The sequence below is a fragment of the Ammospiza nelsoni genome, chromosome 5 (assembly GCF_027579445.1).
Source record: "Ammospiza nelsoni isolate bAmmNel1 chromosome 5, bAmmNel1.pri, whole genome shotgun sequence".
Classification (NCBI taxonomy): Eukaryota; Metazoa; Chordata; class Aves; order Passeriformes; family Passerellidae; genus Ammospiza; species Ammospiza nelsoni.
This window is the reverse complement of record NC_080637.1, coordinates 41,374,409-41,446,497: the sequence shown is the minus strand read 5'-3', so window position 1 is coordinate 41,446,497 and position 72,089 is coordinate 41,374,409. Positions and strand designations below refer to the sequence as shown.

The 72,089-nt window shown below is 38.2% G+C and overlaps 2 protein-coding genes across 4 annotated transcripts in view; one reads left to right on the top strand and one right to left on the bottom strand.

Moving 5' to 3' along the window:
- NTS (neurotensin) overlaps nucleotides 1-3,808 on the bottom strand; it is a 12,528-nt gene extending 8,720 nt beyond the window's left edge. The window contains exon 1 of the mRNA XM_059473042.1: nucleotides 3,556-3,808. Coding sequence (XP_059329025.1) covers nucleotides 3,556-3,616 — 61 coding nt within the window. The 5' untranslated portion in view covers nucleotides 3,617-3,808. The remainder of the gene's footprint in view (nucleotides 1-3,555) is intronic.
- Nucleotides 3,809-21,520: 17,712 nt separating this feature from the next.
- Nucleotides 21,521-47,993, top strand: RASSF9 (Ras association domain family member 9). 3 transcript variants are annotated; one of them, XM_059472847.1, is made up of 2 exons: nucleotides 21,521-21,752; nucleotides 44,316-47,993. In XM_059472847.1, the coding sequence occupies exons 1-2, from the start codon at nucleotides 21,706-21,708 to the stop codon at nucleotides 45,589-45,591; spliced, it is 1,323 nt and encodes a 440-aa protein (XP_059328830.1). In that variant the 5' UTR covers nucleotides 21,521-21,705; the 3' UTR covers nucleotides 45,592-47,993. The 3 variants fall into 3 exon arrangements, with proteins under 3 accessions (XP_059328830.1, XP_059328833.1, XP_059328832.1); XM_059472850.1 differs by lacking the exon at nucleotides 21,521-21,752 and adding an exon at nucleotides 21,930-22,314; XM_059472849.1 differs by lacking the exon at nucleotides 21,521-21,752 and adding an exon at nucleotides 26,196-26,432.
- Nucleotides 47,994-72,089: the final 24,096 nt, after the last annotated feature.

Genomic DNA, 72,089 nt, shown 5'->3' with positions numbered 1-72,089 from the left:
GGAACTGAGCTTGACCAGTTTATGATAGAAACTCTTGATAATGTATATACAAAAAGAAAGTATTCTGACTGGAAGTCTATGGATTTTCTTTACTGATTTAATCGACCTTTGATAGCTCAGCAGACTTGCAAGACTTATGAGTTAATAGGGTAAAAATTGCTGTGGAAAGAGAAAAAACTTTCACAGACACAAAAAACAGACACATTTCTATACACAGCATCACAAGATGAAGATGACAATCACAATGAAGATCTGGTGCCTTGGTTGCATCAATCACAGCTCAAAGAGAAAAAATCAGTTAAGCCTTTAGGTGAAATACAGTTCCACATAGCTTTTACCTTTCCTGGAATACCAACAATCCAAAACCAAACAATGCACTAATATTTCAAACCATACTCAACCGAAATATATACCATATTCCTATAGGTAATGTCTCACTTTAAATAATCAATGCTGTTGGCATGTAAGACCCTACCACTGAATATGGGGATAGATTCTGCCCATGCCTTCATTTCAGGGATCATCACCATGCCGTGTCACTGCCTTTCACAGAACATGAGACTGTAAGGGACCACAAGAATGTGCTAATGTGCCACAGGTTTCTATCAGCACAGAAGGCACTCATTACAATGTTCTTAAGAATCAGTCATATTCAATCTCAATAAATATCACATTTACTATCACTTTGTTTCTTCTTTAGGAAGCTCTCCTAAATATCAGTGCTTACTCAGTTGCTTCTGATTTCAAGTCTAATTTATTTCTAATTAGAAATGTATCCATGGTTTGCAAATAAATTCCTACACTATAAATAATACCTTTCTATTTGCAGTATTTACCCATCATGTATTTATTGAGAGGAATCATTGCCCTTCCAAGCTTAGTGTTTTCGTGTGTCCTTACAAGATTAGCAAACAAGTGCAAGATCACTGTGTCCTTTTGGTCAAAAACAATCACTCTGGAAATCCCATAAATGCTTCATTGAAAGGCTATTCCCAGATTTATTGGACTCTCACCTATTCTGCTTCCTTGCAAAAGCCTTGTATTCCCAAACTCACCAGAGCAGCCCTCTTCTGTCCCTGTGTTCTCAAGAGAGAACAGGATAGCACAGTTTGGTTCAGCTTCAATACTTAATCACCTTAATGCTTACCATTAGCTGCAGAGGGCAGCTGTCTTACAAGTCTTTTGGTTTTGCTTGTCTTTTGTGGCTGAAAAACCCCAAAAACCAGGTTAGATAACAAGATAATATTTTATTCCTCAGATTTCCAACAGTTGTGCTTTTCTTAAAAAGGATCTTCTAACAGGAATTTCTATTACTTCCTAAGCCACTGCATTTTGTATTGTTGCACTGCTTCTTATTCCTATTATTTAGGTCATCAAAAACTTCCACGTGTCCCACATATCCCTTTCCTCTGTAGGGATGCTCCTGCTCACCTTTGCATTACCAACACAATAGATTCATTCATTATTTTTAGCATCAAAGCAATTGCATTTAAGTGACTTGCTGTAATACTGATCTACAACTAGTCTTATTCAATGTTTAAAATTTTCATATTAAATAGGACTAGTTGTACACCAGTCAGCAAGTCTCTAGCCGCTGATCTCCAACCTAATGCCTTTCAGCCCCTTCAGCAGGAATAGCAGCCAGTTTTGCCAGCTTTACCATTAGCCAAAGTTCTGCTAGCAGCACACAATCATCCCAGCTGAATTTCTATCAATGATAGCATCTCCTGTGAGCAGGTGAGCACACACAATGACAGCATCATAATTCGTGGGGTCCTGGATCACACCAGCTGAGAACAATAAAAGGACTTGTGCCTGGTTAGCACCTTTGTTTCTCTAAAAGATGAAAGGTAGCTTCCACACATCATCTGGAAGATAGCTGAAGGCATAAAAGATGGGAAGGAAGGTATTAAGAAGCATTTGGATTGGAAAAAAAGAAATCTAGAGGACATTATTTAGGAGTCAAGATTCCTTGAGTGAAGAATAAAGCAAGGCTTGGAGGGAGAGAAGGATGAATGTTCATGTAATTCCAGAGTTAAAAAAAAAGAGATGGATGAGGAGCAAAAGCATAAAAAGAACAGACTCTCAGAGAGCAATGTATAAAAAGCCTGGTTACACATTATTGTTAAAAACAGAGAGAAATCCACACAGTTTGATGTATTCTTAACTCCACTGACAAGAAAAATAGTTTCTACTCATATATTCACATTTTAAAGGAATAATTACATTCTACAGGTACATACTAACACCTGAGGGCAAACACTTTCAAAAAATTAATTTTTTTAAATAGTGTAACTGTCCATATTAGTTACAGATTATTTGAGCCCCATCACACAAGCTTCTCTGTGTCGTTTCTCATTTACAAATAATTTCAAATTTTCAAGCAAATAAACCATTGTGTCAGTTCCCCACACAGTTTGGCTTCTGGGGCATTTTTTATGAACCCATTTTAGTTCCCACTTATTTTTACTTTAGTAGTCTTTCATTAAGGCTCCTTAACGAGTTGAATTTGAAACTGCTTCACTGAAAATACCAGTGAAGAACTTGTCTAAAAACCTTAGAAATATATGGGGAGAAAAAAAAGTTAAGCTTTGTCACTGAGATCATGCATTCTCTATAATATACAGAACAATTATATTTAAACTGTAATAAAATACAGGTATCATATGGTTTACATTTTTCTCCTGCAAGGGAATACAAACTGTAAACTTCCATCTAGAGCGAGAATTAGGAATTCTGAGTCCCTCTGAACACTAAGGTTGAAAAAGTAAAGTTATCTGTAAATTTACCTTGTAATTTAGTGGAGTTAAAAATCAATTTTCAAGTTAGTTCAGATTGGATTTTGCAGGCTATTCTGCTGCATATATGCGTGCATACACCTGTTTAACTATCACCATAGCTATTTGGTCATAAACTTTAGACATAAATGGCAGATGCTTAAGATGTGTCATTTTTCAAAGAAGCAAGAAATGCATTTTAATATATTGTCCTCCTTTTGATCTTTTTAAAGCAGTTGCTCTTGGAGAAGAGATGCATTTACATCAACCTTCTTACTGTGTGATCTGCCTGTACTTCAGCGGGGTTTTTTTTTGTAATAATTTCAGATTTGTTGTTAGCAACTTTTTCTCCAGATAATAAAATTGTATTTCTCTTTCTAAAAAGCAACTGAAGGGCATACATATTCATGTTGATTTGGATTACAGCAGCTATTCATGAGCTGCAGAAATAACAATTTGTATCTTAATTTGGAAATACATGACATTCAATGAAACGCAGCACAGCCAAGCAGATGGTCTGCACTGATTTGTACTTCCAATGACTAGTCTACACCAATTGCCGTGGTATGGATGCTGCGAGGAGGAATGGAGAAAGTTGGAGGAGTGGTGTAAAAGAGCAGTGACGCTGGCCAGAGCCCGTTATCAGAGGCGGCTCCGGGGGCAGCGGGCGGGCAGGAGCGCCTTCCTTCCCCTCGCGGCTGCCGGTCCCGCTCACGGCCGCGGCTCCGCGCCCAGCGCTCGCCCCGAGGGGCGCGGGGCGGGCGGAGCGGGCACTTACCCGAGCAGAGGCTGCAGGAGGCCAGGGCCAGCAGCACCACGCACACCAGCTGCACTCTCATCCTTGCCGCGCCGCCCTCTAGAAAGTAAAGTCCATAAATCCTAGGGAGAGACGGAGAGAGAGACAGAGACAGAGACAGAGAGACAGAGACAGACAGAGCCCCGCCGCTCCTCGCCCTCCGCACGCGTGCTGACGGGCGGCTGCAGGCACCAGACGGGGGACCCAGACCCTTCCCCAACTATATAAGCCGCGGGGTGATGTCACGGCGGTACCGCCATCGCCTCCTGACGAAGCTCCCTCCCTCGCTCCCTCCCTCGCTCCCTCCCTCGCTCCCTCCCTCGTTCCCTCCCTGTTCCCCCCGTCCCGCTGCCCCCTCCCCTCCGCTCCGCGCCCGCTGACGCCACTCGCCGCCTGACGCACTCGGAGCCCCGCGGGGCGCGCAGCGAGCCCCCGCACCCACGGCGCCCGCCACGGCTTCTCCCGAAAGGGAGCTCTCCCGGGATTTTTTATTATTGTCATTATTATTTCCAAAAAAAGTTTCCGCAGGTGCTCCGTCCCCCGGCGCGGGGCCAGGCGTGGGGAGCGGCCGCGCCGCCGTCCTCGTGCGGTTGACGCCCTTTTCCTTTCATCTCTATAAACCTTTCCCTACAGCAAGGGAAAGAACCGCGCACCGGTGACGGCAGGGATGTTAAACCGGGGATGGGCAGGAATGCCTGACATGGGGCACGGCAGGGAGATAACCCTGGCCGTGGGTAGGAGCGTTGCATCGGGCACGGGTAGCAGGAAAAAGAGGGGAAGAAACAAAAAGGGAAGTCTGAATGTGTGAGAGATGGAGCAAGATAACAGGAAAAGCCACTTGATAGAGTGCTTCATAGATGCGCAAAAAATTGAGACCCGACCAGGCGAGACTCCCTGTTACTTCTGAAGAGCGCTCGCCACAGCCACAGCCACAGCCTCCCGCTGCGGTTTCAAGAGAGCGAGCGTTCCTCAGAGACACATCTCTCGGGATGTGCTTTTCCCTGCTGATTTTTCCGCTAGGTTTCCTTGCCCAGCGCCTATCACAGAGCAGGCTCCGTGCCGGCACCGCGAGGTCGGGGGGCTCCGGACGCGCCGGGACCCGGGCGGCGGCGGGACGGGCGCGCTGTGCCCCCGGCGGGGCGCGGGGTCCCGGTCTCGGCACCGCCTGCCCTGCCCTCCGTGGCTGCCCGGGAGCCCGCATCTCCTCCGGGCTCCCTGCTCACAGCTCCTGAGCCGTAAAGCCCGGGAAAATGACCCGAAGGTGAGGGCAGGGTAACCTCCAACGTGTGAGTATAAAAAAGCAAAGCCCAAGACTGGCGTCAGCCTCCATCGCGCTACTGCTTTCGTTGTGAGGGTTTTTTTTGTTGTTGTTGTTTTTCTCTACTCAGATACAGACAAATGCTCCATATGTTGAATACAGATAGAGATACAATGCAGAACATTTCTGTCTCTCTGAATACATTTAAGGACAGATACTCGTGTCACACTTAGCAGGAACACACGCTGCGAGCAGATTCTTCTGTCGTGGATGCTCCCCTCACTGCAGAAATGTTCCTCTAAAATGCAAAGAGCAGAGATGGGCGCTGTTTTCCTGCCATACCCTCTGTGATTGAATAGGTGTCGAAGAAACACACAAAATTTTCGAAATCCTGCCATAAGGAACACCTGGTGAGAAAAGTTTAATTAACTGAATTCTTTCCTCCCTGAAACAACTTTTGCTGTGCAACAGAATTTCAATTCAAATGCTACATTGGTTTATGCTGAAATAAATACACACAGAAATGAAATAGAGTGCAGTGAGGTGGTATTAGATGTTTTAAGAACACGGATTTTTGCATGCAGTTGGGAACACATCCTTCTGTACTACTGAGAGAAAAAATAAAAATAAACAAAACCCCCAAATCCCCCAAACACATTTATCACTTTTTATGGGCTGTGCTAGTCTACCAGAAAGTTTCAGCTCTCATTCATATGCCTGAGAACCCAGGTTACATGAGGTAGACACTTGCACTTCCCTCTAGTCCTATTTTCTATTATTTCCATGATATAGAAAAACCAATCTGCAGCTAATTTTGCTCTGTGGGTGTTCAATAGTTCAGAAAGCTCTATGAATGAGAATCATATTTTATAGATATTTTCTAGTGCCCACTTTCTGTCACAGAGTTCTTCAGTAGTCTAATTACCCATATTCTTATGTAACTGGAATTTAAAGGACTGATTATTTTTTCCTCAGGAAGAGACTAATTGCCATTTTTCCTGCCATTAAAATCTGCGATCACCTAATTGCTGCCTTTTTTGTTTTCTCTTTTTCTTTTTTTTCCCCCCAGAGGTAATATGAAAGGGACAAATATATAGTATGTTTTGAACCATATTTTTTTGCCATTGGTCTGCTTCTATTTTCTTTTTCTTGCAAACTGACACGGCAGAAACTTCAGTGTTGAAAATCTTCTTTACTTTCTTACCATGTTTTATGTTCCTGATGTATTATCTTCAAGTTCCCTGGATCAGGCTCAACTGAGCTTGGATAATTTATTTTTTTTTTTTTTCAGTAGAACTCAGCTATCATCTGTTTCTCAGATACTCCTTTACTTACTTTTTCTACCTGTTTCCTACATCTGTACCTTGTACTGCTTCACAAAGAACTGTATAATAGGAATTTTAACCCTTTCAACAGTTAATTTCCTAAATCACCTCAACTTCAAGTCATCTTCATATCACATTTCCCCCAATGCAGAAGAGAAGCTGCTATAAGGAAAAAAAGCCAACCTCTTTGCAGATCTGTCTCTCTCTCCCTTTTATTTTTAAACATTCTTAGCTAAAGAAAATATTTATAACTATTCATCAGTGCAAGTCAATTTCGGAAGCTCAGTTTATCTTTACTTGCTCTCAGCATGTGATTGAGACAGCCTGTCCAGACCTATAAATCAGGTCAATTCACAACTGTGAGGCGCTGGAGATAACAAAACAATCAGGTAAATGGCAGATTCATGGAAGAACAGATACATAAACCTCTATTTACTTTGTCATAAAACTACCATCACAGCATATGGATAATACTGAACACAAAAGCTGTAATCACCAAACAGAAGGAGAGAATAATTCTGCTAATGTTCCTGCAGTACGAGGTACTGAGGATTATAACAAGGAACTCTCAGTATTGCAGTTATCAGTCTTATGTCTTTGGAATAGAAATAAACACAAAATGAATTTAAGAAAATTCAAGATGCTCAATCTTGCCATTAAATATATTTATGTCTGAGAATTTTTAAATGTTTTTTTTAATTTTTATTTTCAGCTAAACCTAGCAGTAGTAATACAAGGATGAAAATTCCAAGAGGAATAATTCTGGGGGTGGTCATCCAGAAAATGTTTCATGTAGCAAACTGGCTAAAGATACTCAAAATCTTAAATTTGATTTTAGATGTGGTGATTAACCTGCTTTACCCCTACAACAGTTTGGCCATCAGCAGTTTAGGTTAACATCCTGGGCAGAAAACTGATAACTCAAATTAATTTCTATCATGTCAGGTTAAGGGACAAGCTCAAGCAAAGCAGCAGGACAGACAGGCAAGGGAATTTAAAGCACATTTAAATCATGAATGTAGTCAGACACTGCAGCAGAATTTCCCAGGCATTGTGAATTCTCAGCATCTCTTTTCCTGAGATTAAAAATAAGTCAAGGGGGTTTATTGTGTTTGGTCAGCACAGTGATGCTCAAAACTTGATGGTGTATTCAACTGTTGAAAGTCCTGGAGACCACCTCTGCTGCAAAGGATATCAGAAAAGAATTCAAAAATAAAAGGCAGATGGTGCTTTACACATTAGATCATTTTGAGCATCCTCTCTACTTCAAAGCTAATCTCCTTTAGTCATTCAAGGACTCAGTTTTTTAGATTTGTGAGGTTGTGCATTTTAGGGAATCCTTGAGAAGTTGACTGAGTAGTACCAAAGAGCTTACTGATACAGAAATGAACCCAAACACAGCAGCAGCTACATTATTGTCTGAATCAGAAGAATTTCTTAATATGCAACAAATTTCTGCCACATTTTAAGGAGGCACAAATCTGTTGAAACTTCCTGGGTGTCCAATGAGCTCATCCTTTGTGCTTTAAAGTTCTGGGGTCTAAAACTGTGAAAGCGTCATTCTGTGCATCTTCTCCATATGAGGTATGCATTTTTGGCAGAGCTTTTTTTTGATGCTTTGGAGTTCAAAACAGCAACACCATCTCAGTACCCTGGGGAATCATGATCCTCAAATCACAGAAAGCTTAAAAGTAGCATTTCAACAGAATAATCTGAAGTATCGTTTATCTTTTAATTTTTTTTTTCCATTAAAGCAGCACTGTTACATTTCCAGAACTTTGGAATTATCTTAACCCTTCTCATGAAAAAAATAGATTCTATATTTACATTACTATAAAGTAAACACAACATGTATGCATCAACACACCAACAGTTAAAACAACTGAAAACCCAAAATTTTAGGATACACATATCTATAACTATTTGGAAATTGTTTTATAGAAGTAGGTTTGGATTAAAAAAGGCCATAAGAAAACAATCTTAACTCCTACTCCAAATTTCCATTTCCTTTTATTTTTTTCCCCTTTTACTGAAATCCTTTTATATGAGAAAGCAAATAGTGCAGTTAGTAGTGCCACCACAGTGTGTCATGGGAGTTATGCTTCGGGCACCTCCTCCTTACTCTCACTTCTCAGCAATCCATTCCCAGGCTAGACTGAATCTTTCTCATTTCTCTGATTACACATTTTCCCCAAATACCTAAGTTAATCAATTTTTCATTTCTCTCCAGTGAGCTATGAATATTTTAATTTAGGTTCCAGGGTATAATATATACAGAGATATGGGTGAAAAGCCTGATATAACTTTGTTGAGTATTGAATATTCATGTAATCCATGTTCATCAGACTGATCATGCTTTGAAATTTTGTGTTAAATTGATGAAATAGTTAAAAGTTGCAAAATTATTGTCTTAATACTGTTACTGTTGGACTGATAACAATGACTACTGACAATTTCTGAAAGAGTAAAATTAAATTGATTTCAGAGGGTTGACTCTCTTTGTCCCATGATATTCTATTTTTGTCAGCAATTATTCTTCAGCATTCTATGGAACATGGTAACCAAAGACATAAATATGCACTGTTATATTACACTGGTTCAATTATGCTATATAAATAGGAATTGCACTCCACACTCTGAAACTTTTGAAATCATCTCTCCTGCCTCCTTTACAAATTTCTCAAAGAATTGTGCTTTGCCCTTGTACCCAAAAGAGAATTTACTTTTAAGTATTTATTTAAAATCACACAGCCATTAAGAGATTTTGAATTAAAGATACTGAGGAATATTTCCTCTGTGCATAGTAAAGAGGCAATATATTATTAGTACTGTAAATCACTGAGAATATGGGGAGACCTTCAACTTGATCAGATAAGAGCTCTTCCCCAGGAGTCCTTAAGAGATTTCCTAACAACCAGTAGCCTTTCCTTTTTATTCTCTTTTTTATTGTTTTTCTTTTTTTTTTTTTTTTTTTTTTTTTTAATAAAGGTAGCCTCAAAGAGTCATGGACATCCTTCTGCAGTTCTTTCACTGCAACATAAGAAACTACAAAGAATCACTTAGAAGTGTTTTTTCCTTTTTCAGTTTATTAAATTTCTTATTCAGAAAATTTCATTAAGCAGGGCCAAAGCACCAGTTTTAAATTAATTCTTAATATACAAAGTTTTTTGCTTGACCATTTATGAGCAAATAATTTAGAAATCATTAAACCTAATTGTTCTGGGTTTAGGAGTGATAGTCAGAGACAAAACATGGATTCAAAGAACTGTGGTTTCAGGACTGTGCCAGCACGCACATACCAAGTATATACCACTTCTGCAACTTCCAGCTTTTTTACCTAAGAGGGATGGAAAGCGTTTATGTAATTTGCACATCTGTGAACTGAAATTTGCATGCATAGTATTTAAAAAATTCCTTGGAGATTGAAAAGCAGACATCCCAATAAAGACAAACAAAGTGGTAACAGGAATACATGTTACAACAGCAAACACAGGCAACCAATCATTTACAACATAAGCAAAAACATCACTGACAAATAAAGAAAGCACCCTTTCTGAAAAATAAAAAGAGGCTTTGCATCTGAAGAATATTTTGCATTTGCATAACACCTTTCAATTTCAGTGCTTCATAAACATGAATTAACTATAGCCATGTCTAAACTAGAATGCAGCTTATAAATATAGACTGCTCTAGAAAGAAAAGTTTGTCATCTGTGGCAGCCTACAGCAGCCTAGATTGCACTGTTAAGGCTTATCTCAGGCAATGCTGAAGAGCTGCAGTGTTTATCCCTTATCAAAGCCATCCAGAGCAGTGCATCCTCCTGGGTATAAGTCCTGACAGCAGTTCCACATCTATGATCACCATCCATATCATAATGGCATCAAGCCGTGGTGCACTCACTCCTGCCTCCCTCTCTGCCCTGCCCCGCTCCCAGCAGAAATATGCTACACTGGCAAGAGAACAGTTGCACTGTTGTAAGTGCAGGTAAGCAGAGGGATTCAGGGAGCGCAGAACGCTCACACCCCAGATTAGCACGCTGATGTCAGCCATGCCTTGTGCTGTAGACATGATCTCAGCTTCAAATCACTATCCCAGTGCATTGATTTGTGCTGCTGGAGCCATGTTTAATTGAGACCCAGAGGGGACTGTTTTCTAATCACTCGATGATGTAGCCCCAATCCTGAAAACACCTCCATACACGCCTAATTTTAAGAAGATGAGCAGCATGACTCAAATGCTAAAACTTAAGCTTGTCTGTATCTGTAAATTGCATGTACCCATACGAAGGGGAACATGGATTGTTGATTGAAACAGTGAGGCCTGACTTCCAACTCTTGATTTTAGTCGAGATACCTATGGAATACTTTGGGCTTCAATGGAAAATATTTAGCAGTCAAAGATTACAAGTGGGTTTGCAGACCTGAAGGTACCCTGTAGCATTTCATATTGTTGATTTAGGTAAAACTAAAATTTTTCAAAATCGGGAATAAATTCTTAGTGCAGACACAAACTTCAGTTTCTTCCAGCTTTTCTCCTCATTGTCACCAGTTTCCCTTGGATGAACAAGTGGTCCAGCTGTATTCATTATAACTGATGAGACAGCTTGACATCCACTGTTAGGGCTAAGAAGTAGATGGTACCTTTGTGTTCATGTAGCTACAATGCTCTCTCTCCATAGGGCTATACCTTTAGGAGTAAGGTAAAACGTGGGAAGTGAATATCTCTGACCCTATTTCAGTGAATATCACAGAAAGAAAAGGGTTTATTTACATAAATGAGACCCCTTTGCTGTGTGAATAGCCAGCTGAGGTCTTGATGCAGAAAGAATAATGTTAGAGACCACCTGTATGTACCTATGGGGATTTAGAAGGTGAGAAGGAGTTGAAAAAATAAGCAGATATGGCATATGGCCTCTGGCAGGCTTACACAGATCCATCAGAAAACAGTAACTCCCTACAGTCTAAAGCTTCAGAAGGGGGCTGCCCACCACAACAATGCCTCACTTCAGAGGCTCAACTCTTACTGGAATCCTGGAATCTTTTACGTTGGAAAAGTCAAGTCAAGACAACATCAAGTCCAAACATCAGCTTGGCACTGCTATGTCAGCCTCTAAGCCGTGTCCCGTATCCACACATCTTTTCAACACCCCCAGGGATGGTGACTCCATCACTTCCCTGGGTAACATGTGTCAATGCTTGACAACACTTTCCATTTTTTGCTAATAGCCAGCCTAAACCTTCCACGGCACAACTTCAAGCCGTTTCCTCTCACCCTGATTCTTGTTACCTGAGAGAGGAGGCTGGCACTCACCTGCTTACAACCTCCTTTTGGGTGGTTGTAGAGAGCAATGAGTCTCATTTTCTCAAGGCTAAATAGCCTCAGCTCCCTCAGCTGGTTCTCATAAGACTTGTGCTCCAGACCCTTCACCAGCTTTGTTGCCCTTCTCTCAACATGCTGCAGCACCTCAATGTCTTTTGGTAGTGAGGGGCCCAAAAATAAACGCATTACTTGAGGTGTGTTTAGTACAGGACAACACTGATAGAGTTTACCCTTCAACAAAGTTTCTCAGGAATCTGGTGTCATGTTTTAAACCCAGCCAGCAGCCAAGCCTCATCCAGCCCTTCACTCACTCCTCATTTGGGGAGTTGGGACTAGGAGAGAATCAGAAAGGAAAATGCTGGGAAACTCATGGATTGAGATAAAGACAGCTTAATAGGGAAAGCAAACACCACACATGCATGCAAAGCAAAACAAGAAATTAATTCACTGTTCCCATGGGCAGGCAGGTGTTCAGCCATTCTCCGGAGAGCAGGGCCCCACCACACATAACAGTGACTTGAGAAGACAAAGACCATCACTCCAAATGTGCCCCTCCTTCCCCCCACTTCATATACCTTAATATATGGCCTGGAATAACCCTTTGGTTAATTGGGGTCACCTGTCCTGGCTGTGTCTCCTCCCAGCCTCCCATGCACCCCCAACTTCCCCCTGAACATGGCAGTACAGAAAGCAGAAAAGGCCTTGGTTCTATGTAAGCCCTGCTCAGCAGTAACAACATGTCTGTATTATCAGCCCTGTTTAACACAAATCCAAAACAGCCCCATACCAGCCTGTGAAGAAAATTCTTCTTTCTGTGAGGAAAATTAGCCCTATCCCAGCAAACACCAGCACACCAGAGATAAGGAATTGGCTATTATTTACACATTTGTTTATAACACCTAGTTTTGATATAATTCTGATTTCATCTGATAGCTTATGCTGTGTGATCCTGGTCACTATCTTTTCATGTGATAGGACAGTTGTGTTTTGAAATTCTTACCGTGTGCAGACACCAGCATCATTAACAAGACAGCCGACAACCCTGGCACCAGGGTGAGACTCTGCGTGTTTCTAACAGCAATTGAGGCAAGAGGAGAACATGACATTTCTCTGTCATGCATAGCAACCATTCCATTTCCCCCTTCCACAACACTTTACTGCTAGGCATCATCCAAATTTGCTATGCAGAATATGTCCTTTTTCATATAAAACTCAATAGCAGCAGTTTCTTGCCAGATCATAATCTTTGTGATTATATAGCTGATTTTATAGTAGTTCTAGTCATAGGTTTATACTCCCAACTAACCAGATCCTTTTGGAGTAAGGCCTTGAAGCCACCACACAAGCCTGCACAATGGGCCACAGTCACAGCCAGGGACTGCCTGGCCTCTATCCAGTGCTACACCTTTAAGTTAGTAAGTCATAGTATCCATACACATTAAAGTCAGTAGGAGGTAATTAAACAACTTTGTGGATTTGGACTGAGTCAATACTAAGTCAAAAGTCTTTATGCCTTTTACTAAATAACTGTTTCCTTTATAGTGCTTCAGGAATGAGGATACCATCAGCTAGCAGAACAGAGAAGAAGCCAGTGCAGTACATTCCATTTATTCTCTAGAGTTTAGGTACCTGGGCCTCAGGGAATAATCTTGCTGAAGTCATAATTAACAATTTAGCAGTGAAAAAACATGTACTTGACCAAGAGGCACAGGAGAAAGTATCCTTCATTATAAGGCATTATACCCCAGTCCAACACAGGAGAATATCTTCAAGAGAAGACATATGCCTTGGCATGTGTGCCTCTGCTGTGTAAACCATCTCATTCTCCTGCTTTGTGTTGGTCTGTCAGATGCAAACATGCAGCCCACATGGTTTTCTGCCCTTTGAAAATATTGCTGATTATAGTTGGTCTGAAATGCCAACTCTAGCATCTGTCTCAGAAATATTCAGGCATCTGAAATCCACCTAAAACTTTCATTAGAGACCTAGGTTCCTTACTGGAACTACAAGTTAAATCTGTGAAAGAGCATATTTTGGAAGGACTCAGTTTTGATTGTATCATTGGACTTGAAATAGACTAAGATGCTAGAACATGCTATATAAAATAATTTCCCTTTCTGGAGAGTAAGCACAATGTAATTTTTGGTTGGCTTTTTTGTGTTTTTGTTGTTTTTTTAAATTTCTGTGTCTCAATCTGTTTTTATTTTAATTGTTTCATTCTGAAGTTAACACCACGTTTATTCTTAAGTTGATGTTCTGTGCAATAAATCTGCTTTCTGGTTAGAAAAAAAGTAAGAAATTCTTTAGGATAGGAATTAACAAACCATCTCAAGAAATTTTCGTTGGTTTTTCTTTTATTTACTTCTAAGGGTGACAAACCATTTGTGATTCCCTGCCCCAGATATCAGTTTTTCCTAGCACATTTGCAGTTGTTCATTTGTGCAAGAAGACCTTGATCAGGCAAACACCCCTCTGGTTTCAATGAAAAAGCTTCACCTAAAGCACACAAAAATATTAATTTAATTGTCTCCAGGTATTACATCATGTGCAGATTTCTACCGCGCTGGTTTTAGGATTTTATTATTAGAAATTGAGTGAGAGATAGATTTAGAAGCTGCTTCAGCCTAGAATTTATCATATGTTGTGTATTAGAAGATTCCTTATTCTTCATTATGCCCTTATCACCTTTAAAAGGTAATTAATGAACTGTTATAGAGCCAGTATGAGATTAGGAAAAAGCAGCATTTTGCCACTGTGGAATTTTCAGTGATGTTTCCACTCTTTCCTAGATGAGGAAAAAAATGAGTGCAAAAAACAGAAACAAAAAATCTGTTTCTGTTCCTCTGAAAAACAGGCTGGAGGGATGGATTAATTCTACCATTTCAGTAGGGTTTGAGTACTGTGCACGCATGGCTGGAACCTAGCAAAGGAAGGGGGCTGGTGTGTTACTGTGTGTCTGGCCCATCTGAGAGACGACACGGGGAGATCTCTGTCTCTCTGTGCAGGAAGACGAGAACAGGCATGCTGGAAGCTTACACAGGAAAACATTATCAAGGATTTTGGTGTAAAGTTGCAAAGTGATAGGCTTAATGGGTGCAGGTACTGACAGGATCCCAGGGACTGGCATTAAATAAGAACATGAGTACTCCCTCTGTAATGACTGGAATAGTGTACACCTCCAGGGGACATTTGTTTCAGATGTTTGCCTCTAAAAGATGTTCTCTTTTAACAGATGAGCACACTCAGAGGCTTGTTTCTTTCTGAAAATAATTTTCAATTGAAAAGGTCAGTTCCTCTAAATACTGTAAAATCTACTTAAATGATCTAAAAATTAGTTCCTCTTGTGAAAGATTAACTAATGACCCAAAGTTAAATAATGACTCAATGGATCCAGCTCAATTGAACAAAAACTTCTGCAACACAGCCACAAGAAAAATGTTCCCTCTATATACGTGTGTATTTAAGGAATCATATCTGACCATGAGTGTGTCAACAGTTTATCTTTAATTCCAGTGACAATGATAAGAAGCAATTTAAAAATATATCTTTCAAGAAGAGAAGTAAATTCTATACACGAATTGTGAAGGCTCCTTATCTTGGAGGCTGTCTGGTTGATAGGGGGTCCTAGTGCTTCTTAAAGCTTGCTTATCTACAAATCCTGTGAGCATATTTCCTCTAGTGCTGCAAGAACTCACACTGATTATCTTTGGATGTAGGTAGCATAAGCGGCTTTTTTTTCTGTAGGTTATAGCGCATTATGCAAATTTAGTATATGTCTTTTGAAAGAAAAATATTTTTTTATATGGAAAAAGCTTGATTAAAGATATTCAAAACCCTACACAATGTTTGTATCAGGAAAGTATTTTTGTCACAATTCTGAAAAAAAGAAAAATATTTTGTGTCTCTTCAACTTCTAAAACCTTCCAGGCATAGAAAGTTTCTTTGATGTAGCCAGTATGTTTCAATGTGTCTTTCTCAATGGATGCAGTTTGAGCTAGGGCTGTTGGAAGTGTACTCAGATCAGTTTTAGGTTTGGTGATAAAACCAAATCTTGGTCACCAAGCATTGCTGACCCAGCAGCTTGGAACACAGAAGTTCCTATAAACTGCTCTATTTGACTTAGATGCCAGAAGTCGGGCAGTTAGAACCAAAGAATACAGCCACAAAATACTATTGCAACATGCAGCAAAAACTATTATGACAAGTAATAGTATAATGTACTTCATAGGAGGATTAAAAAAAAAAAAAAGTAAAATACAGTAATAAGTAAATCATTTAACCCTGACTGCTGTTTCCAAGATAAACATGCAAATCTGTAGGAGCTGAGAATTTAGTTAATGTGTCTTAACACACTTTTATCAAAATGACAGTCAGGAAAAAAGGATCTGCTGGAGAGCTGGAGAAAGGACAAAAGGAAAAATAATTTTCACGTTACATCCAAACTTTAACAGAAAAGCTGCTGTAGGAGATCATCTCAAGTACCTTGCTGGCATCATGTCCTGTCTCTGACAGGTGGGCATTAGCAGAGAAGAGTGTTTGATGTTTAGAGAAGAGTGCAAAAGCAAGGCAAATATCAGGTAGGCTTTTTTACTCCTAGCATCAGGTAATCAGCAATTCAAAGATTTAGAGCTGAAAACTTATTTTGACCATTATATTTAACAAACCCCATTACAGACAGAAGGATATTCTGCTCACTTAATTTCCTTCAGCCTTTTATTGCAGACACTCCAAGTACCTAACTGACAAAAAATTTATACCACTACAGAAAGAGTAGGAATACATAAGGGAGGAGAGTTTTGGAAATAGAAAAATGGTAAATCCAGTCAACAGGACATTGTCCCAGCACCTAATGAACACAGGGAGAGAAAGAGAGTTGGGGCTGGATAAATAATGGGCCCACTGTGATTATGCAGACAAAGAACTTGACTCCATCATATCTGAGGGTTTTCTCCTTGCCTGTACTTCGGAGTACTTAGGGCTTGTGGAATATAAAAAACTAGTTCTGTATCTGCAACACTGGATGAAAACCTGCTTTCATGGGATCAAGCTGACTGTTTTGTTCACTGTTTTAGTAAAGCACAGGAAAACGTTTACATGGAAGTCCTCTACAAGAGGACAGAGCAGCCAAGAGGGCAGAGCAGCCAAGGTGATGCTTCATGTGGACCCAATCTGCAAGTCAAAAGTAACCTGTGAGGTTTACTGCACTTTAGGCCATGCCAGTAGCTAGTGAGCTGTAGGAAAAGGAAGGGAAAAGAAAAAGAGGTTTGAGATACAGCTGGACTGAGGTGATAAAGACACAGAATACAGCAATTTTTCTGATTTCTCTTGGTCATAAGATCCATGGTTTTGCTAATCTCTCTTTTTAACTATTCCTACTTTCTTCCTTTCCAAAATTTGCAGTCAGATGGCAGTTCTGTCATTATTTGTAGTCAGATAGCACTTCTATCTTCAAGTCATTTACTTAAAAGTACAATCTTTTTATTTGTATTTATTTTAACTTTGCTTTATGATTGTTTCTTTCAGCAGGTCCTTATATTTACACTGTGAGAAATAATTGTTTCATGTTTATTTTCTTCATGATGACGATTATCATAGAGCTCTTTTAAATTAATCAGATACTCCCATTCCTTCTGAGCCAAGAGTCTTATCTCTGTACTTTCACATGTGAAACTATTCTGTATGTCAAGACTCCTCCTGCCATGCGCTCAATGTCCTCCTTCAGATGGGCTCTGTTATTCAAAATGTAGACTCAGAGTGAAAGTTTACAGTGGCATAACAACCTTTTCCAACTCATTCTGCATTCCTTTCTCATTAATTGTTAACTCTCTCTTTTTTGTTTGTTTTGGTTTAGTTTTGCTTTTAACAGTCTAGAACATTAACCTAAGGCTTTTAATGAATTGTTCCAAATAAATTACATTTCCAAGATGTGAGAGTTAATTTAAAGGTTTGTTTAGATTTCCTTCTGAGTAAATTGCTTCACACTCATCAACACGACCCTCATCTGCTATTTTATTATCAGCCACTAGTCCTCTTGAGTTCCCTATGGAAATCTTCTCAAGTAAATTGAGCAGGGCAAATACTAAACCTCTCTGAATACGGATCACCAACTTTTCTGACTTTCAGTGGATTATAATCCCAATATTGACCTTTCCCTCTTACTCTACTGGACCATCCGGTCTAGTGTCTTTCATTCATACATTTGGCTGACTCAAGCAGACACAATATTTATCAGGTTTAAAATGAGGAAGCCGAGGTACCCAAATCACCCTATGCATGGAGCAAGGAATGGGCAATTGTCCTGTTCCTATGGTACCTTTTGCTGTCTCCACTGCTGCAGCCAGAATGAAGTTACACCATGTGGCTGAGCCAATCCAGCCGCTCGGGGCTGCTCAGACAAGACATCTTCCTCCCACATCTCTCTTCCCACATTCTTGGCCTCATCGTCCTGTTTCTCTCCTCACATACCAGATCTGCCAACTGTCTGATACCTCAAAAAGCCAATTTAACTACCTAGCCCACAAAAAGCTGTTTATTCACTTCCTGTGTCAAGTCCATTTTCCATCCATCTAAAAAGCTGAGCGGTGTGAGCACAAAGCCTGTTGAAAACCCAATTTGGCACAAGGAAAGGGTCAGAAGTCTGTAGCTGGAAAAAGTAGTAACACCTCCTCACTTTTAAAGACAGTGAGCCATTAGATGAGATGAAGTCCTTTCTTGTGAACCCACTCTTAGAACAGGCTAAGCTGCCAAGCTACATTACCACTCGGCCAAAGGAAGTCTTCCTTCTTCCCCCTATTTCCAAGTTCTCCTTCGATTCCTCTCTTTTTTGTCTTAGTATTCCTTCCTTGCATCAGCTCTGGAAATCACACTGCCTGACTGAACTTTTCAGATCCTGAGGTAAGTCAACTCATCTCAGCAATCAGCCAAAGCAAAATAAACAAAATTTATTTGCTGGGTTCCAATTTGCATAGATTGCATCAGCTTACAAGGAGATCAAATGAGATCCTGGAGACTGTTTAAGATAAACACTGGAGCTGAGTGGTGGGTAAGAGAGGTGAGACAGGGCAAGAGGGAGCACTAGGATTCCCATTCCTTGTTGCCTTTAAGAAGTTAATTTGAAACTACACCCATAGACTGGTATGGTTAAAGCTGGGTTCTAAATCTGAATTAAAGGTGGGGTTTAAAGCACTTGTGTACAGCAGTATTTTTGTAGAGAAGAATAAAATACTCAGAGTGACTTGCTTCAGAAGATGGCGGGTAATACACTAGTGCTTACAATTCCCTTTCCTTCTGCTTTAAATACAAGAATGAATTGTTGGCATGTCTTTCTGAAGATCTCAAGATTCATATATATGCATTTTTTTCAAAAAAATGATCCTGCGTAACAGACTGCCTGAAATTCATTAATTACTTCTCCTAGAGGGATGATACTGTGACAGAGAACAATTTGGTGAGCTTGCAGGTAAAAAATGTGTTATTACCAGCTAGTCACCTTTTAGCTCTTTGCATGCAGAAAGTATGATTAGAAGGTGATCATACCCAGAACTTGAGTGGTTGTTGCTTTTTATTCAACATGGCATGCTGGGAAGTGCCAGGGCCCTGGTCTGGAATGTTAGTACAATATTCCTGGAAGATCAGAGCTGCAGTTTAAAGAAACCTAAGGACGTGTACATACAGATACAGATAATTTGAGGCACTTTGGAAAGTTAAGGACAAGCTAACTGAACTGTTGTGTCAACACTGCCTACAAAATTAACCTGTCTTTCTGCAAAGTTTTGCTACTATTTCTACTCTATCCAGAAACTACCTTAGGTGCTGGGGAATGGAAATTCAAGTCCCTTCTTTTAATGAGAGCAATATCCATGCATTTTCATGTGGTTTTGTGTGTTTTTCTATAAACTAAGTAGGTCTTTTTGCCCCCTATGTTACTTCTCTTTGCGTTCTACAGATTAATTGAATATTGGAAGAAAGTGCATGTAGTTACTCTTTCATGGTGTACTAAACATCCTTTGCTCTTGTTTTTCAGGAAAGGGCTATGTTCCTCATTCTTAAGATTCTCTCCTTTATTACTCTGTAATACACTTATCATACACTCATATACTTTTTTCCTGGTTTTGGCTAGCCTAATTTTGAAAGTGCATAGACTGAAAGGCCCCTTTTTCCCTCAGTTGTGGGGAAAATGTCTACTTATTATGCTGGAGTCCTTTCTACAATTCTTTGCATAACTACATGAATGTAACAAACATTTTGATTTACTTGTGTAGAGGGACCCACATTGCATATATTTGGTTGAAATTGATTTTGCATTTGCTAGAGGAAGAGGAACAATTTGCATGGTATTTTAATTTTTGGAATAAATTAAAATTGTGAGATGACTCTTCATAAGTAATAAAACCAGCTACAAATATCTTTGAGTTCCCATTTATTTTCATAATTAAAAGTGAATATTATTTTGTAGATAAAGCTATTTCATTTTAACTTCCCAATAGAAATAATTACTTGAACACTAATTATTCTCTAGAAGTTCTACACTGATTTGTTTTTTATGCCAAATAGGCCTTAAACATCTCTTAGGTACTGAAAAATTTTCCCAGTCCTTTGGATATAGGAAAATTCCCTCTTTGTGCCATATATAACCTGATTCGAAGCAAAAAGAAAGACTTCTATGGACTTAATGTGTGCTTATGTTCATAATACTAAAATCAGACTATTTCAAGCCTACTCTGGCAGCAGTATAAGAAAGCTGAAAGTTATTTTATTTCAGGTTCCCTATTTTTTGTCTTATTTGAATGAATACACAAACAAGGCTTTTAAGAGGCTCGGTCCCTCCCTTTGTAGTTACAGTTCAGAGAATTCAGAGGCGTGGGACTGAACTGAAAATATGTGGGGTATTCCTAGAGCTGCCAGTAATAGGTAAACCATGAAACGGGCCTTTGCTTTGTTTTCTTCAGCAAAATTGAATTCTTGAACAAGGGAGGAAGGGGGAAATTTAGAAAAATACTTTTTTCAGATAAGCCCTTACTCTGGTAGGCTCGTATTTAATCATTGCCTCTGGTTGATAAAACAATTCCCTATTGTGCTGTACCTTTGGGCAGCCACACAAAGAATCTGCCCTGTGAGGGGGAAAAAAAGAAAGGAAAAAGGAATTACTTACATCTAATATGTACCTGTTAAATTACTACAGAAAGGAGAGGGCTGCAGTGTGCTAGGACTGTGCACAGGACTTCCCACCTGCCCTGGGATCTCCAGCCGCTGGCATCAGCCTGTTGGGCACAATGGCTCCTCTTTGCCCTGCTCTGCTCCAAAGTGGTGGGCGGGTGGGAGGGGGAATAAAAGATTTTTCCTTCTGAAGCTCTGCTCCAAATCTCTCATTCCCAGAGGGTTGCTGTGAACAGGAACCATGGTGTGTGCTCACTTCCCTTCTGGCAAAGCCAGTTTAAAATAATAACAAAAAAGGTCGTGGAACGGCTTAGTACGAATCCAGTCTTTCGTGTTGCTGCCTCACTTGTTCTCTGCTAGGCCACATTTTCGAAGGTGCATTTAATCTGTAAAGCCTTCCATGCAAATAGCTCGTTTACTTAAAGGTCCAGGGAGAGCAGAGGGGCCGCAGCGGTCTTTTTCCCTTCATCTTCGCCGTACTCGTTCAACACCTTGTGAAGAAGTACTGAGGTACCGAGAAGGCAGGTTATTATTATGCACTGGGAACTGGTGCGGCAACTGCAGCTTGCCCTTCATTAGCGTGCGTTTGAGCTGAGAGACTTGACCTGAAGTGGCTGGAGCCTCCCGGGGAAAGTTTTCAGTGCATTTGTGCGTGCGTGTGTGTGTGTGTGTGTGTGTGTGTGTGTGTGTGCGCCTTTACGGAGTTCCACACGGGAGCAAAGCCCCCTCTTTCCCATTCGCTGCCTGCTGCCCTGAGGGTGACAAGGCTGAAAGTTTAGCAAGTTCTGTGCATAACTCCACATCACAGGAGCAAGTGCGTATTCCTCCCCCCCCCCTCCCCTTTCTTCTTCCTGCTTCTAAACACCTCCTTCAAGTTCGCAGTTGGGCAGGACTCCAAAGGTGCAGCAGCAGCAACAAGCTGGAGTTCAAAGTTAGCAGTAAATTGCACAACTTCCAGCTCATCGCTACGCTCGGTGACTATTAACAAGCTGGAAGGCGCTCAGGCAAAAAAATAGGGGAGAAGGGAACACCCTCGAATTCTTTGGGGATCGCTGATGTTATGCCGCTGGGATCATGGCTCCTTTTGGAAGGAATTTATTAAAAACCCGGCATAAAAACAGGTAAAGTGCGTGGGTATGTGGAGGACAAGGTAGGGCGCTATGGGATGAATTATTTTGTACACTTTTTTTTGGTTCTGGGGGCAGGATGTGTTATCCGGACCGTGCCGCTGAACTCCGGGGCTCACCTGCGAGCGGCCGGGGGAGCGGAGGGGAGCGGGCCGGCGTGTGCCGAGGGAAGGGGCTTTTCCCCGGCCCCCTTCCCCCGGACCTGCCGTGCCCCTCCTCGCTCTGGCTCTCTTCACTCGTGGGCAGTATTTTCCGTGAGCGGGAGGTCGCTCTTCCGGACGTGGAGCTTGCCCGGCTGCTCCGGGGCGAGCAGCGGCGGTGCCCCGCGCTGGGAAGGTGCGGCCGGCCCGGGCCGGGAGAACCGGCTGCAGCCCCACGGCCGCGGCCCGCGGCAGCCCGGAGCTCTTCCCCCGCCCCGGGACAGAACCCAGAGTTTCTCACGGCAGGGCCGCGCTCCGGGCCGTGGCCCCGCTGCCCTGGCAGGTTGACCGGCAGCCTGCAATCCCTTCGGATCAAGCCCGTGCCTTATCTTGTCCGCTGGCTGTCAGCCTGGGAGGTAGGAGAGCATCGAGCTCTCAGCGTGGGGAGGCGGGGGAGATGACTTTTTGTTTGTTTGTTTGTTTGTTTTTGTTTTTGTTTTGTTTAGCCTTTAGTCCAGGATAGACTTGTACTGTATATATATATATTATATATATATATATATTTTATTTTTTTTAATTTTATCTGAGAAAATTCTTCAGAGAGACTGCCGTGGTCCTTTGGTCTGCCACTGCAAAGTTTCTTTATGGGGACTTTGCCCCTTGCGCCGTACATGCTTCCACATGCCCCACACGCGGGCTGCAAAAAGGGGAAGGAAGGTTATGTAATCATGTTAGGTGCTAGGGTGGTACTAGATTTTTAAGGACTGAATTTGCTTACACCCTTATGGAATATACAGTGGCTGAGCCCATCTAGCTAAAGCTGAACAGAAACAGGTCACTGGAATTTTGCCTTGTAGCAGATTGGAATACAAGCTGCTACATTGCCTCAATGAGAAACTCTAAAATCACTTGTAATCTCATCCCCATTTTGCCTAGTGCTCTTCACCAAGATTTAGTTTGTATTTAAAGGAATGCAAAGGATGAACTTTTCTATGGGGAATATAATTGAACTCTAAATAGTCTTGCAAAAACATCCCATTTCCATGTTTGGCTTTTGGTTTTCACATTTGATATACTGAAAATTATTTGGGGGGGGGCTTGTATTTGCTGGGATTGTGTAAAACTATTAAGTTAGTGTATTGAATATAAATTAGAAAGACTGTAATAGTAAATGTTTAAAAATTGAATGCTATTTTAGAATTATTAATATTGTAGTTTACTGATTAAATGGCATATTTTGGTAATGTGCCTGAAAACAGTAAAACTTTGATATAATTCTCATGTGGCCATTTTTTGTGTAGAAGATCTAGAAAGGTGGACATGAACTTTTCTATGAAATTGCTTTCCCATAGAGCTGGAAATTTATTAGTCTTAAAGTGGAAGTTTTGTTTCTGTAATCACTTACGTGAATAAGGATTAAATCACAAGGCACAGTTCCACTGTGTTCAACGGTGGAATTGTTTCTCTTTTGGGTATTTACAATATCTTCACACTAATTGCATCAATCTCATTATGTTTGCTGATGTGACATTTTATTCCTCGGGAAAAGAAAGTCATAATCCAAAGCTTCAAATAGGCAATAAAAATTAAAATACCAAAAGAACCTTTACTGGTTCGTCTAGGACTTTTTATTCATTTTATCCTCACATCCCCAGAAATAAATAAATACCTCTAATGGCTGAGAGGCTTTCTGGCAATAAGAAGGGGCCTGTGTGACCAGAGGAGTGTAGGGGGAGGGGGCCAAGAACAAAGCAAACTACATACTTCTTAAGATGTGTCGTTATCTATTCAGATATTTAAATTGCATGTTTAATGTTAGCTTTGATACTTTTGAGAATGAAACTTTGTTTATGCAGTTAGTAAAGTGATTTTGCAGTATGACTGAAGAGCTATGTAATAATTGTTTCTTATTTTAATTGTATCTTGGTGAACTCATTTGAAACCTTGAGAAGGGAGCTTAATATCTTTGACTGTGTTTAGACCAGTAGTTGGAGAGTCAGAACTTCTGGCTCACTACTTTGTCTAACTACCTATAAAGAGGGACCAAAAAGGGACATACACAAATGTATATCTTTATGATGCTGCTGCAGTTTTGTTAAATAGGCCTAGTGCTTGTTCACATTTCTGGGAAACTCGGCTTTTTTCTTTTTCTGTGGAAGTTCTTAATGACCATTTGCTGCATGCAAATATAACTCCTGAAAGTTGTAAGATAAGCAAATGAGGAATAAAATCTCTGTTTACATGAGGACATAAAGCTAAGTTGAGGTAACAAAGGTGGGTGGAAGGAGAGCCAGAAGGAAAATGAAGGCGTTACAGTCATTTGCTCAGATAACAAGATGACACCACTGTAATTAGTGCTTGTCTTGCAGCGTTGCCCAGAGGTTCCAGATCAGGTCCCTGTTTAATAGTAGGCTCTTCACATCCAGATTGTAAATTGTCAGTCTCTGCCCCTAAGACCTTAGAGTTTAAACAAAGAGGTTACACTAACTGAGTCTTTGTCTGAGCAAGAGGCGAGGGACGTTGTCCATTATGCCACCAGTCTTTAGAGAAAGAAACTGAGATTAAACCTCAGAAAGACAAGGCCTGTGCTGAACTACTGTTAGCATTTGAAAGATCTTCAGTCAGTATTACTCTCTTGGGCTTCTGAAATGTCACTAATAGAGAGACAGCACAAAGCCCATGTAACCAGTAGATCACTTAAGCCCTTGTTTGATTTCAGGGGAGTGACCTCTAGGATTGCGACTCCAGCGTATGTTTCTTGGCAGGAAAGGCAATAGTGATATTTTGATATCTTTTTCAAGAACTATAAGTAGTTTTTACAGTATTCTTTGTCCTTCTGTGACGACCAGAAGTAATCACAGTCCCCAGAATGTGTATGTGCTTGTCACTATGTCTCCAGGAAAACAAATACTTCCAAGACACCCCACCCACTTACAAACCCAAATGTGCGCAGCAGGGACAGGTTGTACCCTCTAAGGCAACAAAGGAAAAATGAAAGTTTCCTGCAGGACTAAGGCTCTGCAGCATGAATAAACTCAAGGAGATTTATTTTTATGCAGATCTCTTAAAGATGCTTACTTTGAGAGTGAGAGGAATGCTCGGCTCACATCACACTTCAGAAGTGCAGTGAGGGCAGGAACGCGTAGCTGAAGGTGGAGGAAGAGAAAAGGCACTGAGTTCTTTGCTCATAAGGTCTAGAATTGATCTAGCACATTTCTCTGCACAGAGACAAAACAGCTCCCTATCCAATTATGAGAAATACAGAACACAGATACTTGCAGTGTTTAGATACCAAGGTTTCACATTGTATTCGATTTCCTGGTTCCTAAGCAGAACAGGAATTTATACTGCACTGATTTTCAGTAGGATTAAGACTTCTCTGCTCTTGGTGCTAGATTTGATCACTTTTGAAAATGGGTCTTTAGGTTTATTTAAATACTTCAAGGATCTATGCCATAGTGCAAAAACTGACCTCATTGCCATTTCTTTCATCACAACCACTTCCTTGGGTTTTGCACATAAGCCTCAGACAAAATTGTTGAATGTCAGTTGTTTCCTTTGTGTTGTAGCTGGGATCCTGAAAGGGAAAGGGTAAACATGATCCATCTTGATGCTGTAGGGCTGTCCTGTCATGTTCAACACCTTGAGAAATACATTTTGCCAGTGTACTTCATGTTGGTCCTACGTTTACTACAAAAGTTTGTACGCTCTGTTGGCATGCAACAATTCTGAACCTGGAGTAGTGTTTCATGATTAAACAATTGTGTTACAAATCTGTTAATATTTAAATGTGTTTACTGGTTTTGCTTTTCCTTCCTGTATTTTTTTCTACCTTTTATTGTTTACTATTTTCACCGTTTTCCACTTTTACTCGCTGCCACAGAAGTTAGTATTTCTCTGTAGGAGGGAAAGACTTACCTTGCCTACTCTTTAATTCTGCTTTTCTTTAATCAGCTCATCTCTGGTTCAGAGGCAGAAAGAAAGACCATGTATTTCCATCCAATGTTATGGATAGAAGAGGGAGTTCTTCCGGTCCTGACAGTCAGAGGCCCCTCCCCAGTGAGAGACACATTCAATTATTCTCTCAGTTTATATATTACAGTGCAGGGTAGTGAATTAGATTAGAGACTTCATCTATCTGATACTGACTTAGAATTTCCATGATCCCTCCCTCCCTCCCTCCCTCCCTCCCTCCCTCCCTCCCTCCCTCCCTCCAGTAGTTTCTCATTGCATCTAGTTAGCCCGGTGATTTGTGTATTGCTCTGAACATCTCTTCTGCTCTACCTACGGTTGAGTACGCCGCTGTACATTTTAAACCTTGATGAAGTAAAACTGAAAATGCTCAGCACTGAGGTTTGGACTGATTAAGCTCTTGGAGATCAGCTGCTTGTCTGAATGAACTGTGTATGACCCACACTGTCAGTCTCATGGGATCATGTGAGATGTCTAATACTTCTCTTGGATGAGCACACCTGGATAAAAGTCCATATGAAGCTATAAAGGTGCTTTTTGATACAAGACTACAAGGCTTTTGGTATGTATGTTGGAGAGCGTAGATAAAAGTTTTGGAATCAGTGGTGCTACCTGTGTTAAATTTTTAGATTGAAAAGATGGTGCTTGTTTTGTAATGGTAGAATGCATTCTCTTTTACCTATTTTTTTAACTTTTCCCTGAGTATGAGATGTATTAGGGAGCTATCAAATAGTTCTAAAAGTTGTTCTTTTTTGAGCCAGATTTCATACATTATAATTTATTTTCTGGTCTTCCTTGGAAGCTTTGTCTCAGGGGTCAAAATGGTTGCACACATTTTCTAATAATCTTTGTACATATTTGTTCACTTCACTTTCAGGAAGAGCTTTTCGTCTAGCAAAACACTAACCTTATTTCTAAAGAGTTAATTATCTACTATTCCAGGAGGGCAGGCAGCAATTTCATCCTGAAGGAGTAAATAAAATGAGTAATAGAAGTGTAATACTACACCATCTAAGAGCATGACTTCAGTTAAGTTGAAGCTAATCTGAAACACTAATATAGTGTAGAATAGGCTGAGAGATACATTTCAGACAAAAATCCCATTTTTTTTAAGTGAAAGATTAAAAATAGGAAAAATCTTGCTGGTCAATGGTCATTTCCTGTTTTACTGTTGAAAAACTATGTGCATGAAGAAAGACACATTGCTAAATATGTAATTAATTCAGTAGACAGAAGCAAATTCTCAGAGTTGGGCATTTTTTAAAATTATATTAATTTTAATGAAAGTCAGTGATAATCACAGAGTAGTACCTCCTGATTTACCTATGCTCAGAAAAAAAGTTTTTTGTTTGTTTTATATGAGTAATAACAACAATTTAAAACTCTGGTCTGAAACACTATTATTTGGAAACATTAACATCTCATATGCTGTACAAGCCTTAATTAGACCATCCAGCTTCTATATTTAGTTAGATGGTAAATCCTTATTAATAGTGGCAGAAAGGATGATGCAATATAAAAATGTTAAGCCCACGCATTAGGTAAAGCCTGGGACTGAATGTTGGACATGCTGGGACCCAGTTGTGTGCATAGGTAACTGGGCTATTACTGTCACTTCTGTTGTTTCCCTTACATGTTATGGTACTCTTGAGATGATGACTTTCAGTCTTCTGTACAGTGTTTCCATGCTAGCAATTCCTCAGGTATCACACAGGACAAAACAGATAAGAGAGTTTCAGGAAGCCTTGTCCAGAAGAATACTTTTTTGAGAGCGTTTTTGGAACTTGATTCCGGGATTAACCACATTGCCTTTTCCTGGTTTGGCCTAGCCAGAAATACATTTACGGTGCAGGTGTTGCAATAGTGATAACGATACCAATTATTTGTGACCTCAAACACCCGATAAGCTTACATAGTTTTCCTTAGCAGTAATTTGGGTGTTAATATTTACATGCCTCAGGAAAATAAGTAGGACATGACTAGACACTGTAAAATGTGTAGAAGTGCAGACTGTGAAAGACAGTTAGTGTGAGAAGTAAAAATTAGATCTGTGAGTTCTTTTATTCTAGTCCTTCCGCAGTCCACTAAACATATATGCCATGCAGGAAAGTGAGAATACACTGTGAATTGTTTAGGTTTGATTTTATGTGATTTTTCTGAGGAATTTTTCAATGGTTTAAAATTTTCCATAATGTTAAAAATGTCTTGTAAGGAGGGTTTTAATGTCCCAGAAAGAGAAAGAAAGAAATGAAGAAATGCCATGAGCATCTTAATGTATTTTGAGGTGGTTTTGTGAAGTGAACAAAAGAAAAGAAAATTACCTGCAGAAACAAAAAAAAAAAAAAAAAAAAAAAAAAACCAGAAAGGAAGGTTCTTGATGGTAATGATAATAATTTGTCGTGTAATTGTATGTAATAATATGATAATAATATGTCATATAATGTGTTAATGAGCAAAAGACATCAAACTTGAAAGAAAAAATTTTAGTGCATGTTTGGTACATCTCTCATGCACTTTGTTTATACCCTTTATTTGAAGATGTGTTTCTCTTTCACCAACTTTCTTGTTTCATTCCCACTCCTGTATGCCAGAGTGCATTTTTTCCTATGTCAGTTTGAGACATTTAAATTGTAGTTTAGATGGTTCCTAGACATGCATTTTTGAGCACCAGCATTAGAAGAAGCCAAGCCATGTTGTAATCTTGGAGGTGATGTAAACATCTGTTTTTCTGGGTTGTGGTTGCTTTTTTATGACTTTTTTTCCACATTAATTAGTAAGTTGCAGAATAATCATGGGAGAAAAACGTGTTTATAGAGACAGTGTTTGCTGTGGATATAATACATAATTTCTTTATATCGAGGGTCAAAATCATGAATCTGATTGAGTTGCTTTCTTTATTCTTCACCCCTATTTGCTCTCTTTCATTGATGGAAAGAGTTCTGAGTTACAAATTTTCCATCATAATGATAAATAGAATCATCTCTATTAAAAAGCAGAAGATTTTATTTTTTCCTCCTTTTAATAACACAAAAATATTGAAGCTTAAAATAAATATGCAAAAGCATAATATTCTCATGTTCAAGGACAAAATCAGGTTCATGAAAATTTAATATTCTAATAGAAATTTTTTTTGGTCAGGTACAAATGTGCTTACCTTTCTTTAGCTTGTAAGGGTGTATGACCTCACTGGAATAATGCAGTTGAGTGAAGACTACTAATTTTTAAGAGAGTCTGCCCTTGGGTCTTGAACATGCAATTTGCTTTGTGTTAATAGATTCCATCATCCATGTAGAACATCTTACTTTGCTTTCCCCAACCTCCTTCAATTCAAAGGAATTCTTTCTACAGAGGGTATTTTCCACTGTGAAAGCACTTTAAAGCTACTCTGTTTTTCAGAGCAACAGTTGGGACGCTGTTTTGATGACCTAAAGTATACTTCATCTGCCACAGGAAGTTACCAGATTTTGCTCACTGATCAAAGAGGGGTTTAGTGATATTTATAAATGTGGGATCTTGTGCTGATCTTGTTCAGCTGCTGGTGTTTTGGTTGGTAAACTGATGTTCTGAACTGCAGTTTTGCTTGGACATTAGCTGTTGACAGACTTCCTCTGGACTGATTGCTAAGGCACTGGGTATATTTTTTTAACTTGATTATTGCCTGTATCTCTTGAGGCCACTTTGTTGCTAACATCCTGCTTTACTGAAAAGCTCTGCACAAATTCAGTTTTCTAAGGACCGTCTAGGATTGATATTGACTTTACTGCACTTTCCCAGACTCCTGGTACTTTAAGGATTAGGTAGATAACTAATAGTGTTTGTTTACCCATGGAGGTCCCTACAGGTGTCTGACAAAGGTCTAAGTTATTTTTGGAACTGCAGTTGTGGATGGTCACAGTACTTTTGCTGACACTCACACTGCTCCTGAGATTCAAGTACACAGTGAAACACAAATGTCAAGCTCCATCTCACTCTACTTAAGCCTACTGAAAATTTAGGTATCTTGTCATCTAGGTACTCTTTGTAGTTAATGGATACATCTAAACACTTCTGGAGGGCAATTCATTTAGTCTTAGACAGGCTGTCAGTATGGGATTAGTCACCCTTTTGGAGGTGCCTATTTTATGCCACTGATTACAGAGGAAGGTCAGAAAATTATCTTTGCACATCTACATTTTTAAATAGCTTAAGGTAGATGATATGAGCACCACCCAATTACTTTTCATGGAGCATGCTCAGATTTGTAGAGAGGGTTATTAACCATCTTTTGCACCACTCATTTTAGAAATTAAAAAGGGAAACACGAGCAGAGAGGTGAATTATAAGTAGATATGTATGATTAAGGCAGAACCATCCTAATAGCATGGATGTCTTCCCTGACCCTGCCACAAAATTCCTACCTAGTTTTGGGCAAGACATATAAACCACAGTTTACAAAACTGGTTATTCACTGTGTGCTCATCGTTCGCTAATTCAGTGTCCTGTAAACTCTTTCTCCATAAGGGCTGAGCAAAGGAAGTTTATGGATGTCTTGCTTTGCACGTCTGTGGATATCAATTCAGTTAGAGTGAGAACTTAAATGAGTGGATAGCTTTGGTTTGTAAAAGGGAGTTCTTTCCCTACCAGAGTATGTGGAGATAAATTCTGTAATGTCAGCCTGAAGAGCAATTAAAAACAAGATGATAAAGGACATATATCAAAAGTTTGAATTTTGAAAAGTGTCCTCTAAAAGGGTTGTACCATACCTAGGAGAAAAGATACAAATAAAAAATGTGCACATATTGAAAAAATGCAAGTAATAAGGACTAGTTTTATGAAGGTGCCTAAATGAAATTCCAGTCACCTAAGACAATTTTTAAGAACTTTGGATTTGTTAATTCTGACTGGTAACATTCCTCAGCCCCCTGTTCTTCTATCATGTCTTACACTGGTCTTGAACACCATGGAGATTGTGCTTCCCTCATTATGCCTTATTTAGGAAAGTCCTGTGAAGTTATTCTAAATGGAAATTCTCTCAGTATTTCATCTTGAAACTGCTTCATTTTTCTGCTGGCTTAAGTAAGCCAGCAGAAAGGCACACAAGGACAAGGATTAGTGTTGAAAGCTTCAGGAAGAGAAGGGAATCAGGTTTTGGGTTGCTGTACTAATTAATATTTCTAGTTTTTATGCAGCAAACATTTGGACATGATCTAACAGCATCTAAGTCCTGCCCTTTTGTTCATGTTTCTGACTGCTTTAGGTCAGTTCCTGACGAACTTGCTGGTGTCAGCAAACCCCATTGTTAGGAGTTCAATTCTTTTGTAGTACTTTCTGTGGAAGTCGAGATGTCCAAGTGAGCATTATGAATTTCAGCAGCAAAGGAGATACTTGAAAGTCATAATATTTGGTGTCTGCAATGTCTCAATATCTTCTGTGTCTTGACAAAACTGAGTACTGTCTCTTATATGGATTTAAGTGAGGCAAGTGACCAGTGTAGCAGACAATGAGTCTTTCTGTGGATACACTGAATCAAATTAATTTTTGTTGAACTTAAGTAGCAGTATCTGAAATTTTTCAGTCCTTGGATGCATGCTAAACATATTTCTTTGTGCTAAAGCATTTGTGCCTGGTAGGCATATATTCAGCATAAAAATGAATTTATGACAGCTTGCGTTAGATGTGATCACAGAATGCATATGTATAGCTCATGTACTGTCACATACATACAATAAAATATATTATAAACCCCAAATTATTGTATATATAATCAATACATGTAAAAATAGTCACTTCTGTAGATCTTATATTTATGCATCTACATATTGCAAACCTGAGCACACACCAGCCTGTCAGAAGTGACAAACAGAATGTGCACGTGTCACAAAAGAAAGCTAAAAATATGTATTTCTCCCAACATGACAGAGCTGTTCACATGGCAGAGGGAAGCATGCCTTCATCCACCTGTCACTGTGGTAACCACTCAGCTTATGAAGTACCTTGTTAAAAGGCCTTTTTATCCTCCCTGAGCTGTGAAGCCATCTGAGTTGCTCATATGTTGACAGGATCCCCACCTGCAAAGACATTTGGATATGTGAACTAAAGAAACATAGGATTAATTTGAATGTTGACTCAGTGTGACTTTCTGTGAACTAAAGACAACAAGTAGTTTGCAGTGTCTTTCAGATGTCACAGCCTGCTTGGATAATCACTATGCTGCCACAGATGTGTCTCACAAGACTGGCACCATTATTTCTCGGGCCTGCCTTGGTCTTTGGTCAGTCATGGAGCTGTGCTTAGCTTCACTGTGCCCACTGCAGATTTTGGGCCTGCATCTGCTCTCTCTGGTCATCACAGTTCTCTCGACAGAAGCTAGCACCTTTTCAGCTGCCTTAAATTTTTGAAGTTTCTTCCTAAAATGTTCACTCACATTTGGATGGCTATCTTAGATGGTTTAACAAAGCTTTTATCTTTATGGCTTAATTCATCATGACTCATTGGAGATCAGACAAGAAGCTCAGCTCCAGTGGGAGGGTTGTGATGGACAACTGACATGGCTATGAGCCTCTTCATATGGACCCAGGTGGAAACACATTATCTGAACCCATTATGTCTGTCATAGAACAGGTTTTAGGCTTAAGTCACAATTGTTCAAATATTTTAGGATTCACATAGCTTTTTATCTGAATCACATGGAATGTCTTTCCTCTGCAGTCATCTTCCTTCATCTTCTTACAGCTAAAAATTGGGACGGGGTGGAGGGGCTACTAGACACCATTCTCTGTAAGTCTCTCTTGTCTACACCTTTCTTCTTTGCATTAATTTAATATTTTTTTCATTACTCTTGGTAATCATTATGATCCAGCTTTAAACTTGCTTCCAGATAGCAATTCATCCCTTTTTGCCTTTCCTACCTGTATTGCTCAGCTGGCTAGAGCTAGTTTTGCAATCGCCTATGCCCTCTTTTTGCATATCCATTGCTTGGGAAGAGCACAGTTGGTGAGGTTAACAATTTATTTCATTTGTTCAGTAGCTTCTTTAGAAACGATGTGGTTATATTTCAGAGACCCTATCAGCCTGTGCCTGACTAACTACATATTGAAGCATTCATTGATAGGCAATTTTAGAAAATTACTTGAAAGCATGAGCTTCACAAATCTCTCAGTCTGACAATGGACAGCAAAAATGCTTCAGGTTTCTTTTATAAAAAATTATGTCCACTCTTCTTGTTAGCATAATTATTTATCTAGTACTCAATTTAGCTCTTTAGAATGAACATTTATATAAGAGTCCACTTCATTATCTCATCTTTTTTTCCTTTCAGCTCTTCAAATACTGTAAGAAATGGAACACATTTGTCACTGAATTGTTTTTCAGAAAGTTTGAGGCAGAAATTTAAAAGAAGAAAGAAAAGAAAGAATTTATTGTAAATTAAGTCTTGATAGAACATCCTTTGAAGTGATGTTTTTCAAAATTTTTTATTGAAAGCAAATGAAATGAGAAAGATCATGCAATGTAGTTTCAGAGTGGGGTGGTTCACTCTGTAAAACTGATTGTGGTACATATAGGAGAATATTAAAGGCCATCCCGTCTTTCTTCCTCCTAGCAAACTGTAGAGAGATACTTTACTGGTTCTTGTGATATACAAAAAAGGTGTGTTGACAAATCATTAGATTTTAAGAAGTTAGGAAAGGGTAATGATTGATGAAGTTGTTGAAGAGCTCTAAAGGCTTGCTGTAGCACAAAGAGCAATCCTAAGCCCCCTTTCCAGGCTCCTGGCTGTTCTCTGCCATTCCCTTTGCATTGCTGCTATTCTTGCTTGACACCATAGGGCCCAAATGAGTATTTTTCTTACTTTGTTGCCCAAACCTGAGTTTAACCTTAGGATTGGCAAAAATAAACCAAGGACATTGCATTCATTATGAATGAGAAGAGCACTTGTCTCACCATGTGAGACAAGTGCTCTTCTCACTAATAATGAATGCCACCAGAAGCAGAGAAGAGGTGCAAAACATACACAGAATATAAGGATTCGTAAGAAGGTAACCATCCCAGCCTGCTTCAGATCAGGGAGTATTGAAAAAATAGCATGAAGTCTTATTATTTCCTTGTCTCTATCTCATTCCATTATTTAACTTGCCTTTTTATCATCTGTCTACATTAGTATGCTTTGTTCATGTTTTGGCAGCTCAGCCCCAACCTCTGAATATTTTGTGTTTGTTTCTTCACTGAGAAAAATGTCAACAAAGGCAGGGGAGGGAAGCAGTACAGTTTTGCCTTTCAACAAAACCTGAACTGAATTTCATGGAACCACAAAAAAAAAAAAAAAAATCAAACCCAACCAAAAACCAAACCAAACAAAAAACACCTTCATACTCTCAATGCTTGGAATTCCCCTCACTTCTTTGATCTCAAAAGCTCATAAACAACCAGGGTGCTTCTAAAAGGCTGTTATACAAAATCTAATGGGAGAAGTTAGATAACACAAATTTCTATTAACTTAACAGCAACTCTATCGTTTAGAAACCTGTGTTCCAAATGAGCTGTAAATTATTCTGTTTCCTCTATACTACTGAAATTGATGGAGTTTTAAACACATTCTGTACATTATTAATAGGAGCTCCATTAAGTTTATATAGTGTAGCCAGTGCTTAAATATGCATAGGCGCTTAAATTAAATACAGGAGCAATTTAAAAGAATGTGTTTTAGCAAAGTTCTTGTGGTAGATGAAAAGTACCAGTGGCATTTTCATGTGTTCACTAGTGAGAACTACTCACTGCTCAAAATTAAAATGTAGTATTTACAGTATTGATATTTCTAAACTTCTCATGTTGCTCATTAACACTGAGGAATTTGAAAATGTCCGTCTTCCCATCCCCCTCATCATGATCTAAAGAATTACTATCACTAAATATGTCAGTGTTTTTTTTGGCTCTGGAGTTTTTCCTGGATCTTCCATTCCTGTATAACAGCTGTTTCCTCAGTAGCAGTTGAACCAGACACATCAAAGCATGTTTTCCCAGTAAAGTAAATTGTTGATGTTACTGTTACTCATCTTGGAAAATATTTTGGTGGACGGCTAGTTCTCTTCTTCTTTTCTCAAGCCACCCCCTCCACTATGTTATGCTACTCCAAATACAGGCCTGGTATGATAAACGCGTTACCTGTCATGACATTTTGTGCACACACCACGCTTGTTGGAATTCCAAACATTTTTTTAACTAATATCCACTCACCAGCCTTATGACTTTGACTATACAATGGAGAAATGATGATTAGTCTGACAGGAAGGCAGATTTAAAGCAGGTGTGATTTATAGAGAATGTGCACCCTTAGGGGCAGAGGAAAATTTCAGAGGTAAGACAGGAGGAAAGGGCAAGGGCAAATGCAGTCTCCACTGCAGCATTTGCACTTGCCTGTGATTGGAAGTGTAGACATGGTATGGGGCAGAGCTAATAAGTGAAGGGGAGGACCTAGTAAAATTTTGGTCAGCTTTGCTGAACACCTGCACTCAGTCCTTGCAAATGAGGTTTTGCAAACTAATATTGGCCATTGTAGCAAAGACACAGAGTCCTGTCATTATTCAAAAGAGCTGCAGGGGAGTGTTCAGGTTAATCCATCATAACTACTGCTCTTATCTAGTGACGAGGTGTATAATTCTTCTTACAGTGTCTCTTACTTCTGTCTTCTGTTAGTGCAGTATCCTGAGTTAGTACAATTTCTTGGCTTATTTTCTATGTAGTACAAACTCTGCTATCCATCCACTTAGCAGATGATAGAATTACTGCTGTCAGCCCTTGCTGGTCCTTCTTCTTGGCTGCTTATTTTCCTTTTTATCTGTTTAAAGTACTGTCAGGGCTTTTTCCCTTTTTTTATTTTTGTTAACAGGTGGTCCTTGTTCAGACAGACACCTATTTCCAAGCAGTACAGTTATTCGAATGAAGCACATGATTTCCCACGGGATTTTTACCAAAGTCTGACATCTCAAGTCAGCAGCAGTCTGGTGTGAATGAGTTATTTGCAGTAAAATAATTATCAGAATTATTTTCTTTAAACTGTCATACCTTTCATGTTTTCATTCTATTAAAGTAAGCAATGCTATCCCATTGCAATTCAAAGTTATTACACTGAAATTTGACATAGACCATCAACGTAGTATAAAGTGTTTAGGTGAACAGGAGTTTCAACCACAGATCATTGCTGAATTGTAATGTTATGCAATTTTGTACAGTAGCTAAGGTGGTGGCATTTCTCTGCAGAAGAGATGAAGGATCTACTTGTAGTTTTAAGTACATTTTACGTAAGTTTATATGAATAAATTTTAATTCATATTGGACATAATTTGCAACAGCTGTTGCTAATTAAAATGCTTCATAGAACCTTCCAGACAGTATGTGTATTTTGCTGAATTAAAAATTTATGCTTTTGAAAAAGAACAGAAAAATGAACATTAAATTTATACGAGGAAAAAAAGTGTTATAACAAGCTAGTTATAAAAATAGTCTTTCTTTAATTTTTTTTCTTTTTTCAAATATCTGAAATATTTCAATTAGAGCATCCAAACTACCATGTATATGTGTATGTTTGAAAAATATCACTGGCTCAGAAGATGCCTAATTTTCTGTTATTTTTAGTAAATGCCTATGTACATTTCTGTAAAGGAGGAAGCTTTATCATAGAGCAAGATTAAATGGATACAGAAGCAGATGGCAGAGAGAAGTTTATTTCTCTCTATAAATAATAATTACTTTGTTTTCAGAAGTTCTGTGGTGATCTTTCCAAGTCTTCCTGCAGCGTTGGGACTACACTGATTATCTGTATTGAGAGCTTTATTCTCACAGTTAAAGTACCAGTTCTGTCTTGCCATGATACCCTTCAGGTGACCTTTTCCCTGACTTTCATATGATGCAAAAGGAAAGAAGCAGCAAGTTTCTGACACGTCATGTATGGAATTTCTGTGTCCTAAATGACATGGATATTAACACTGCCTCCATTAATATTGTTTTTAGGGACCTTTGAAGGGGAATGGTGATGCAGTTGGTTAATAGGCTCATATGAATCCCTAAGGCTTTGGAGTAATTCCAGCTTCAGTGGGTAGTGAGAGAGTAGCTACTTCCTCATTGCTGCCCTTAGGAAACTCAGAAGTGTGTAATGTACTTAGGCAGGAGGCATACCCAGCATAAGATTTGGCCTTTATTGCCTTTTGAATAACTTTACAGAAGGGGACAGAAAGTTAAGAGAAAAGGTGGTTTAAATGTAGATAGTCTGAATAAACATAATATGGACTTCCAACATGAGCCATTTATTCCTGAAAGGTTGACGTACTTCTGACCCTAGCTTTCATATGGACTGTGTATTCTCTATACCTTTAATGTTTAAACTCACCTCTAAAAATCTCTTTGGATCAAATTAAGTTAGTTTCTTCCACACAAGAGCTGCAACACAGCGCCAACAGCTTTACACTTTTGCAAATTTCACAGATAAAAATCACAAAAAGCCAAAATATGTTTTGATATTTTCTCTCATAATGCTCATCTATTATCTCATATTCTCATATATATACACACACATCTATGTGGTAACATGCTGAGATTTTAAAAAAGAAACAATAGAAGGAATGCGATAAAAGCAATAAAAACAATAAAAGCAGTGTTATCTAAATGGTATGTGATAATGTATGTAATTTCTATGCTTTGACTTCATATTTGGTATTAACTTCATATTAGGTCAGAGGTTTGGTAGAAAGAGCATTACCACACCATTTCCACAAAATCATCAGACATTAGGAAAAGTTTCTTCACTGAGGGTGGGGTTGGGTACGAAAACAATCTCTCCAAGGATTTGTTCATGGCACCAAGCCTGTCAGAGCTCAAGGAGCTTCTGGATGATGCTCTTAGTTACATGGTTTAATCTGAGGTAGTTCTGTGAGGAGCACGGTGTTGGAGTCGATGATCCCTTTGAGTCTCTTTCAATCTGAGATATTCTGTGATTCTGTGGCTGAAGTTTGCCCTTATATACCCTGACATGTAGGAGTCACTGGTATCAGAAGCTCTCAAATTACATGTAGCATGTGCCCTGTGCTACAAATATAGGCCGTTTGTGTCAAGTAGGTAATATTGGAATATTGGCTTATTATTTCCAGCAAGTAGAAATATAATTAAGAACCATCACATTTTTGATTGATGCCTTATCTTTGATGATAGTTATAGCTCAGATCTAAGAGATAACAGAGATTAATAATCTTGGCACGGAGATAACAAGGTTTTTAGAAATTTCAGGAAAACAAGGCAAGTTTTCTCTGAGCCCTTCCCATGGAAGAAGCGTCTGTGGGTGATGAGGAGAGACCATACATAGCACAGACACATACTTCCCAATAGGCGTATGTATGTGCCCCAGCAGCATGCTCCTTGAAAACACTAGGTTATTAAATACCTAGTGTGTATTGTTCTCCCAGGATGAGACGTGCCATTGTGTCACAACATTCTCAAAGGAGAGCAGGTGGCTCTGGCCCTGAGCAGGCCTGGCTGGGACGTTGTTCCCCCTGTGCAGCATGGCAGGTGGGAGATGCAGCACTGAACCTCTTGCTGGGGAGCTGGGAGCGTGCTCCCAGAGGGGCTGCTGAACAACACGGGGAGCCCTGCAGAGCCCTGCCTGGGTCTCCCTGAAAATGCTGCATTTCTTAGTGGACTCCAGGAAAGCACCTAGATGGCAGATCCTGAATATATTGGCAAGGGCTCCACTGCAAGGACGCAGTAGGAAGCAGCAAGATTGTCTCTTAGAGCCTTTTTGTCTTCTCCATTGAAGAAAGTGAATTGTTCTTGGTGGAATCTTGGCATAATGTAGGGTTTGCTTAAGGTTTAGAAGCATTTTGATCTTACTCTGGGAAGGTCAGGGCAGCAGCATACCTACATACTCTGAGGACCCCACCACAGCAGTCTGTCAGTTATAAAACACAATTATCATCTGATTTGTTGCAGATTAGACTGTATGTGCTGTTTGAGAGGGCTTAGGCTGTCATACAATAAAACACTATTTTCCCAAAACATCAGCGAAAAAATGACTAAGATATTTTACACAAATTACTTTCTAGCATGAGCTCTTTGATGGAAAATTTATAAATTATTAGGAATTCTATGCATTTTCAAGGAAAAGGTTAATATATTGCTTGGTGAGTGATGTATTTTCACCAACTGACATTTATTCCATTTAAATTATTTCAATGACTGGGAAGAGACAACTAGTAAAATTTTTAGTCATCAGCATAATCTCATGTTTGAATTCATTTCCAAAGTATTTTTACATCAGTTAATCAGTTTGATCTATTTTCACAGAAGGTGTGTCAAGAAATAAGGTAATATTGAAAAAGGAATTTTTTTTTTTTTTGAGCAGGAAAGTCTAAAAATAATTTATTGCAGTGAAGGGAGTCAAGGTTATCTATGTTTTTTTTTCAACAAAGGGAAAGTATTCTTTTAATGTCCATTATATTTCAGAAACACTGCATTAAGTTGCTAACCATATGATATGGAAGTGATCTAGTTCCAATAGAATGTTTGCAGAAATTTGACTAGAGAAAGAAGCATCTTGTACACATGAAGGTAAAATTATAAAAAGTAGGGGGATCCCTTTATTTGATTGGTATGATGAGTTGTAAAACTGATACATTACATATTTAGGGAGACTGTTTCAGGAAGGCGAACAATTATGTTTGATATGCATATTTTTGGGCCAGATATACCTTAAAGTAGTGAATATCAAAAGTGCCCCTTCCAGCATTGAAGCTATCTCATATTTTGACTTTGTGTGACATAAGTAAATGTTTTTGTTTTTTCTATACGATGCTGGAATGTATTACCTTCCCCTAGGCCTGAAGAATAAATTAACAAATTATATATCTGACACACAACACTCAGGTTGTGCTGGTGTAATTAAGACTGTGTGAGGTCTAGAGCATGATTTGGGATGGGGTTTTGGGTCATCTTGAAGAGAAACAGTGAGCAGAAGGCATGACAATAGTAATCAAATCAAGCAAACAAAAACATGGGAAATGTAGTTTTTTCCATTATTAAGTTTAAATTCCCATCTGGTCCTCAGTAATTAGTGGCTTTGTAAAAAAAAAGTATAGACTTGCATCTTGTTGTTATCATCAAGACTTTATAATCTTAGATGTATAAGCAGAACGCTTCAGTGATCAATTCAAAGAAACAGACTTCAAAACAGAGCTGAAAGCTACAAAGCCTGTTTACTGCAGCATTATATTTTTGAAAAAATATAAGTTGCCTAGCTAGTTTTGAAGAAATTGTTATTGCGGTCGTCAGGAAACCCAAACATTTAAATTGGAAAAACACTTTGGCTGTTACATTCCTATTAACTGCTAGGTTATTAAAAATGTTAGTTCTTTTGTGTCCTTTACAAACTGCAGGACCGGAAATTCAAGGAACCTGTAAATATGAGAAGGTCGCCTCTCTGTTTAAATGACTGTTTAAAAGCAGATCTTGTTTCTGAAACTTTTAGTTTCAGAATCTCAGTATTAAAACTTTTAGTATTGAATCTCAGAAAAAAAAAAAAAAGAATTCCTGTCAATGACCAAAATTTATTCAAGATCTCTTTCTTATTATTGAAGTGAATTAATGGATTTCCTGATATATTACTGGCTAAATTGAACAGTGAAGGTCTAAACTAAGTTGTGAAATTATGATGTGTAGGTTCCACATTTAGTAGTCTGTACTAAATCAACTGCTGCTGGAACCATTTTTGTTACATTTCTCTCAGATAAACCAGAATCTTAATTAATCTCACCTGAATGAATCTGACTGGGTTAATCTCACCTGATTTCAGCTACCTGAAAGTGAGCTATTTGATTGAAGGTGGCCACATAAGTCTCTTGTAGTTGATGAAAGAGAGAAATAACTTCCTCTGACGATCATCCCCAGTGATCAAAGATGGGCTAGGCAGTAGGGATTCTTCTTGGAAGTCTTCTCTTAATGAAGAGGAATTTTGATGTTGAATTTGTACTGAAATATTAACTTTCAGATGAATTCCACTTCATAAATGCAGAATCTGCTCTTCATTTTCTATGAGGAATGTGCAGTTTAACAAAAGATATTTCCTAGTACTGGCATCTTCTTGCATCCTGAAAGCAAGTTTTTAGTGATTGGTATTCTGTGACTGACACATTTCATTTTTGTTTGGAACTACCTGAATTAACTATGAAGAAAAAAATTATACAATACTTTTGACTTGAAAGGTCCATGGTAATGTTCCAGTTTACCATTTTTAGTGGAAGATAATAAAGAACCACTTTTGATTTTTTAGAATATATTAGAATTCCATGGCAATGTAAGATTATAAATGTCTGGCTAATTATTTTTGCTTAGAAGTAAAGATCAAAAATTAAGTGACTGAATAAAAATTAAGATAATATCTATTGAGACAAACACATAGAAGAATTAAGGAAATAATTTTTACTTTACCATGTTGCTTTGATCCAAGAATTACAGAAATGTTCAGAAATTCTTTTAATTTCTTCTCTCATTTTCTGTAAAATATGACCATATAATTAAAAGATGTAGGTATGTATATTATATACTTATATATTTGTAAGTACTTATTTTCATGTATAAGCTGCTGGGTTTCTTTGTGTACCTGCATGTGCATACATTATCCAATTGTGCAACTAAGTTACATTTTATGGGCAGAATAAAGAACAATCCTTCTCCAAGAAAGCTGAATGCAAACTCTGGGCATGCAAACTGAAAAAATTACAGGGGGTGATAAACAGCTAGAAAAGTGTTGAAAACAGTAATTTAAAGATCTTATTTCTACAACCATATTGTTTTTAGGGATCCTGTAGAGATTGCTTTACAAAATGCAGTGTTTCCATCAGAAGTTTGTTTAACTCCTGCTGACCTCTGTGGGAATTCCATATAAGAAAGTATAGTGGAAGAATTTATCAGTACAGTAATGATGGGATGTCTAGGGGGTCTGCAGCTTTATCTGAATATTTGCTAATAGCACAGAGAGAAACTGGCTTCATAAGGAAACTTTAAAGGAGCCAGAAGAGACAGTAGGCTTCTGCTTAAGCCACATAATCAGTTACATACTGAAAATACTGAGTAGGAGAAAACATGCCAATCAAATAAAAACAAGAAAAAAGAAATAGGAATACTTTTGATTTGAAAACAAATTGCATAAGAGACTCAGAAGAATGCTAGAAGAGAAAAAATTCATTTCCTGAAATGTATTTCCTATTTGCAAAAGAAATCAGGAAAAATACAGACTGAATTTACTGCCTCAGAGTCCCCAGTATGGTATTTTTTTATATTTTTATGCCTCTTTTTATTTTCAGTACTTTTATAAATTTAAATTCAATGACTGGTAATACAGTTGAATTTGTAAATCAATTATTTAGGCATCAGTAGTGAACATGGTTTGAGGCACTGTAGTTTTCATGATTCATTTTGCATAATTTTATGCATAATAAATTATTTGTTGCTTTTTTCCTTTTCATATCTGTAGTGTAAAGCAAATAATGAGTTATTTTTAGTCACAGCTGACTTACGTTGCAACTGGCTATTTACCTGAATTTTGCTTAACTGCCAATCTGTTAACAGAAAAAAACATAGCATCCTGCAGATTGTAAATCTCAGAGGACTTACAGATATTGATTTTTTAGTGTGTGACATACTTCACCGTAATGCCATTTAATCTAATATCATTCTCCATTCCTTCCCCCCCTCTTAAACTTGAATATTACTCTTTCTTAGTGCCACTTTGCCATTTTCTGTGTCTGTGATATGTACTTTCTTATCTTGAGAAGTAGTTTATGAAAACATTATCAACTTTTTGAGCACCAGTTTCAAAAAATAATTATTGTAAAATGCTGGTCTGTGAAGGGGAGCTATTGGAGAGGGAAAATGATGCTATTACTCAGAGTCATCTACCAAAACACACATTTTCAGAGAATGTTCCAAGACCTGAAGCAATGTACTTGGACAGAGCTCTCCTGTGCAATAATACTAATAAACTTACACTTGTCAGTTTTATTAGTATTCATTTGTAGTTTCCTTTCTTTTAAGGATTTTTGCCTCCTGGTCAGAGTGGCACCTAGAGCTGAGTTCAATTTATTGGATTGCAGTGTGTCTGTCATGTTGTGTAATAATTAGGAAAAACGAACAAGCTGGATTGCTTTACTAATCATAGGGTGTAGCTGTAATTAAGCCAAATAAAACTCCATGCTTACTGCAACTCAGAAGACTAAAAGAAGTTCTGTGATAAGTAGTCCTAGATGGAAACATGCTCTATTGCACCCTTTGGATATGGTCTGAATAGTTATTTTCCTTTTCAGGCTTTCTCTGTCAGACTAGGTGAAACCTCATTCATTCAAATTAACTGCAAGGCATTCTAGAAAATCCAAAGACATGTTTTCCTCAGGGAATTTACTGTTTTATCATTTTGTGCAAGAGGTGAAATCATCAGGTCTGGGCAAGAGGAAAACTATTCAAGTGGAGTCTTGAGGTCAGGAATATCCAGGCAACTCTGCCAACACAGGCCCACAGCAGTCCAGGACCAGATGGGGGCAAACCAAAGAATTAGCTGTGGAGTGAACTTCAGCCTTTGGTCGACTGAATTGCTGTCTAGGCAATGGAGCTACAGAAACCATAATGGGATCTCAGACACCTGGAGTTGGATATCTCAATGTATAAGGAAGTACCAGGTTAATAGCACATTCATTGTAATTCATAAACAAACAAGTAAATAAACAACCGAATAAAATAACTTTTTTCCTTTTCTTACATTTCTGTATAATTTCTAATAACAAAATAAAATGCAGACCCATGTATGTATTCTTTTGCAGCTGATATTCTCTCACAACTCACTGGAATTCAGACTATTTGGTACTTCAGGAAGAGCAACAAATTTCTTGACACTTATTAGTGAAAAAAAAGAAAAACAATTGTTTTTATGCTTGTGTAGGTGCAAGTGTGGCAGAGGAGCTATAGATTTATCCTGTTGTCAGATTCATTGGTGGTATTCAGTCATCTTCCCTCAGTCCATCTATGTTCAATGCATTCTTCCCTTCAGAAGCCATTTCTAGTAGCTTAGAAATGTCTGGGCAGTCTTTGTAATGAGAACAAATATGAAGATCCGAAAGCTCTGCTCTCCTAGGTCAGTCTGAAAGTGTAATGCAGATTGCCAAACTTTAATGCACTCTTACTAGGTATACAAAAACCAATATTTGATAAAAGACATTTTGCGAGATTCAGCTGGACTAGTAATAATACTAAAGCAGTAGTCAATTAAAGCTGTTACTTAATCCAAAGACATTTCTTCATGCAATTTAAGCAAGTATGTTGCCTTGTACAACAATACAGGAGTTTTTCCATGTGTTAGTCATATCAAAATTATAGTAGTTATTCATACTGTCTCTGCCATTGATATGTAATTTATACTTGGTCTCTTCTTGCTTTCCAGATCTCCCAGCAAGGACATGGCATCAAATGAGAGAGAGATTGTGGTTTGGGTTTGCCAGGAGGAGAAAATTGTATGTGGCCTGACAAAGCGCACAACTTGCTCAGAGGTGATTCAAGCACTGCTTGAGGAGCATCAGACAACATTTGGAGAGAAAAAGGTCCTTTTTGGAAAACCTAGTGATTACTGCATTGTAGAAAAATGGAGAGGCTCGGAGCGAGTACTGCCTCCCTTGACAAAGATTCTGAGACTTTGGAAGGCCTGGGGGGAAGAGCAGGCTAATTTGCATTTTGTATTGGTAAAGTCAGATGCTTTCCTCTCATTTCCATTGTGGAAGACAGCTGAAGCCAAGGTAGTACAAAATGTAGAAAAGCAGTGGGACCTCAGTCCAGCAAACTACATGAAGATGTTGCCAATAGACAAGCAAAAGAAAATTGTGAGGAAGACTTTCCGGAAACTGGCCAAGCTTAAGCAGGACAGTGTTCAGCAAGAGAGAGATAATATGGAGACACTGATTCATCTGATCATTTCTCAAGATCATACCATTCATCAGCAAGTCCTTAGAATGAAGGAACTAGACATGGAAATTGAAAAATGTGAAGCAAAATTCCATCTAGATCGTGTGGCAAATGATGGAGAAAATTATGTGCAGGACTCGTATTTAATGATCAATACAAGTGAGACTGAGCAACAGGGGAGTAGGCCAGATGATCAAAAAGAGATGCATGACTATTTGAGCAAAAGTGAGGGAATTTTACAGGTTGAAGAGAGACTGAAACACCACAAACAATTAATAGAGAACCTGTGTGCTGAAATTGAAAGAGAAGTACATGGTATATGCATGGAAAAAAACGGAGAGTCTGTTCGCACAGAAGGAGCAGCTTATGCTGAACTGGAAAGCTCAGATTTGGAAAGTGTAAAATACGAGCTGGAAAAAAGTATGAAAGATGGTCTGAGAATCAACTCATACCTGAGCTGCATTCAGAAAGAACTTACATACAGGGACTCACTGCTTCAAAAGAAGGAAAAAGAATACGAACTTCTTACAGAAGAATTTAATTTACTACATGTTAAGGACAACATTGAAACTCGGCTTCAATCAAATGAAGAGCCATCCAAGGGTAGTGGCGTCTCCAGTAACAGCATTGCTGTTCCTGACTTTGTTCATAGACTGACTAATCTGGACATAAATGATACAGACTCTGACACTGGAATCAGCTCTACACACAGTCAGGACTCTGAAATAACTGCAGGGGACATGGTACTGTTGTCAACATAGTTGAAAACAGTTACACATTTTTTAGAATTTTATTTTGGAGGATATTTATAAGAATTAGTAAACCTGTTGTCTTGAAAGTTAAGCTCTTCAAGGTATTAAAGCTGTGGCACTGCTTTAGCAAAGTAAAGGTGTCTATTTATGTCCTTAATAGTGTACTTGTGCTAGAATGCTATGTGCTAGAATGGGTTAACTGGTAAAAGGTGCAAAGTTGTTGACTTTGCTGCATCAAGACAGACTGTTTAGACTTTGTAATGTTGATACTTGGTGAAATGGGAGCATTCTGACTTTCTTGGACCAAAAGTTTGGAGATTTTGTATCCTTTGGTCTTTGGGTCTGTTCCTGCATCTCCCTAACTTTTTAGGAACGTGAAGTAGAGACTAGAGAAAACTAGACCAAGAGCTTGATTTTCTGCTCTGTTACGTTAGCTTTATACAGATGGAGTTCCTTGCTATGAAGTTGCTGTAAAAGATTTTATAATTGAGCGTTTAATCTGTTAAAAAATAGTTTTTATGATAATGTAGAGCAGAAGAAATATAATTGCATTTATGCTGTATTTTTAAATTTAGTTCATATATAATATCAGGATGATATTTTTAAAAACTCCTAAGTCCCATTTTAAAAATTACCTTCCACATATGGGTTTTTAATTTTGATTCTCTTTCAGCAGCTTTTATCTGCTTTTAAGAGTCTTAAACCCCCTACTTATCTGTTGTTACCCTGTAGTTGCCCCAGTGATGTTTAAGTCCACAGAGTTCCTGCCAGCAGGCATGTCAGGACTGCTTATGTCCTGCTTATGCGAGACGCTGAAATCCCAGGCTCACACCTAACCCTAGGGGCATTTTCAGCAAGGCTTTCTCCTGCCTATCTCACCGGTTGGATCCAGTGTCTTAAGCCTCCTGAAATCATGACTACCAAAAAAAGCGTAGCAGAAGCAGCAGGTAGGAACCAGATATTTTAGTCTCCGGCTAGACATTGTTTCCCAATAGCTAGCTAGCAACTATTTTCATATAGCAAGTTGGTTTTCAAATCCCATCTTGTTCTGTTTTGGTGCAGGAGCCTGTAAATCCTGCTTCCTCAGTGGGGACTTTGGGATACAACTAAAACTGATCCCCTTTATATAGTTAATAATATATTTGGCTCCAGGTAAAATAAAAAAAAATAAGGAATGCAAAACATGAGAATTTTAAATCTATGTGGTTAAATCAATTTTTGTCCTTTAAGATATAGTAGTTTATCTCAAACCCTTCTCCAGCATATTGCTGTAAGTCCAAAACAAAGCTGTAGAATTTTATTGTCTCAGTTACCAAATAAGATTTCTAACTCTCTGCTAGAGGCTATGCTAATGGAGACCACGTGCATAATTTCTGGGTTGTCATGTTCATATTTTGCAGATCAATCTGTTTAATACTTTTGCTTAAAAGAATTGAATGGAGAAATAATTACAATATTTCTGAATAAAGTTCAGTTCTGCAAAATTCAAAGCAATCATGGAATTGACAGCCTGCAAAGTAAGAAAATGGACATTACCTAGAAGGTGTAAATGTAAAATTCTTTTTCTTTAATTTTCTTCTCCTGTCTGTCAACCATGTGTTTTCTAAAATGGCCAAAGTGCTATGCAGAGAAAAAAAAAAAAAAGGAGAGAAAAAGACTTTTCTGAAAAGAAAATTTTTGTGGTTTATTTGTTGTGGTTTTTTTTCCTAATCCTGGCTATTATAAATAGTTTCTCTTTCAGCAAAGCATGCTAGTTGCCTTAATATATTTTGTATTGTATTTTTTTCAAGCAATGTTATTTGAATGCTTCAATAATAATTTGTAATATTTAGACTCATCAGCTCCTGATGAAAACATGATGTATGAAATATATTATCTTATCTTTGTAATAATTTATTAACGCAACTCTGCATCTGTTGACCTCTGTGGTATCACTCTTAAAAGTAGTTAAGCCCAGAGCTCTGAATGCTGAGAGTAGACTAATGTATTCTATGAGTTCTTATGAGTTTAGTTACCAATAGCTACAATTTCTATTGAGTAATTTTTTTTACATATATAATTACTTAGAGGATAGAGAATTGAAACAGAGTAATATACACAGCTGTGCAGGCTAGTACAAGACCCATGGGGCAAAAAATTAATTTCCACTCATACTCTACCGGATTTATTTTGCTCATAGGAACTTGTGCAGATTCTCTCAACTGATCTTTATCCACACTCGGTGGTTGATTGTACCTTCCCTGCAACTTCTAGGCCTTAAGAGTATCACTGTGTTTTAAGAAGAAAATAGTTAAAATAGGTTGAGAGAGTATTTCTTAAAAAAATAAAACAATATTAAAAATCCAATGTTTTGAAGCATTTATTTGAAGTTTGTACTTTGATATCTCAAATAAACTTTTTTTCTTTCAGAATTTAGAATGTTCAAGATGATTAAAGACTGTGTGCACTCTTTGCTGTTTATCTGCTTCTACACTTTCCATATATTTATTTGACTTGGTTTTAGGATGCTAAAAGTATTCTTTATGAACCTTTATGCTCCTTACTTCCTCCTTTGTCACAGCTAATATTTTATTTAAGTTTAAAAATCCCACAATTTAAAATACACAATAAAAATATTTGGATCATTTTCCTGGCATTCCATTAAGCCAGTTGGCATATCCATCTTCAAATTTGGTTTTATTTTATAAAATTTTATATGGACTGTGTAATACTTACTGACAAAATGCAGATCAAGTAAATCCTGCATAAGAGGAGGGACAAATTCTACCCAGGAAGCTGAAATGTGAAATTTCAAAGTAAAATGAAACAAAAATCAGAAGGGCGGTTATTTCATAGAATCATAGTATTGTTTGGGTTGGAAGGGACATTAAAGATCATCTTGTTTAACCCTCTGCCATGAGTAGGGCTGCCTTTCATTGCACCAGGTAGCACAAAGATTGCATCCAGCTTGGCCTTGAACATTTCCAGGGATGGGGTATCCACAGATTCTCTGGGCAACCTACTCTAGTGTCTCACCACTATCACAGTAAAGAACTTCTTCCTAATATCTAATGGAAACCTACCTTCTTACAGTTTGAATGCATACCTCCTTATCCTGTCATTCCATGTCCTGGTAAAAAGTGCCTCTGCAGTTCTCTGCAGGCTCCCATAAGGTTCTGGAAGGTGCTATAGGGTCTCCCCAGAGCCCTCTCTTCCCCAGGATGAGCAGCCCCAGCTCAGCCTGTCTTCAGCCCTGAGCTGGATGCAGCACACTAAGTGGGATCTCACAAGAGCAAAGGAGAAAAATCCTTTAGCTGCTGTCACCTCTTTGTGATGCAGCCCAGAATGTGGTCGGCTTTCTGGGCTGTGATTGCACATTGCCAGGTCAATTTGAGCTTCTCATCCACCACTCCCACCAAGTCCTTCTTTCCATGGCTAGTCTTGATCCATTCTTTGCCCAGCTTGTATTTGTGCATGGGATTGACCCAGCTTGGATGCAGGACCATGCACACTTGGCCTTGTTCAGCTTGATGAGATTCACATGGGCCCAGCTCTCCAGTCTGTCACGGCTCCTCTGGATGTCATTCCTTCCCTCCAGCATGTGCACTGCATCAGAGCTTGGTGTCTCTTTTCATCTGTCCGAGGGCAAACAGAGCTCCATGAATTCCAGCTGGTCACTGACATAGAGCACAACATCTCCTCCTTGTTTCCCTTGCCAGACCTTCCTAAAGAGCCTGTATCATTCCATTCCAATGGTACAGCCATAAGAGCCATCCCATCACATCTTTGTGATGCCAATAAGGTCATAGCACACATCTCTAGCTACTCTTATTTCCCACACTACATGCACTTGCATATGGGCGTATAAGTTGAGCTCTAGATGAAGACTATTTTCTGACTGAAGAGGCAGAAATTCCTTTGTGCTGCTCTCCTGCCCAACTTGTGATCCTTTTCCAAGCTCTAGGCATCTCTTGCTGGCACTGGCATCAAACTGGTGTGGATGGGGTGGGTTGAGGTTCCTCTCCTGCCACAACTTTAGTTTAAGGCCCTCTTCACCAGCTTGGCAAGCCTACGACCAAAGGTGATCTTCCACTTCTCTGACAAATGTTCCCATCAGCCCTCAGCAGCCCAGTTTTCTCAAAGCTGGTGCCGTGGTATAAGTGGCTGAGCCCTGTCTATGGCACCAGTCCTCTGGCACTGTTGGTTCACCACATTTGACTGTCCCTTTCACATGCTTGGGAGAATGGAGGAGAAAAGTGCCTGCACTCCAGACTACTTTACCACCATTCCCAGAGCTCTGTAATCCTTCATTGATACCCAGAGCACTCCAGGCTGTATCACTGGTGAAAGCACAGTCCCCCAGCCTGGGCACAGCTTTTGCAGGCAGGTCTGCTGCCAGTCCCCAGCCCAGCAGAAGGGTCTTCTTCCTGGAGTCTGAGAGCTGCAAAGCAGCCTCTCCTTTCAGCAGCTCCGTTTGAGGGCAGGCCACCACCAGGTAGGCGGTGCAGGCCTTCCAGCCAGAGCAGAGCCTTAAGGAACAGGCAGTGCCCTTGGCCTGTGCAGATGCTTACAGAAGGGGTCCCATTTGCTGGGTTATGTGGACTTCAAGTCTCTCCACGCAGTCAGTGGAATGCTTCTTCTTCAAAGAAATGTCCTTCCACACACACACACCACTGTGCTATGCCTTGTTTGTCTGCCCTGGTCACAGCATTCCTGCTTTTCCAGCATTAGAGGAATATTGTGGTGAAAGGTGCCGGACTCTGCTTGTAGTATGACTGGTTTGGGGTGGCATAGGCTAGTTCATCATATAAACCTAGGCAGAGAACTTCAACGACTGTCATCTGGGCTAACATTGCTGAAATGAATGGACTTGACTAACACAAAGTTCTCTGGATTCCGCATACATGAATTGTCTCACATATATTTATAAACAATATAATTTCAGCAATTTCCAGGGAACAGTGTATACCCCAAATTCATGTTTCTGACTGACTTTATTATGTATTTTTACAAATTTGATGAAAGCAGATGATTTAATTTTATTTAATTTATTTAATTTAATTACCTGCTTCAGTTCCTTGATGACTATTTCAAATATAAAACATAATTATCATTTGGTCATGTAGAAATTTTCAGTATTTATTATCCATTTATGTTCATAAAAATTACTGTATAATTAGAAAATTATTGTCTTTCTTTTCCTGCAGAAGTGAGGGCTCCCTAAGAGCTTTTATCACTTCAAACTTTTAGACTATATATTTGTCTTCAGATTGTGCATTCAGCAGTTGTTCTACTGACTGACGTGTGTTCTATACATACATACACACATATATACATACATACATACATATTACTAACACAGATTCAATCATATGATACATTGAAATTCACAGTTTAGAGCTTCAACTTGCAACTTTAGACTGCTAAGATAGGTTTTACATTCATCTGCATGTTCAGAATCATTATTTTCTGCGTATTTCCAACTGTTTAAGGATATAAGTAAATGAAATTTAACAAATCAGTATTTCAATGTCATGTAATTTCTATTTCTGATTGCCTGATCTTTACTTTGGAGAAAGATTCAGAACCATGCACTTAATCCAGCAAAGTACTGCTATATCTAGTGTTAAGCAAATAGTAATTTGAATAATTTTGTGTGATTGCATTAAGTTTGCTTTGCAAAACTTTGGCAGTGATGGGAGTATAAGGGTGGCTTCAGTGACAAACTGCAAGAAGCTTCTACCATGTTCAACAAAGCCTATTCCAACTGTTTCCAGGATTGCTACAAGGCGTGGCTCCCAAGGCATAACGGGGGATAACATTTAAGAAGGGGGAAAAAAACTGCTAGGCAACAGCAGCTGGAGAGAGGAATGAGAATATCTGAGAGAAACAGCCCTGCAGATACCAAGGTCAGGGGAGAAAGGGGGAGAAGGTGCTCTCCATGTGCTGGAGCACAGATTCCCGGTGGCAGGGTCCACGGTGGAGCAGATCCTCCCCTGCAGCCCATGCAGGACCTCACTAGAGAGTAAGGGGATGCATCCAAAGAAGGCAGTGTCTCCCTGGGGTGTGTGGATCAGGCACCTGGCAGGACCTGTGGCCCTGTGCTGGTGGCACTTGGGACCCATGGGGGACCCATGCTGCAGCAGGCTGTTTCTGAGTGACTGCAGCCTGTGGAAGGTTGTGACCAAACTGGAGAAGTCTCCCATGTGGAGGAGTCTTCCCAAGGGAGAGACCCCATGCTGAAGCAGGGGAAGAATTAGAGAAGGAAGGACAAGCAGAAACAACGTGTGATGAACTGCCTGCAAGCCCCATTCTCTGACCCCTTGCACTGCTGGGGCAGGAGGCAGAGCCAAATCAGGAGTGAGGTTGGGCCTGGGAACAAGGGAGGGTGGGAGGCAGGTCTTTTAAGGTTTAGGTTTTACTTCTCATTACCCTACTAGGATGTGATTAATATTGTAATTAATAAATTAAATTAATTTCCATGAGTTGACTCTGTTTGGTCCACAACAGAAAACTCTTCTTGTCCTTCTTCCAAGCCAAGAGCCTTTGGCTGTGTTTTCTCTCCCCAGCTCAGCTGAGGAGAGAAGGGATAGAGAAACTTTGGGCAGCTAGTGTCTAACCAAGATCAGTGCAACACAGTGTGGTATATATTTTCTTTAATCGTATCCGAGCATTCCTTGTTAAATTTTTAGTATTATTGAGACTGTTCATTCTGCTAAAAACAAACAAACAAACAAACAAACAAACAAAAACAAACAAAAACCCCCAAAATTTATTAATTTCAATTTTCATCCCATGAAACTCTGGTTTTGTAAAAAAAAAAAAGATCTTTGGTAATGATAAGCATTTTCATTTACAGTGCGAGTCAAACATGCATTTTAGAACAGAAATCTCTAATCCAAGGACTTTTTCTCTAAACTTACCTTAGACTATCTCTTCCTGTCTCACCAGTTTAATTACCTTGAACATAAATGACTGTATTTTTCCAACAGTGGCATGCTCAAAATTATTACACACAGAGTATTTTTCTTTTCCTACAGTTGTGCTGTTTATCCTTCTGGGTATTTTACTATGTCATTTAAAAGACATCTACACTATTTTGCCCTTTATAACTTCCAAAAATAAATTGCTACTTGATGTCTTTCTCAGGGCTCTATCTGACAACATAAACACAGTTCAAAACAAATACTACTAAATTTTCAATGTCTATAATAGAATGATCTTTCCATATATTAAATCCATCAATTTTTCCTGAAAGGATTTGAAATGAGTATAAGGGTTAGATTATACTGCCTTTGTGATATAGTATTTTGTAAAATGTAGTAGTCTCATTCTGAAGTTTGCTATTGATGTTTGTTTGTTTTTCTTTTAAATTTAATAAGCAATGCAGAATATATTATGCTATGTCAAAATCTCAAACAAAACTGTCCATGACTGAAGTTGTTATCTTCCAAAGAGAGGACTGCCAGTGTTTAAAGTACAAACATCAAGATTTTCTTCCTAATACTTAACAGATTCTAATATATAGTTAATATACCTTACATCAAATATAGCTTTCAGACAGATGATTACAGACTGATTTTCTGACATTAGATTTGTAGCTGCCTTGCATTGCTGGCAGATCGAGTCCAACTGGAATCCAGTCACTAATTTTAATGGGAGCTGTGCATATGTTTTACAAACCTCCAGATTTAGTTCAAGAAACCTTCACAAGAACCTCTAGCTACTTATGTCTGGATAGTGTATTGCTTTTTTGAATTATGAATTATATGCTTACATTTTTTTTTGCTGCATATATTTTTCAGGTGAAAAAAAATCCAACTAGTATTCCAGTCAGTTTTCTATGATTCATCTGGAATTTAAGGGGATTTGCATCAAATTTTTTGTTAAAAACAAAGCATATAATTAAATTTTCAAAAATATTTACAGCAAGAATTTGGAATTTGCTGTTCTTGTCAGCTGAATCCACATAAGAGTGGCAAAATGTAATCTTTGTGCATGCAAATGTAGGGTTTTACTTATGCAATGACTATATCCATGTTTTTCTCTACTAGCTTGTTGGTTGAAATTTTAAAATATTTGAAAACTCATGATGTTCAATTCATTCCCCAACACCCATTTTCCAGGAGATATTAATTCTGGGTACAGGGAAATTATTTTGTTAAGAACAACACAGTGATTGTCTTGCTAGGATGCACTTAAAATAAAATAAAGTGGTATTAGCTGGTACAAGAAGTTCAGTTTAATCTATAAATACAGTGTAATCCCAAGTATTGAGGCTGGATAAATCATATATTAACTATGGAAAAAGTCATGCAGTCACTTGCTATGGTTGTTCCACAATGTAAAGCTGTTCCACAATGCAAAAAGTTGGAGTATACAAGATCCAAAAGTAACTGAGCCCTTCACCAGTGCATTCCTAGGAATAATACCTGCCAGCAACTCTGTCACAGATTATAGGGGGAGAGAGTTACTTAGGAAGTTGTTTACTATAAGGAAGTAGTTGTTAATACCTTTCTCTCTGTATTCAGAAGTTTTGCTGGACACAGAGAGGGACCTTCTGATTTAGAGAGCTTTTGTCATTCATGACCTAGAAGTAATGGGGACTCCTTTTGTATTAGACCAAAGTGCCAGAAAAATATACATGGTAATTTTAATTCTTTTGCAAATTGCCACTGATTGCATGAACACAAATCTTATTTGCCCATTTTTCCCATTCTGATTTGATTTTTCTCCATAAATTATGTTAAATAATTGCCTATCTTATGTATTTTCAGCTCCACATGTTTCATTATGTTCATATGTGCAATTTTTTGAGTTATTCAGTGGTCAGATCAGATTTTATTAATAATGTCTTCCAGTATCAAATATCATGCTTTTTTATGTTATGTCAATTCTTATTTTGCTTCAGAATAGCTATATTTCAAATTCTTGGTTCTGAGTTCATGCATTTTTTTAAACTGTAGATTAAATAGCTTCATATTTTATTTTGCTCAAATGGTCACACAATAGATGTACATACTATCTTGAAGCAGGAGGTTGCTACTTAAATCTCAGTTCACCAAGGTGATTAACCTCTTAATAGTTTGTATATAGTAAATTACCCTAACTTTTTCTCTTCTTTATGTATGAAAAAATTAATGTGAATCAGAAGATGATTTTATGTAACATAGGAATGTCTGCATTAAAATATTTCCAACATTATCTATATTTATGTAATAATGAATTCTGAAAGCAGAGGAGTTCTATGAAAAAAAATAAACTGCTATTTCTTTTCTGGTATTTTCATGTCAAACAGGGCCAGGTCAATCATAAACCCAGGACTGTATTGCAGTCACACATTTCTAGAATAATAGATTAGCAATGCAGTTTGGCCAAAGTTCACGAAACTGTTTTGGTGTCCTCACAGCTGAGAGCTTGTAAGAGTTGTTATGAAACTGTTACTGATGATGACCTCAAGAAACATAGCCTGCATCTTAACATTTACTATTTTCAGGGTGGGTTGTTTTTGCCATCTGGATCATTATTTTACTATGCAAAAAATTCGGTTTCCCCTTTCTTTGGGAAGGACTTAGCATTAGCAAGCAGACCTTGAGTTGTTTTTCATTTCTCTTTTTTCTGAAAAAGCAAAATTATAGAAATGAATTTTAGCTCAAGTGTTCTTTAAAAATACTATTATTCCTTTCTGTACAGAGTAGTCACTTATGTACTATTGCTGCCTTCAGTATTCTTTTCCAAGGCATATTTCATATATTTGGTTTTGATGTCTAAAATTACAGGCTGAGGGTGTTTATAGTTAAGTCAATATTTGAGCTATGAAACATAGGCATTTAGAGAAAGGCCAAGTCCTGTGCTTGAGTAACTGTTTCATTGCTGTAAATTCCTCAGTAAGTGTTGCACTCCTTCATATATTGAAAGAGTGATGCAGTAATTCACATTTGTGCTATAAGCAAACTCAGTGGACTAAAAGAAGGAAAGAATATTTTCACCTGTTTTTTAAGAGTATATTAATATCTAGATATTTCTCCATAGAAGCACAACAGTTAATTGTGATTCCCTGTTCATTTTCCACAACTTAATAGCATTAGCTAATTTACTTCAATTTTCTTTTTTAAACATATATTGACCAATTTTTTTTATGTTGTTAAGTAACAATCTTATCACTTTTTCAAGATTTGATTTGTTAATTAACATTTGGTTTTTCTTCTGTTTAGACTTTGAGTCTCCCAAAATACTATTTTGACTCTCATCAGTACACACAGATTTAGACACGTTGATTTGTTAATTCAGCTGCTACACTGTTGAGATAGACTTTGTAGCTATACTTTCAAACATCTATTTCTGAGGCAAGTACATGACTTTGACAATTACAGATAGATTAACGATGAAAATGGAAAATCGCCAACTCATAAAGAGAATAAAACAACCCTATCTGTAGGATTTCATTGCATGGTAGGAGAGGTTAGGGGATTTGTTCCTTTCCTTAAGAATCAAGAGTGTGGAAACAGACACATTGGGAATGGACTTGCTGCGACTGTTGCAATTGGATGTATCTTTTTCAATTTGAAGTTTCACTGTGGCAACACTAATATTTCTGGAATCCACCGTGTTGGGACAGTGCTGCTCTTTGATCCCCTGATTCAGTCAGCAGGCTCAGAAATGACCATTTGTGCCTGGAAGTTGGAGTCCCAGTGTACTTTATGCAGAAGTCAGTAAGTTTATGTTTGGCAGATGCTTGGCTCAGGAGCAGATAGCTGCCTTGTGCTACCATGGTTTTTCTCCTAACACATCATCTTCTATGAGTAAAAAGGACCATCATCACACAGTGCACTCTCTGTTACATCCCATAACATACCAGATAATTCCTGCCTTCTCTTTTCTGTGATCTGGGACCCCTTTTTATGGGGCCTGAGAAAGGAATAAATTTAAGTGTGGTTTAGCATTAAACAGGGTAAAAGTAAAGTAAGGGTTGAACTGGAGCCAACCACAGCATAAAATCCATATAACATAGTTACAAAAGGCCAGCAGACAAAGGACATATGCAGAGATAGAAAGCAGAATATTCTGTTCCTCATTGTGGGTGTGACAAACTCTCAGGCCATACTCACCAGTATCATATGGCAGCCCTGTATTTGGTTCTGGTTCAGAACAATAATTAGAAACAAATGGTTTGCAGTGACAGTAATCATGCATTGCCAAGGAAGAAGGAAATTCATCATCTCCAGAATTCCTTAAATTGAGACAGGATGTTTTTATGCTCTAGTAAACCACAAGTTATTGGTCTTGACAGTATTCACTTACAATTTAAGGGAAGATTATATGTTCCACTACAGGAATTATTGGTGAAATTTTATGGCCTATGTTAGGCAAAGATCAAACCAAATGATCCTTATGTCTTAAAATCTTAAGTCCTTAAAATCTTATGTCCTTAAAATTTACAGCTGCTCAAAAAACCCCTTGTAAGCAAAACAATGAAGAGATAGAGGAGGACTGAGACACCAATCTGAAATGTTTTCCTTATAATAAAGCACCATTGTTTCCAGGAACATAGGGCATTTCTGTCTGTTTGGAGCTTTTACGTCCCCAGACTTGTTCATAGACAGGGCCTAACTGAAAGTTTCATCAACACAAAAGAAGCAATCTGTGAATTCTCTACTACTTTCTCTTCTGGCAGTTGAAAGAAATATTGCCTACACCTCCGCAGTGCATCGCTCATGTCAAGCCATGTAGAGATTTACCTGCCTGTGCAATGACTGTCTGTGCAGACAAAGAAATAGTGTCTTCTCACATACAAGAAACTACTTTCAGGATGATTGAGTCACTCAAAGCTGTGAAGTTTCTGGCAGAGCCAGGGAATAAATAGAGCTAGGCATGAATCTATCATGCTACTAGTGTTAAGGCATTCTCTCCTATGCAGTTTTTGTCATTCTGTCTCACAGAAATGCCCATCATGGAGCATTTTAAGAGACAAAGAGAAGAAAAAAGGTCCTAGGGAACTAGAAAGTCAAAGTCCTGGCACACAGTAAATCTTTTCTGCTTCCTCTTACTGGAACTGTGATACTACCCAGGGCTCAGAGAGTGGGAGTATTCACTTTAAAACGGACAAAGAGAAGATGGGGAAATGGACAAATGCAAAGGGAAAATAATTTACCATATTAAATAAGAGAAGGGAAGCAATTTCTGCCTCTTTTCTGAACCAGTGCAAAAGATAGAGAAAGCAAATACCAAAGCCAAAAGCTATTAATTCTATCTTCTGCTTTAGCTTTTAGCTGTACACCTCATCCTTTTCACAATGAATTGTGAATTTTCAAACTAGTGCAACTTTAATTTTTAATTCTCCATTCACTATTTCTGTTTAGCTTTGGGACAGCTCTGCTGCTTGGTTTTATTTTATTAGAGTTAAAATCTGATTCAATCTATTTAAACTTTCTTTCATGTAATCATGGTGAAGTTGCTTTAACTTATTTCTGTAAAACTGTAGCTGCAAAGAGGAGTTTGCATTTTTTCCTTTATGCATTCACTTTAAGTAATGAAGCACACAAACAGAAATGGTGCAATGATGTTTGACTTGAGCTTCCAGTTACACAGCTTAGTAAATCCTCAGAAGTTTTTTGTAAGGTTATGGAATAAGAGGTACATTACATGTACTTGGAACAAATGTCAAAAGCATGGGAACATGTTGTCACAGTATTGACACCTACCTTTTTATACCCTTTTATATCACAAAGTATTGATCTGCTCTCTTGCGTTTGCACAGAAAAAAGAAACCTTTTGTCAGCAAGGGAAAATGATTTCTTCATCTTTTTCATAATGTTTCAGGAAGTTTATTTACAGTGGATCCTTCAGATGACCCCACCCCAGAAAACTGTAGGAAAAACATCTTTCTGTCCCTTCTTCCTTTCAGCTCTCTCTACATCACACACTTGGCTGGAAAAGACCTAAGGTATTTCTCAGAACAGTAGCATGTGAAAACTTATCCCTGAATAAGAAAGTGATAGATCAGAAAATGTAAAAGATATATCTGGCCTAATACCTGGGTATGGTAAAATATTTGGAAAAGTAATATAGGATGAGAAATCTGGGGTATTTGATTATCTTTAGTCACAAAAGCATGAAATTTTAGCAACCCCAAAATCATGCTTTAAGATACTTGATGGGACTGTGGACGATGCACATTAGCCAGGACAAGGAAAAGATTAAGGATTGATCTCTCAATTTATTTTAATAGAAATATTCCCTCCTTCATGGTATTCCTCACTCATGGTTTGCAAAGCATTTTGTGAGAATTATTTCACCAGCAGTTACTTAACTGCAACTCATTTAGCATCAATATCTGATCTCACTTTCTTTGTCTTATCTACTGATACTTCTAATATCTGCATTGGAAGAAAGGAGCATTTAGTTTAAAGAGTCAAAGTGAAGCACAAGCAAACAAAAGCTTTTCCATAAAAGTATAACTTTTTTGACCTCAAAAAACAGGTGTTAACCAGAGCCTATCCATCTTTAAATTTTCTACAGAGCTTCATTGGGATGGCAGGTTCAGGTGCACTGAACTGCAATTCATTATGGATTGTTCAGGTTTTAACACATGAAGGACTCAATACAATGACAGTTCAGTCTCAGACAGTTCAGTATAATTGTGTTTACTCTGATTGACAAAAGTAGGATGAAGGATCTCATTTAAGGTGTGAGGTCACAATAAGTAAGAATGCTCCTGTGCATTTTTCTGCTTTAGTTTCAGCAAAGATAACAGCTAATAAAATTCATATCATCCCATATGACACATCCTCTAATTGCTGCACTCCATTAGTTGTAATGGAAATTGGATCATTTACTATACAACAAAATTGTTAGATTATTGGTACAAGTGTGCTTTTTTGATAGCACCCTCTGGAAAGTAATTTTTCAAATAGCCTTTTATTAAATAAACTCTATTGAAAACAGCCCGCTTTCCAGCAGAACTGTGGATCTCTGAATATACACACCCATGCTGAGAAGCAAATTACATGAGAAAGCAGAAGAACATCTGCAATTTAAGCTCAATTTATTACTTACAGAATAGCTATCTTATATAAATTTTTATGACTTTTCTCACTATTTAAATACACTTTTCCTTACCCAACTTGGCAAATGATAAAATATTCTTAGGAAAAGAGAAGTAAAGACCAAAAGAAGAACTGGGATTGCTGCTTTGATAGTCTACCAAAGCCTAGATGTACTTAGAAACTGTACCATGAAGCCTGCAAAGCCATGAGATATTGAAAAAAAATGAAAAGTTTGCTGAGGGGTTGTCAGTGTGGAAACATGATTTAACTTCATGTAACTGGCAGGGAACTTGGTACACTTAGTTCTAAAATAGGCAGGACTGACATTTCAGCAAAGATTATATTGAATCTTCAAGAAATTTCAAGTCTGATGCAGCAAATATGGTAATGATGAAATGCTATATGATGTTACAAACACCAAGAAGCAATTTCTCTGCTGTTCTGTGTGAAAGTATCATGTGTTTATACAGGATGCAGCATAATGCTCTCCCAGTTTAAGATGCAAGTAGTCCAGAGCAAGTAATTTATGAAATTGTGTAATTTGCAGGCCTATGCTATGGACTTTTTACTAAAAACGGAAAATTCTGGTAGCTTCCCCCAAACACCTTTTTTTTTTTTTTTTAATAATGAGCTCCTTCTCTTTGCATAAGCTGCTAGGTTTTTTTATTTTTAATAAATCACAGAAAATTTGCATGTGACTTAGAAGTGTAAAATTTTGCAGGAACATTGACAGTGAAGTAATTTGTAGCAAACTATTTCTGTCAGGGGAAAGAATTAAGGAGCATAAGGTATTTTATAAATACATCAAAGGATGAAAGTGCTAGAGAGAAAACTGATCTGGGAATAACTATCCAAAACTAGTTATGGCAATGCAGATTTCTAAGAAAACCACATTTTACAAGGGTGAGGAGAAAAAATGGTACGATACTGAAAAATACTCAGTCTTAAAATCTGCCTAATCTCCTCAGCTGCTACTCACTTTAGATATATCAATCTCAACTCACAGAAGGAAATTTTTTAATAAGAAAGTACTGTGCAAAGTTTTACATTGCAAAATCTGTTGCAATCCAGGCATCCAACAGAGCAGGTCTCCTTTGAACTCTTTGAGAATGGATTTTGTACCACAAAGAAATGAGTGGAAATAAAGGTGCTGTACTTTATTGTACTGAAATTCCCTCCATACTCTCATGCTGTCACTAGGATTGGGAGAGGAAGGGAGAAAAGGGCTCTCTCAGCTCACAGGAGGGTGAAAAACTGTGTAATGTGCCTGGCAGTGCCAAGGAGGAATATCACTCTCTGGTCTGGTTTCCTTTCAGAGCTCAAGTTGGCATTTCTCCATCTGTGGAGACTTGTACTTGCTCCGTGGCTGACCAGGGACCCCAGGTAAGCTGAGCCCTGAGTATTGATTACATGTGGAATAAGACATCGCTCAGATTTACAGCCGGGTGTTGCTCCCTCATGCAGAAGTCTCTGCTGCACAAAAATTCTCAGTGTTTACCAACTGTTGTTTTTCAAACACAATAGCAGAGGTTTTGCCAAGAGCACAGAGGTTATGCAACAGCCTCTCCACTACATTTGTAGTTCTCTTTAGTTCTAAACTGAAAAGGAGCTGTGAGTACTGAGGTAGGAAGAGTGAGTAGGATTTACTTTAAATTTTCTGCCTTATGATGCATTATCTGGGGCATGGTCAGGAGTTTCCTGCTGTGGCAACAAATGACATAGAATCTGCCATTGCTTTCAAGTATAATAGGGGCTCATGGCATTTGTTATCAACATAGGATCACATCTTGAAACATTTTCAAATCCAAAGCAAGAGAGAAAAAAGGTACTCACGTCAGAGCCATTGACACTTGTGACCATGACTTGGGTCTATTAAGCAGCGACTAGGGATATGTTCTGAAAACTTCCCTTCTCATATGCTAGCTGAACAGAAAATCCATGTTCAAGTGCCTGCTGAGAGGCCTGAGATCTTTTGCAGGTACACACTGGGACCCATATTGGACCCACAGGAACGTGGGATAGATTCATAAGCATGGTTTTGGACACACAAAAATAACGTGTGGGTGTGTACTGGGGAGGATGAATAAGAAAAAAAAGAGTAAAAATGTGAATGTCTGAATTTCATAACATGCAGCAGCATTTTAATTACATCTGACCATTTCAGTGACAGCTTTTAGGAAAGCATAGCTCTTCTAATGGCTTTCATCTTGAGACCTTACAATACTGTATGAAACATGTTAGTATGACTATTTCCTAGGTAAAGATAGGCAGAAGAAGAAAATGGAGTTGGCTGGGGTCATTTAGTCATTCAGTCAGTGAGAGAATTGGAATTTTTAAAGGGAACATGTAGTTCTAGAGGAGTCTTCATTATTCTCTGCCCATTCCTATTAAGTTGAATGAAAAGATCCTCAGCAATAGTTATTGCTGGGACCAGCTGTTTTTAACTCTGCCTTCTTTCAGGAAGATTTTCATTCATCTAATCCAGACAACACAGTAAATGGCAAATAGAGCAACACCTTTTGAAGATTTCTGGGATTGTATAAAGTAGCAAACAATTACTTGTACAGAAACCCATCATTTCAAAGCTAAAACTTCCTTTTTTTAATAGTAAAATTACTTTTTCCACTTTTAGCATCAAACCTATGTTAAATGATAATTTATAACATTTATATGGAAAAAAAATACAGTGCTGTCTTTCCATTTTATCAGTATGCAGATAATGTATATGAAAGAAAATTTATGAATTTTCAAGTAAGATAAAAAATATTTCTTCAATTATTAACATTTGGTAAATTAAAAGAGTTTCCTATTTTTTCATATTTTTGTTATATCTGCATGGGGATTATGGAGGCATAATTTTTATTTTAAAATAAACTATTCAAGAAAAGCCCTTCAAACTATGTAATTTTACTAAAAAATTAAGCATGCCAGGGTTAGTTTCCTATCGCAAAATGAATTCAGTTTCTTTGACTTCTTCCATTATAATATGCAGGCATCAATCACATTAACATAATATTTTTCAGCAGGACCTTCCTTTATGGTAAAGTTCTTACCATATAATGTACCCCTGTTTTTGCTATTATTCTCTAGTCTTCCCTCTCTAGCTGCCTGCTCTATGCATTGCACACTATGCAGAAATTACAAAACTTATTCATTCCCCTTCCTTTCATTGTGGGAAGCATCCATGGAATCAAAGACACCTAAGATTCACAAAAAATTACAAATTTCTTCTTTAAGTCACTCTTGGAAGAGGGGAAGCTGAAGCAGAAGGAGTTTAAGGTCAAATATTTTTACTACTATGGCATGTTAAACATGAGTTCAGCATTGACTCATAACAGTAATGTACAGCCCTCAGTGATACAAAGCCAGTGATACAAGGTACATGTTCAAAATCCCGACCTCCCGTCATTTAATTTACATTTCAGTGAGTCTCAGACATTAGGTTGTCAGGAGCAAAAATGGTCCATCTGAGGGGGAGGGAAGGAATGCAGCTTCAGCACTGCAACCACATGTGATGCACAGCACAGGGATTACATGGGATGGTCCAGTTTGTCAGAACGACAGATGTCAAGCTTCCACCTACAGAATCTCCTAATGTCTGTCTAGGAGTCAAGGAATGCAAGGTCACTAATTTCCCCTGAAACATCTATTTTACCATCATGTCAGAACCCCAGATTTTCTTATCTTTCAGCCAGTGGCTTAGATCATTTGCTTATAGTGAGAAACCCAAAGTTTTGAAAGTGAAAAAAAAAGAAATCTAACCAAATCAAATCTATCAAAGCAGCACTATCAAACCTGTAGCTAATTTTGGCCTAGGCATTACAATGTGGTTAAAAAGAATTAGAAAAATAATAGCAACAAAAAAAGGCGCACTTACTTGTCCACTGTGTCCCTAAAGACAGGTCCCTCTGGCTGTCTGCCAGTCAGTCATGCAGTAAATGACCTCTCCCTGCTGGTCCCGAGGTATTTTCTCTTTCCATTATCTTAGTGACATCCATTCTCTGATCTTTAATAGTGGTTTATGGTCCCAGCTCCTTGCTGGTTTTCCTCTTTCTTATTCTGCTTTTCTCTGAGGTCACCCTCCCTCACCCTCTCTGATAGGGAATAAGGCATGCAATTTGAGAGCAAATAAATAATACACAATTTCTTCAGTCTTGTCAGAACTTCTAAGACTAATCTGGGCTGCTCTCTGAAATTTCAGTTCTCTGTAATTTTCCTGAGTTTTTCTGCTTGGTTTGCAAAAAGTCTCTTGTATTGTTTTTTACTGTTTGTCTCTGATTAGTATAAAATTCCTATTGCTCACCAGAAAAAGTTTAGGTGGCCGCAGGAATTGCATGGTCAAAAGGGAACAGTTTCCAATATCTGTCACTGAATCTGATATTTCACAGGCAAAATAATGTTCTTTTTATCAAAGGAGTCAGGAGGACAGTGAAAAGTTTTTGAAGAAAAAATTGAGGGAAATGAGTTTTGTGATGTATGGGTCACTCAAGTTGAAATATTTAAATCCTTTGTTTTAACCAATGGAATAAAAAACAGGTCTTAAGCTTACCAAAGCTAATGAAATATCTTCATGGGCAAATCATAGAGGGGAATGAGAAATTTTGCTAGTGTCTTTTGTGGCCATTTGCCCACAAGAGAAATGAACTATGAGTTTATGGAGCTCAGGGCTCTGCTCCAAGCTCCAGAGAAGGTGGTGCTGTAAAAGCACAGGCTGTTCCAGCATTATAGTCCATCCTTACGTCCCAGCTTCTCTCTTTCCCAGTTCTGCTTCTTTTCCACTCGTGGTTTCTTGTACCAGTCATATTGTCCTGTCCGTAATATTTTATCTCCAGATCCTCAGGCTTGTCCTTTTTTAAGGACATCAATTTCTTGATTCTCTCTCTCAGCTTTTCTTTGTGGTTCAAGATTACTTTGGCCACTGCCAGTCTGAGTTTTCACTTCCATACATTCCCAGTCTCACTCACATTCTCTGGCTTACCTGTCCCAGTCTTCTTGCCAAGTCAGTCCTCACTCTTGAAAAGAGCTAAATAGTTTTGTTTGGATTTTTCCAGAAGAATTCAGCCTGAAGCAGCTATGAAGCATATGGAATTTCAGCCTAAATGGTTAAAATCTGGCAAACTTTTATGCAACATGAAAGAAGGGTTTTAATAACAAGCAGCACCACTAGCCAAATCTGTATAAATCCTAATCTGTTCCCCTTTGAAGTCAATGTTAAAAAACCCCAATGAGACCATTAATTTTAAAACTTTAATACAGTAATCAAGTAAGCACATGCTGAAAATGCTTTTGTGGATTGAACATCAATTAAAAATGAGAATGTACTTCAAGTTACTATGAACATGAATACATTATTTGCATTTACTACTTTCACTTCCGTTTTATGAATGTATCCAATGAAATCTGTAAACTTTCTCCTTGAAATTATTTGTTGAATAATGTGGTCACAGGGGTTAGACTTCGAAGCTCATGGAAAATGGAGAAAATTGATAAACTGATGTTTCTGCATCACTTCTGTCAGTGTTCCTGTACAGCTCTTTGTTGTGGCTGCTTTGGGTAGCAGTATTTCATTTTGTAAGCATTTTGAGCATGTGTTCAAAGTAGCATGGGAGAGAAGAGCATGATCTTTTCCTTTGTTTTCGTTTATTATTCCAAAGAACATGAAGGACTCTTTCATGTTCTCCTATGGAGTACAATGCTTTGAAATTCTTATGCAGGGCATGTTACAGTCTAGTAGCCTTTGGCAATATGGCCAGGATACAAGATCTCACAGAAAAAAAAAAAAAAAAATGTGAAGAAAATAACTGATGAGGCTGGGGGAAAATAAAAAAGGCATTGGCAACACGTCATAAAGTTGTGACATCCAGACTTTTTCAGAGTTCAAAACAATGAAGGCAGAGCTATGTGTGTCTCATGTATTATGAAGCTGCAGTCTCCTTTTGATGATAAATCACTCAAAACCCTACAATCCCCTCTACACATCATATTTCCCAAACTAACTCACAGGCCATGTATAGTAACAGTGAAAATTTCCCTCTTTTTAATAGAGTTATGAGATCTCTTGCTGTGCTATCTATGGAGTTTGGCTATATTACCTAGAAAATCATCCTGAGCCACTTCAGGCTGTTTAGGAACTTTCCAATTAAAAAAAGAAAAAAAAAAAGAGTAAAAAAAACACCATCTTAATTTTGATTCTATCACATTTACATCAGATATAATTATATTATTTATGAAAGTTAACATGTCATAATCAAGGTAACCATGAGAAATATATTATGTGAGCATGGAAACACTGCAAGTAGTATCTACTCCTTTTTTTAATTTTTCCTTGCTAGGAAATTCAGTTTCTCTGCTGCCCTTTGGAAATAATGAACTGTCTTCATTCGTTATTATAAATTCCATAGTGATTCTTCTAAGTAGTATAGTTTGTAAGTGTAAGTAATTTTCTTTACTGTTCACTGTTGACTTCTTACAGGTAAATCTTGAAGGTTGGATGACTTGTTTGTGATGTGACTTTCTTTCTGGAAAATGCATTAGAAAGATTAGTCTTATTCATATTGGTGTAATTAAAATCATAACTAGATCCAAAGCCTTTGCTACTTGTTGAGTGTCTCAGTTTCTTATTAATCAGAACCCAATTCTCTCCAGAGCTCTCAATAAAATATTGGTTCATTCTTTTCTACCAAAAGAAATTGTTTCCAGGTTAAGTTGACCTAACTGTAATGGACAAATTGTAAAATCATTTTCGTATTCTGGTTTCTCAAGTATCAGGGTACAAATTGGATTACTACCTACATTCTCTAAACAGACCAGCAGATTTCTGATATTTGCACATATTTTATTAATATATGTAAATTTCCTTCTTGCTTTTTTAAAGGACTGTTTTCTCTTTTCTGTTCTGAGGGTTTTTTAATTATTGCCAGTACTTTCATATTGCCACAAACAATTGATCTCTTGTTCTGTAATAGGCTTCAAATTGTTTTCCTAGCCATGTAGTAGCTCCCTTCAAAAGGTATCTGGTCCAAAGTTGCACAACGTTCTTTTCTTCTTTGGAAAGGCCCTGTTGGGATTCAAAAGTGCTCACTTTCAGCATTGATCCCAACGGTGTTTAGACAGCCATAGATTTTTGGCAAAACTTTTCAGTCATCATTTGCCTCTATGGTAGAACTAAATGAAGTAGTTTTAAAAAACCCAAACCAAAACCAAGCTCAGTTCTTTGCTCCCTCCTCTCTCCACCCATTTTTCTTTTGCCCTGAAGCTTTTTCCCAGGAATTATGATCTTCTCATGTTATTGTGATTCTGCATATATCTTATCTTGAATAGGAAGAGGCCTGCCTTCCTAACATTTTTATCTTGCAGGGATAATGCTGCCTTCTGATTAAATGATTCATCACGGAAACAGCATATGGAGGAAACAGGAGTGCTTCTTACACCTTTTAAGGAAAGTTTGTCTAAGCAACAGATAAAAAACAATCAATTCATTCTCATGGCAATTTTAAATGAAAAACTTTACTCATATTATATTATACAATATTATACAATAACTCAATAAGGAAATATAAATATGAAAATGTAGCAACAAAAATTCAGGAAAAATATATAGACATTTATTTCATATGGAGTGTCCCATTAATTTGCAGGACATTTATTGTAGTGCCAATAGGCAGAGAATACATGCTTTAGGATAGATATTGTGGAGGCACCTTCCCTTTGGCCTGCTGTACGTGCACATTAGTTCTAGCATCTAATGAAGCCAACCAGGGTTTTAAATTCACTTCTCTAGAAGCAAAAGGCCAACATGGCACACATAGATCACCCAAAAGCTGTATTTATTATTAGAATTTTAGAAAGGTAGAAAATAATCTAAATCCTCTAGTAAGTTACTCTATTAAAAGTATTTATTGCTTGGAAGGACAGAAAACTTGATCTCACAGTAGTACGCAACTGAGATTCTTATGAAAGTAAGGAAGCAAAACAAATTTTAAGTCTTCAAAGCCCAGATCCTGAATGATATTTTGAGAGTTAAGCTGATGAAGGTTAGGCCCTGAAATACTGTTTAGGCCAGCTACTATGTGCTTACACACCCAGCTGCCTCCAGTTTCAATACATAAACCTCTAAGAAGCAAGGACCATGAATTTGTATGACACACATCCTACATTTCCCAGCAGTCTGCAGCCATCTATACATAATCAGGTACATGCTGACTCACCAGACAGGCACAGCTAGGAAGCACAGGCTGAGAGAGAGCATATCCCTTAAGAAGCTCCCAGTTCTAGCAGGATAGAGCTGCAAAGATGAGTGCTGAAAACATCAAAGTAATGTCATTCAGGTGAAAACAGAAACACCTGCATAATTTTTCTTTTTCTCTCGATGGGAAGTTGAAATACATTCCGATTTTAATATGTGTTTGAGCATGTTCCTTATTAGAGATATTTTCCTGTGAGGAAAAAGAAAATACCCCAGGAAAACCAAACACGGAAAGAAACAACAACAACAGCAAAACCATATTTCTTCTAATAGCTTTCTAAAGCTTTAAAAATATTTTTTAGCTTTAAATTAGTAAATGAAGAAGACCCTTAATAATATAATGAAAATTTACTATATAGAGAGGATACAAATTTGAGTCTGGACCTTATTTGGTTATATCTCAGGAATAAAAACAAATACAGACTTAAAAATAAATATATAACTAATCTAGAATCGTTGTATGAGGTACCATGGGCAGAAAACCAAGGCAAGAAAAACAGAGGAAAGTTTAAAATTCTTTAGTAAGAAAAGATGATGGGTTTATATGTGTATTGTCTCCTCAGAGACTGAACCCTTTTCTACCTATGGAGCCCCCACACTTCTGTCAATTGCAGCCTCTGTTCAGCTCATTTACCTGGCAAGTCTGAGTTTTTTACATGTTCTACAAGCCAGTCATAGGAATGTTGTTTAAAAAATACACACACACACACACACACATATATATGTTTATTAGTCTCTTTTTAAATAAAAAAAAAAAAAAAAAGTTGACGATAAATCTCTTCATTTTGTGTCAATAAACACAGTATATCACCAGTCCTTCGAGTTGTATTCTGCTGTTTTACTGCGTTGTCTGAAGTTGAAACAGTTGAAAGGGAGAGGAATATATTAAATGAAAGTGTCACGAATGTGAATATATTAAGAGAAAAGAGAAAACTGCAAAAAAGAAGAGAAAGCTGAAGAAATGAGAAATCTATATCTCAAGAAAAATGGGCTTCCAAATGAAATTAATTTTAGCAAGTTATTTAAAATAAAGCAGGAATTGGCAATATGCATTTAAATGGTTCAGTAATGATTTCAATTGTTGGCCAAGTGAATTCATAGTCTGACAGTTATTTTTCTTGATATATACCTAAAAATCACCCATACAGTTCACTATTTCACAATAAAGTTTAAGTGACGTTAAATATCATACTAACTTTACTGTTTGATATGAATATTTATACTGTTTGCATAGAGTATTTCTTATATATGAAAGTAAGTGTTCTGTGGTACTGGTATGCAGTCTCAAGAACAGCATCATGTGATTCTACTTTTCTTGAGTTATCATTTTAACGTTATAAATGTAAGTTCTGGCTGCAGTAACTAAAACAAAAAGAATAAAATCCTGGTTTAGAATTCTGTTTTCAGCACTGTTACAGCTGAAGAATTCCTGGAAAGTCAGTAGATTAAATTCAGACCACTCTGGCATTGTTTTGCCCTTCCTGTGACATTCATGTATAGAAGAGTGAGAAGTAGCCCATGTAATTTCCTGATGTTGGGTTACAAGATACTTATTGTCTGTACAAATATGGAGAAAAACAGTCAATACTTCCTCTTCTAGAAAAGTTAGTGTAAATATATATATTAATATACAATACATAGAATGTATAATATATATTGTATATGTGCATTTCTTAATATATTCATAAATTGTTGTTGTTGTTATGATGAATTGTTAATATTGATGAGGTGTTGGTGTATGTGGCCTTTTCCATGGGACAAAGCAGCCTGGGTGCAGCCCCCTTGGTGCTTTCTGGCTTTCCTGTATGAGCTGTAAGCTGATGGGCTCAGGGGAGCTGCTCAGAGCTGGGGACCTGCAGCACTCTGAGTGAGCTGGGAGCTCTCCAGCCTTTGCAAACTCTCCTCCTTGAAGATTAATATTTTTCAGGAGCCCTTGAGGAAATCTAACAAAAATTACTGTCCTTAAAACTCTGTCCAACCTTAGTAACTCTCTGGAATATTTCAATCAGATCTCAATCCAGATATCAGGGAAAGGAGCTTCCTTTGATTAACAATGGTTGGAATTTACATAAGCTACAGCAGGAAACTCCATCCTTTATTTCAATGCACAAATAAACAGAGCAGCAGCTGCTGTTATCAGCAGCTCATGGGGCTAACTTCTCAACATTGTTTTAACCCAAAATTTTCCAAACAAATCTTCAGTCACACAGCAATATTAAGGAAAATAGTACTGTGATAAAAAGTTTAGTGCCACCAAAAGGAAAATCAATACAATTACTGGTTTCTGCTCTGTTTTAAAATTTTTTCAAACCCTACAACATGGATGGTTAGAAGTTATATGCTGTGGACTAGTTTGTGTTCATTAATTGCATTTTGAGAAGTATGTGTGGTTTAGAATGTTTTCTGATTACAAATTCTAGCTCTTCTAAACAACCTGATTCTTGGATAAAGTTCTTCAAACCATAGAGCTCTAACATCCTGCAATGAGTTGCATTTCACCAATAAGCTTTATTGTCCTTACAAATTCTTTTTCAAGTTTCAGTGCAATAATTGTCTTCTCTTAGTTCTACACTATTAGTAGTAGAATCACCTACAACAGCACTTAAACCATGAGTAGCCCTATTAAAGTTGATAGAATTACTCGTGTGCTTAAAATTAAACACGTGCTTAAGTGCTTTGATGGATTAGAGCCAAAGTTGTCAGCACCTTGCTTTGTTGTGTGCTGTGTTACACCTGCCTCTTCATGCCCTGGCCTGGGTCGTCAAGGGACACATTTTCAGCTTTGCTCATTCCAATACTTAGCTGTTCTATGTCCTAAAATTGCAGTTTATGTGCACAGCCATAATAAATTCATACAAACACAAGCAAACGCTTTTAGTAACTGTTCTTTCAAGAGATATTTTATTAGTAATGTGCTGTATCAAAATTATTTCTAAGTGAAATAACCAAGTTAAAGGATGAGAATACTTAGTGTGTTTATACATTTAACTATTGCAAAGCCCATTTAGTTGTAGGTCATGCAATATTTATTTTTAATAGTTAATACTGAAGCACTTCAAAGTTCCACACTAGTGTTAAATGGCACTCAGGAGCTGCCAACAAGGTCAAAGATGAAAATCAGTAGGAACTAGACATGCTAAGGCCAGTTGAAATAGAATGCTAGTTGAAATGGAAGCCAGTCAAAATGTGTGTTAGAGAGGAGGTGTTTGGAGTCACTGGACAAGAAAACCTACGTGTAACACTGCACAATAACTCTCAGGTAAAGAGGAATGGAGAGTGTAACTTATCATTTTCTACACTTAGTAAGCAAAATGTACAAGTTTTATTCTGCAATCTTTTGATTTCCAGAAAAACAAAGAGAGTTAAAAGGAGGAGTATGGCTGTCCACCTCTAATTTCAAGATTTAATAGAAGCTGGTTATAGATGGAAAGATTCAAATCACAGAGCACTGGAGAACAACCACAGGAAAAGTGCCTGCCATTAGCAAAAAGGTTTCAGTTTAGGTTCCAGCTGCAAACTGTTTTCATGGAAAAATGTCCACATACATTTTAAAAAGCAGCCATGCAGAAACTTAAAAGCCTTTGTAGGTCCTCCTAATTATTACTAATTATTTTAAAGGGAAAGGCCTTGCTAATTCTCTAACAGAAACACCCAAAAGCTACCTTAATGTCCAAGAATAGAGAAATTCTTCAGTTAGTGCTGAGGAGAATGGGATTAATGAGACTAATGGTCCATGCAGGGATGCTAATTTCTTGCAGCCAGAAGCCAAACTGATTTCAGCTGTAGCATTCCTTCACTGGGGGATCCTGGCCCAAAGCCCAGCAAGCAGCCAGGGACCAGCTCCTCTGGCCTCACACACCAACAAGAGCCTTCAGATCAAATCTCTCTGCTATGGCCCAGGGGTGTGCTAGAGAAAGCCAGGAGTTGTTAATACTCTCCAGCCTGGCCTTAGTGAGGTGGGGAAGGTAAATGGGTTACGGACAGTCAGTCAGTTTCACTTCAGACCTGACAGTGAAGACACAGTGACTTAATCCTACTCCCCGTCATTCCTGAATAGCTTTCATGTGTGAACTCACAGTTCAGGTGCAGGAATGAAATATCACAAGAGCCCTGAGGCTCTTCTGTGAAACTTTTCCAGGAGTGAATTTGTTCTGGTATCTCAGAATTTGTTCCTGTCACAGAGGAGAGGCTGATTTAGGATTTAAATGAAGCCAGCGAGATGTCAGCAGCGGCTTTGC

Bases quoted from the DNA above. Each gene is read 5' to 3' on its own strand.
- RASSF9 (XM_059472847.1), top strand. From the start codon at position 21,706: ATGGCTCCTTTTGGAAGGAATTTATTAAAAACCCGGCATAAAAACAG. The intron at 21,753-44,315 runs GTAAAGTGCGTG...CTTGCTTTCCAG, and splicing joins AAAACCCGGCATAAAAACAG to ATCTCCCAGCAAGGACATGG.